General features: G+C 50.7%; 1 protein-coding gene across 1 annotated transcript; it reads left to right on the top strand.

Moving 5' to 3' along the window:
- The first annotated feature begins 290 nt into the window (after positions 1–290).
- Positions 291–39,015, top strand: VSTM2L (V-set and transmembrane domain containing 2 like). The gene is made up of 4 exons (XM_027977187.3): positions 291–636; positions 26,162–26,331; positions 28,171–28,221; positions 37,668–39,015. Exons 1-4 carry the CDS (start codon positions 516–518, stop codon positions 37,938–37,940), a joined length of 615 nt encoding a protein of 204 aa, XP_027832988.1. The 5' UTR covers positions 291–515; the 3' UTR covers positions 37,941–39,015.
- Positions 39,016–60,028: the final 21,013 nt, after the last annotated feature.

Raw genomic sequence — 60,028 nt, forward strand, 5'->3', positions numbered from 1 at the left:
AGAGCATTTCAGTTCCTGAAACCAGTAGTGTTAAGCTTGGCAGGAATCGGGTCCCTAGGGTGGCTTCCTCCACCCCATCTCGCCCCAACTTGCGCTCTCGGGCCGGGAGAAGTTGCGGGTACCGCTTTAAAAATCCGAGCCTGGGCAAAACTTTGATGATAAATCAAGCGGCAGATCCCTCCGCCGCCGCCGCCTCCTCCTCTGGGCGGGCGGGGGGAGCGCGGGAGGGAGGGGGTGCGGCGGCAGCGGCGCCGAGCGGAGTGGCCTTCCGCGGAAGGGAAGAGTCCCGCAGTCGGAGGCGGCCGGCTGGGCGTGCGCTCGCTTCCCGCAGCCGGGGCTGGGCCGGAGCCGGGCGGGGGCCGGAACCGGGGCCCGACCGGGTTCTGCGGGCGAAGGGGCAGCAGCCGCAGCCGGGCAGCCAGGCCGCACCGGGCGGGGGCCGGAGGGCGCGAGGTCTGCGGTCTTCTGAGCCCCGATGTGAGGCGGCGGCGCCCCCTCCGGCCCGAGCGCGCACCATGGGGGCCCCGCTCGCCGTGGCGCTGGGCGCCCTCCACTACCTGGCACTTTTCCTGCAACTCGGCGGCGCCACGCGGCCCGCCGGCCACGCGCCCTGGGACAATCACATCTCCGGCCACGGTGAGTTGGGTCGCCGCCCCCGCGGACTTCCCCACCAAACCCCACCCTGGGCAGCGCGGCTCCGACTTGGCCGTCCCCGGACTCGAGCCCGCGGCGCCGGTGGCGGGAGTCCGAGGGGGGGCGCCCCCTGCCGGGTCTGCGGACCGGCCCTGGCTTGCTGGCCATTCCTGCGGACGAGGGTGCACCCCGGGTGGCACCCCCATGCCACTCCCGCGGAGGGCTCCTTTCCCACCCTCTACACTCGCGCGGATACATACACCTCCACGACCAGCCACGGACACACAGCCGCACTCGCTGCTTTCTCACACAACTCCTACCCTCATACATCTCCAGACACCTCGGATCGCCCTCACTTCTGTGCCCACTAGACACACAGCAGGCGCGGCCGGAGGGCTCACACCCTGCCAGCTGGCACCCCAGAGCACAACTCTTGCCTGCCCGCCTTCCTGCAGACACAGTGGCAAAATACACACACTTGTGAACACACTTTTCTCACCCACACATCTCTGCCCATCTGCCTTTCCCCTTTGTGGGTTTAACCCTGTAGCTGTCCTTGTCCCTTCCCTCTCCACCTGCCCCACTGGGAAAGGTCTTGGGGGACAGACGAACCCCGCTTCTTGAGAACTGGTAGCCTGGGCTGCAGCCACCCCATCAGGTGGGTGGCATCTTGGCTTGGTGGGAGCCCCTTGAAGACGCTGGAATAGTTGGCATTGCTGCTTCCAGGCGGAGGCGTGGAAGGGAAAGAGGGAAGCCTGGAGCTTTTGTCTGCCTCTAGGGGTGGGCAGGAAGCCCCCTGCCATCCTCCTGTAGGGTCCCCTCTCATCCTCATCTTTGACCCCGGAGGACTGAAAGATGGGACCTCTCAACTCAGCCACCCTGGGAGCTGGGGAGCAAGTGAGCATTCCCAGCACTGGCTGCCAAAGTGTCAGAAGCTCCTTCCAGCCCCAGAGGAGCCCAAGTTGGCAGCAGAGTTGGATTGTCTGAGGCCGGCAGCTGCAGGGGCTCCCCCTGCCTTGGTGAGGTGGACTCCTTCCTGTATGAGGACCAGGGCACAGATGAAAATGGAGAAGCCTCATCCATCCATCTCTTCCCTACAAGGGTTTCCAAGCTGGCCGGGGAGGCTGCAGCACCCATGCTGGGCAATGTATGCCCAGGACTGGGGACAGGTTTGCACAAAGGGCAGAGAACTGGGTGATTTCTTCTGATGGAAAAGAGTAAGGGCTGTGGTGGTAAGAGATCAGAGAAGGCTTTACTGGGGCGTGACGTGTGAGTTGGAATTGCTTGGGAGAGTAAGCCCTTCTCAGGGTCTCTGCTTTTGAGGAACTATGACTCCTTACACCCTTCTTCCTGACCAGGTTAAATAGTAACCGCTCTGTGTACCATTTGCACACCGTTCTTATCCCTCATCTAATTTCTACCGACCTGGCTGGAGCAGTGCTAAAATAGGGGAAGGGTTATTTTGATCTTTAGTATACAGATGGGAAAACCAAGGCTCAGAGGTAAAGGGACTCGCCCAAGGTCACACAGCGAGTGAGTGTTTGCACCGAGACTGGCCCCAGAGTCTGTCGGGCAAAGACAGCGCTTTTTCCAGGACATTCATCTCCCTGTCAGGCTCCCTCCCATTCAAGGGAAACTAGGGATTCCTCCTCCCGCTCCCCTCCTGGCTCCGCTCAGATCCTTGGCACGGTTGGAACTCACACTAGGAGAATGTTCCAAAGAAGGGCTTTCCTGAATTTTTGGTCCCGAGAGATGCAAGGAGTGGGGCTCTGAGGTTTACCATCATCCCATCCCTGGGCTGTGGGGGCCACTCTGTCATTCCTGAGGCCCCGAGGTGGCCCCCTCATCGGCAAGCAGGGTTCTCCTCTGCGTGGCAGTCTCCGCCTGCCCCCTGGTGCCAGGCGTGCTTAGGGCACAGCTCTGCCCCCCTGGCTGTAGTGCCCCCACTGCACCCTGGGGAGGTCCAGCAAGGGCCCAGAGGAGGGGCTGGGTAGGAAGGACACAGCACTGGCTGCAGGGGAGCCTGGCTTCTCTTGCTGCCCCACTGTGCAGTTCTGGGCAAGTGAGTCACCCCTCTAGGGCTCTTTCTGTCCCTCAAGAAGCGAGGAGGCTGGACCGCTCTGCAGGGTCCAGACTGCTGGCTCCCAACACTACCAGGTTCAAAGTCACCAAGTGGTTGATGCCAAGGAGCCCCCACCGTTGCCCCTCTGCCGGGCCAGACGCCTAACACCACAGGAAGGGCTCAGAGCCACTCACTTAATCACAAAAAGAAACTGTTATTAATGATAGTGAGACGCGGCGGATAAGTGGGTCATGTCTAATAAGCCGTTTGTGTTCAGGAGGAGAATACCAATTTGATAAAAGCTGTGTGTGCTGAAAAAGCCCAGAAATTGCTGTTTAGCAGATTGGAGCCTGATCGTTCCATTATTCCTGGGCTCTGCGTGTCCTCAGCTGATTCAGGAAATGTGGCTGGCTTAGGGAGGTGTCTCTGTGCCTCGGGTGGGGGTGGGAGGCTGGAAGAGGGGGCTCCCGGGGAGGAGTCCACTGACCCCAACCGCTTGGTGGCTGTTCTCCAGCTCAGTTCCAGCCCAGCCCAGCCCAGCCACCAGGCTAATGCCTTCCACCTGCTCGCCCCGGGGCTTGTCACAGGGAAAGCCCATGGTCAGATGGGTCCGCAAGGACATCGGTCTCACTTCCCACCTCCTGGCTGCCTCCACTCAGCCCACTTCGCAGAGGAGTTTTTAAAGGCATGAGGAGTGATGGGGAGGGGGTGGTACCTGTCTTTTAGGGAGACATCGGGAAACAGGAGGCAAGAAGGTGATTGTCAGTATCTATGCTGAGTAGGTATTCAATGAACGGCAGCTAATTTGATTTTTTCTGATCAGATAGGGTTAGCTCATTGCCCTGAGCACAGTGCAGGTGGGAGGAAAGGGAGCTGACATTTATGAACTTCCTACTGTGTGGTAGGTGCTTCCAAACCCCTGACCAGTGTTTACTCACTAAGGCTGACATCCAACATAGGAGGAAACAAAGGTTAGAGAGGGCCAGTGACTTGCTCAAGGTCACTGAGTCTGTACAGAGAGCTGGGAAGGCCAGCCTACAATGAAAGTGTGTCTGGCAATTCCAAACCTGCCTCCTCCAGTACAGCTGTGAGGCAGGCTTGGCCAGTCGTGTGATGGAACTCCTTCCCCTGCTCATCCCTACCCCAGGGACTCCCTTCCAGCTCCCCGGACAACTGGGAAAGCAGTGGGTTCCACCAAGAGGAACTAGCAGCTCAGAAAGGTGATGAGATCTTGCTGAGGCCATGTGCAAGTTAGAAGCAGGAAGCTGGATTAGACTTCTTCTCCAGGACTCTTCCTAGATTTTATTCACAGTAGGGGTCTGGGAGGCAGGATCTGTTTAATTTTTTTTGGCCACACCACACACAGGATCTTAGTTCTCTGACCAGGGATCAAACCCATGTCCCCTACAGGGAAAGCACAGAGTCCTAACCGCTCGACCACCAGAGAAGTCCCCAGGAGGCAGGATCTTTAATGAGGATCTTTGTGGATCTCCTGCATTGCTAGCACCCAGGGAGTTTGTTACAATGCAGATCCATTGGCCAAAATGATTGTTGAGAGGACCCTGGAATCTGCATTTTAATAAGCTCCCCAGGCCGAGTCTTGGAGTCACTGCCTTAAGTATTCACCCAACCTGATGAGACTTGTACGGATGGGAAATTGCCTGGTGCGGGGGGCTGCTGGATTGCCAGCGAGGAAGAGGTCCCGACTGGAATGGGCATGTGGACCCTCAGAGGAGCCCAGAAAGCCCTTCACTGCAGCAAACGTCCATCTTCCCGCCCTCGCCCTGCCACACACACACACACACACACCCCTAGGCCAGCACCTTCAATTATTAATACACCCCAATGCAGACAAGGATCCTGGCTTGGCCGGGCCTTTGTCCATTGAGTAATTCCCTGTCCTGAGGTTTTCTCTGTTGCCAGGAGGGTGCAGCAGGATGCTGCGGGAGGGGGTGGGGGCTGCCAGGCCATTTGGCAAACAGCCCGTGCACTGAAAAATGACCCTGGCTTTCTTGCGTTCCTTCCCGAACTGTTGGTATCTCCCCATCAATAAGCTGGCTAGTTTGGTGGTTGGGAGATGGAGAAAATTGAGTGCTGTCTTCCGAAGGTTATGATGTTAAAAATGTGTTCACCGTTGTCTCGGGTGTTGGTGATTATTCTATCAATTACGCCCGTAAACACTCGCCCTGGGCTGAGGGTTTCCCGGCCTCCTGTGGGGAATTGGCCCTCACAAGCAGTTTTCCCCAAGTCCTTCACACCAATTGCTTTTGACACTTTGCCTATCAGCGGCTCCCTCAGCCTTTTCCCCAAGCAAGGGAAGCCGCAGGCGGCCAGCAGGACTGGGAATTCAACTCGCTGCCACCGTGACAGCAGGCGTGTTGGGGGAAGTCTCTTGGTGACAAGTAAGTGGGCAGGGTCTGGGGTGCAGGGAGAGTGATCCTTGCCAATCACCAGGGCAGGAGATGGAGCATGTGGAATAAATGAATCACTGAGGCTCAGGCCAAGCCAGCAGGGCCTTTGGGACCATCTTCTACCCATTTCACAAAGGGGAAAACCAAGGCCTTGGGTAAGAGAGTGTGCGCCCAGATTGCCTGGGAGGTTAGTGCTTGGCTTTGGGGATCACCTGACCCACCTCTGTACAAAAGGAGAGTGAGAGGACTTCCCTGGTGGTCCAGAGGTTAAGATTCTGAGCTCCCAGTGCAGAGGGCCTGAGTTCAGTCCCTGGTCAGGGAACTAGATCCCGCTTGCTGCAACCAAGAGTTTGTATGCCACAGTCAAGGGTTCGCATGCCACAACTCAGACCTGGCACAGCCAAATAAATAAATATTTTTTAAAAAAGAGTGAGAATTATATGGAAGCAAACATATATTGTCATGTTAGGGTTTTAAACGGCATTGTCTCATTTGATCCTCATAAGAATCCTAAGGGTAGGGGACTTCCCCTGGCCTGATTGTATTCATGAGGAACCTGAGATTCTATGAGGTTAAAAGGGCTTGCCCACGGTCAGTCACCTAGCAAGTATTGGAGCCCAGATGGGGCCCACGTTTGCAATGCTCTTGTGTCCCAGAGAGGAGGGAGAGGTCCTTGGCCCCGTGATGATGACCTCTACATTCCACACCCGAGCTGTGGAGCAGTGAACCTGGCCACCCCCAGACCAGAACCTGCCTTGATGATTTTCTAGCTTCTGTCATAGGCTGAGAAAATCAGATGGGTAAGGAGAGTGGACACATGGTGTGAACAGTGACATCGGCGCCCTTGGGAGAGGTAGGTGTCAGAAAGACGGGAAAGGGGATGTGAAGCAAGCCTACCTCCTGGTGCTTGGCCATGACCTTGGACTTTAGGGACTGAACCAGCTGTTGAGGGCGTTATGGAAAGGGTGTCTCAGCCCCAAGGGAGTTTGGGCCAGCTGGGCACATGGGGACTGGCATCTGGGCACTCACCACCCCCACTGTAATTACCAGGGCTCCACGGTGGGAGCAGGTCAGAGTCCCTCATGTCCTGGTGCCCACCATAATGCCCAGCCCAGGGAGATGGTAGGGAGTGACAGAGTGGATGGCAGGGAGGATAAGGTAGAAGTCTAAGGTTTGAATTTAAACTTCTGTTCATGCCAAGTCAGTGTCATTTTAAACATTCACGTAATTTTAATTTCATAAGAAATCCATGTTATTAGTAGAAAAATCACAAAACCCGAACCCCCTCCTTATCCTTACTGACCACGACATGGGCATCTGGGGTGAGTAAGGCTGATTCCCTCTTGCAGTGGGTAGACCCCTAGGCCCAGCCCCTTGGGGTGCATGTGAGATGCTTCAGCCCTGAGGGTAATGGGGTCCCAGGATGTAGCCTCTTCTCCCAGCCCCCAGTGGGATTCTTCCAATGGAAAAGGGGGCCATGGTCTTGCTAGGGGGATAAATCTACTCCTTTACCAGCTGATGACCCCAGAATCACTCTGGTACCTGCTGCTGAGAAGAAGGGGGGGTGGGCAGAGGGGCTGCTGCTGCTCCAGGTCCCCCCCCCGTTCACTGCTGTGTCCCCTCCCCCTCCTCGAAGCCAGCGGAGGGCTCAACTCCACCATCCCCTTCTTCAAGAAGACCCCTCTCGGCAAGCTTGGGTCCTACATGAGAGATGGTTTTAGGCAGAACACAGACAAACCTCTTACATTTTAATAGTTATGCATTTATTTTAATGTGGATTGGAAAAATATAACCAGCACATCAAAACTGCGATTTCACAGATATGATTGCTTAGAATGAGCCTAACAGGGATATTAAAACATAGTTCGTTTATAGAAAAGCAGGATGGATGTAATGGTACAGGTGGTACACAGACGCATTCATGTGTGTGGGTCACCATACTTGGGAGGTGCTGGCCTGCGGGGCACCCCCTCCCACCTCGTACTCCTATTCCTCACACTGGGAACTGCTGGCCTAACAGGGGCTGTGAGATCATTCGTTCATTCCTTCCTTCATTCAACAAATATCTCAATAATTGAGAACCTACCATGGAGCAGGCTCTTTTAGCCACTGGGGACATACCAGTGAAGAAGACAGACAGGGCTCTTGCTCAGACAACTAAACTTGTAAAATATATGTAAGAGTAAATTGTGATGAGTTAAGGAGCAGGAATGATGTTCAGCCTGGAGAAGGGCACTCCCTCCTGGGGCAGTGAAGTTACTAAGAGTGAGCTCCCCATCACAGGAGGTATGCAAGCTGGACCAGTTATTAGCTGAGGGTATCACAGAGGAGAAGCCTGCCTTCTTTCCCAAATGAGCAGAGATGGGTGAAGTGGGCAGAAGACAGTGGGTGTGAGCAGTTTAGTGATGGGGCTGGGACAAGGGCTGAGTTGGGCAAGGCTCGCAACACTAAGGAGGCCTGGTCCCACACTGGGGACATGGTGAGGGTGGGGGCCTTCACTCCTCCTAGTGTTGGGAGGTTGGGGTAGAGATTCCTTGAACAGTTCTGCTCCCACTTAAAATGCCAGAATTGGGACAGGGAGTCAAACCTGGGTTTTTATCCACCTTCCCCCTGCTCGAGCTTCTGGGTGGCTTGGCAGGTCCTTGCCCCTCTCTGGGCCTCATTTTCTCACCTGAACAGTGCTGAGTTCTCCGAAGCTCTAAGCATCTGGAACACCGCCGTCTGTATCCTCCCAAGTGCTGTCCTTTGTCCTCCCATCAACAGGTGAGGATGGAGCCGATGGTGGCCTGGCATTCCATCTGGCACCTGGAGCTTAGCTCTCAGTGGCCTTCCAGGCTCTGAACCAAAACACCAGCCAGGGCTCACAGGGGATTTTCTCTGTGCCTGCCCCTTCCCCACCTCCTCTCATCCAGTCCTCGCCTGTTCTGCGCAGAGGGCATTCCCATTTTACAGACAGGACACTGAGGCTTCCGGGGGTGGGTGGTGATGCGACTTGCCTGAGGACATGCAGATGTTAGATGGCTGAGCCAGGCCTGAGCCCAGCTTGCAGCTCTTAACCCACTCAATCTGTCCTCTGCTGGTTGCCAAACCAGCTGGGCTTGTGGGCCGGTGTTTTGTTCCACAGCGTGCCCTGGATTCATGGGATTCTCTCAAGGTCCGTGATGCCAAAAGGCTGAGAAGGCCCAGTCTGGCTGAAAGAGCCCAGGGCTGAGAGTCTAGGGTTCTGGATCCAAGTCTGGCATCATCAGTGGGGAGCGATGGGAGTAGGGTCATGCCTGCCTGGATTTTATGGGGGCTACTGTTTTTGTCTGAGCCTGAGTCTGGAGTGAATGCTCGAGTATTTGCTCACGTGTGGCTGGAGGAGCTGTGGCAGTGGGGAGGAAGGGGCTTGGATGGTCCTTTATCAGACTGGCCTAAGGGGCCAGACAGGTACCCTTTGCCTTTGCATCAGGTCCGGCCTCCCCAGCCCCCTTCAGGAAGGTGCCCTTGGGACGTGAGGTGTGGAGGCTCTGGGAGCATCTGGAAGGTTAGAGCCAGGAGGGGGCCCTCGCTCAGAGCTATCAATTAGGGGGCTGGCAGTGCCCATCGGTGCCACATGCCCACCTGCTTCTCTCCCTCCGAATCTCTTTCTATGGGTTTGTCTCTCTCAATCTCTATCTCCGTCTTTCGACCACTCTCCATCTTTCTTTGTCCCTTTCCCTGTGTCTGCTCCATCTGCTTCCTCCCTCTTCTCATCTCTCCCACCTCAGTCTGCCCTTTCCCTCTGTCTCTCTGTACACACACACACACACACACACACACACACACTCACACACACACACACACACACACACACTCCTCTCTTCAGGTGACATCTCAGGCTTACACGTGCACGGATTCTGTGTATCACAATGACACCCACACAGAGCAGGCACCCAGGAAATGCCGGTTGAATGAACGAAATGAATAAACGAGTGAATGGCCACACGGGGAAGCTACTGGGGCACTGGGCCTTGTCTAGACTAATGGTCCCTAATTTTTTTGGAGGTCACGATCCTCTTGAGAATTGGACTGGTTGATGAAAACTGGGTTGTTTCCTCAGAAAAATGCCTCATTGTTTGGTCCAGTGTCAGGGGGCTTGTTGAGGGCCCCCAAAGCCCACTTGTGGTCCTCGGGGGAAGCAGCCTTCCTGTCACGGGGCGGGGGGTGGGGGGTAACTGAGGTTCCAGGCTGGCCCCAGGATGCAGGGCTGGCGTGATGCAGAGCCAGGCTCTGGAGTACTTCTCCTACCCCCGGGGACTGTTCTGTGTTGTGACCTGAGGTGGCCTCGGAAGAAGCTTCACTCCCTTTCCCCGGCAGGTCGTTGGTGAGTGTCCGCGGGGGTGAGTTTAGGGAGGCATAATGGAGGTCATTCAACCAAAGGTGAGAGCCCCAGAAACAGGGCAGGTGTGCCACAGAGGAGGGAGGTCTCGGGATGGGGGGTTCCCAGTGAGAGTGGTTGCTGTGTCCTGGTGCAGTCAGGGAAGACCTCCTGCGGGCCGTGGGCACCTTCTCTGCCTGTGTCCAGGGACCGTCGGGGCTGAGAGGAGGCTCTGGTGGCCGGCAGGGAGCCCTGCCCAACTGTCTGGGTCTGGCAGGGGCTTCATTTGGAGGGGCCTGCGGGCATACCCGGAAAAGCAGGCTGTGGCTGGAGGTGCTGAGACTAGGCTGGGGAGGGTTGGTTTTGATTCCCAGGGCAGGGGCAGGCCTGGAGGATCTCTGAGTGGTGAAGGCACAGGGCGTCGCTGGCCCTGCAGGTTGAAGTGGGGGCGTTAAATAGGCCTTGGAGGCTGGAGGGGCTAATGGAGGAGGAGAGGCTGTTTATGGGAGAGGGGCTGAGTTTCTGGGCTCATAGGATGCGGGGGCTGATTTTTAAGTGCCCACGGATTGTTGGGAATATGGGCTTGAAAGGAGACGGGAGCCGGGTGTCTGGTGTGTGTGTACGTGTGTGTAGAAGTATGCTGGCTTCCTTTCTTGAACACACGAGCTCCTTCCTCCTCAGAACCTTTTCCCGAGTGATCTTCTCCCTTTGGCAGGCTTTCTTCCTTCCCCTCCTGCCTTGCGGTTCTCTGCTTCACAGAGAGGCCCATAACCTCCTGTCAGAGCCCGTCACGGTCACCCCAGCAGGCACCCCAGACGGAGGAAATGGTGGGGCGGGGGGTGGGGGGGGGGAGCTTAGAGAGATGTCCGAGGCCTCACACCGAGTTCAAAGCGAGGGATCAGAGCCCCAAACTTTGTTTCCCTGATCCTGGCGTGTTAAGGGCGTCTCTTGGGCTAAGGGGAATCTTAACTGCACTCCTCATTTCTCAGAAACCTCAGGCTTGGTTCCCGGCTGAGGGCAGGGAGGGAGAGAGCAGGCAGTAGGGTGTCTGTTTTGCTTTGTGAGGTTTTAAAAAAATCATTTCCGACCTTAGAGGCGGCAGCAATTACAGCTGGCTCGCTGGGGAGCTGTTTGCCGCCTGTCATCGGCCCTAGGAAAGGGTCCCTAATGGAGGCCCGGCGGCCAGAGCGCACAGTAGTGGAAATAGTGCTCAAAACAAAGGCGCTGATGGTCTCGGGCAGGCAGATGAGAGGGAGGGGTGGACAGGCTGGCTGATGGTGGGGCTCTGGGGGCAGGAGCCCCGAGACTCATCAGCTGGTCTCCTCGTGTCCCCCAGACACCGCAGCAGTGATCACAGAACTCCACGTAGGCACTGGGTGCCCCCAACCCCATCCCAGCTCTGCTGCTTTCTATTAGATCCCCTCCCAGGCAGCGAGAACAGTAAGTACAAAGGCCCTGGGGTAGGGCAGAACCCTTTCAGCTAGGGCTTATTTGCTCCTAGAATAGTCATTGGGCTTAAAACCCTTCTAGGTGAGGGGAAAGGAGGTGGGAGCCTTTGGGAGGCGGGGCTGGAGCAAGACCCCCGACTCCCAGAGAGTCAGCATGAATAGCAGCAGCCAGACATTTACAGGTATGTGTGATCCCCTCGAGTCCCCACAATACCCATTTTACAGATGAGGAAACTGGGCAGAGTTTGGCTGACCTCTGGGAAGTACACTTGGGTTTCAAATCCAGGTCAGCTTGACTCCAGAGCCCACGTGTTTACTTCTGCAGTCTTGGATTTCTCACAGTTGGGCAGGAGTAGCAGGGACTGGGGTGGGGGCAGGAACTGGGTCCCAAGGGGAGCTGAGTTTGACTGGGCCAGCCCCAGCAGAGAGGGCGTGGAGGAGGGGGCAGCATAGCCACTCTGCTCTCTGCCCCTGCCTTCTGGGCATCCCCAGAAGCTCTGCTGCGAAGCGTCCCTGGGCGTGCTGCCTCAGTTTCTCTCCTCCTATTGATCTCTGCACCTGACTTTCAGGTGCCCCCATCTCTGCCGCTCTCTTGCTCTGTCCTGCCTGGTCCTGGCCTCTCTCGCTCCACTCTGGGTGCTTCCAGACTTTTTTTTCCCCCTTCTTGGTGGATCTGGGGAAGCTTCTCTCTGGGGCCCTGGGGTTACCTCTCATTCTATGGCTGATGCAGCCTCCCTGTGCTTCCTCCATCCACACTCCCTGCAATCTGTGACAAGCATTAAGGATGGGTACGTGCCTGGACTTTGAGCTCAGACACTCGGGCTCAAATCCTGGCCCCTCCTCCCCCGCCAACCTCTCTGAGCCTCACTAGCCATCAGTGCAGTGGGTGGCTCACCCCACCAGCTTTGCAGGATGTGCAGGTGAGCATGGAAAGAAATGGTACCTGCACAGCCATCAGCCTTCATCCCATCCCTGGCTCCCTGCATGTCCCCACACTTGGTTTCTCCCTCTCAAGCCCTTTCATCCCTTGTGGCCTAGATGTGTGGAAAGAGGAGGCGGGAATTCCACTGGGGAAACCTGCTTAACTTCCACAATCCTGCAAGTGCCAGAACATTTCCACTCTCCTCAAATCTCCCCAGATTTGTAATTCCATGGTTGTCTCCTTCAATATGCGCTGGTGGCCTTGGGAGGCACCCCACCCCCAGCCTGCCAGCCCTGCTGTGTGGGGGCTGCCTGGCAGGTGACCTGGGCAAGTCCCCACCCTCTCTGTGCTTCAGTTTCTTCATCGGACAGTGGCTGCGTCCCAGGTTGTGCTAGGGATTCTGTGAGATATTTCATTAAAGAAACAACTCTATAAAAAGGAATGAAATCTGATAATATGCTACAATATGGACAAACCTCAAAAACATTATGCTGAGTGAAAAAAGCATGTCCCCAAAGACCACGTATTCTATTATTCCATTTATGTGAAATATCCAGAATTGGCAAATCCATAGAGACAGAAGGCAGATTGGTGGTTGCCAGGGCCTGGGGGGAAGGGGAGTGACTGCTCAGTGGGAGGATGAAAATGCTGTGGGACTAAATAGACATGGTGGTCTCACAACTTGGTGACTACTCAATGCCCTTGACGTGTACACTTTAAAATGGTTAATTTTATGTTATGTGAATTTCACTTCAGTTACCGCTAAATAAATAAATAAATAAAAAGGAAACATTTTTATAAGCACATACTTGGAGTCAGACACTCACTTTATAAAAACGCTAATGGATTTAATCCTTACAACAAGGGCATAGATGTAAACAACAGCTGATTCCCTTTGCTGTATAGCAGAAACTAACCACATCAGCAACTACAAGAAAAATTAATTTTAAAAAATCCTTACATCAGCCTCTGAAGTGGTTGTTATTATTATCCCCATTTTACAGATGGGGAAACCGAGGCACATTGTTAGTGGTCTGAATTGTTATTGGGTGGGCAATCAGCTGGGGCTGGGCAGGGACCCCACTTAGGTCAGTGTGCTACTGTGTCCCTAGAAGTCAGCAGTGAGTGGATGAGGCCCTACAGTGTCCAGAACACCAAAACAGACTCTTCACCTGCACAGTTCATGTAATCCTCAAAATAAGCCTTTAACCAATGACACACGTGGGAACCAAAGCCCAGAGAAGTGAAGCTACTTACACAGTGTCACACAGCAAGAAAGAGTGGAGCCACATCTTAGGGAGGGGGGCTGGTGTGGCAATAATACAGGCTCTGGAGTTTCCTGGAACTTGGGTTCACGTCCTCGCCCTACCATTTACTGGATCTGTGCTTTGTGATACACAGTCCTCTGTCCCCGAGTGTTAGATTTTTTTACCTGTGAAAAACCATAAGATTGTTGTGAGGATTATGGATCGTGCCCTGCACTGGGCTTGGACTCATGAAAAGGGGTCTGTTATATGGATGAAAAGGCATCTACATCTGTAAATCCTGGACTTCACCTGCCCCCAGTCCCTCTTTTTCCTCTGGGTCCTCTGCCCCTTTTGCCAACACATCAGCCCTCCAGTGCGCAGAGCATGGTCTGAAGAGCCTGAGGCTGCAAAGATGAAGGCAGCCTCCGATTGGATGGGATGGAGGTCCTTGACAAGGGGTTCGCCTCATGCCTCAGAGTAAACAGCTCCCCACCAAGGGCAACATTTCTTTGATGTCTCCTGTTTCATCCAAAATGCATGAGTTCTGTGTTCCATGCCATAATATATTCATGTTTATTTTAATACAAAAGTAACGTTCCCATTTGTGGGGGCAGCGGAGGGGTGGGAAGGAAACTGGTGCCTCAGAAAGTCACTTCCAAAGCCTCAGTACAGCCAGAAGGGAGCCCTCCATTCATTTCTTTGGTCATTCATTCCACGAGCACGCATTCAGTCCTCCTCGTTCCTGAAATTGATGTTAGTCCTCCCCACATGCAAGACACAGGGAACGTTCTGGCAAATCAGACAAGATGCTGCGCTGTATAGGTGAGTGGCAAAGCTTTCAGGTCTATGGGCCAGAGCGGGCAAGGTCTCGGAGGTGCCAACTAAAGATGAATCGTGGGACTGGGCCAGTGGCCAAAACAGCCAGAGCTGGTGACAGCGGTGGAGGTGGCTGCCCACTGACGGGCACACGTCAGCTGGACCTGCACCCCAAGCCCTTCTGATCCAGAAGGAAGTCTCTTCCCGAAGCCGCTCCGAATTTAACACCCATCTCTCACCCGTCTCCCCTGTTAATGAGAGGAGACGGGGACGGAGGCTCGTAGCCTTCAGCAGGCAACCTTCTCTGGCTAGAATTTACGAACGCTGTTTGGTTTTCATAGTGCTTATTTTTACTGTTACCCTCTCTTTATGGCAAGTGATGCTGATTTTCCGTTTATGGCAGTAATAAAAGTCTCCTTTTAAGTGGAATTTATTTAAGTAAAAAAGAGACAGTTGCTTTGAAAATAAATATTAAGTAAATAATAGTGCAGGTGGTACAGGGAACCTGCAGAAATGGTAAAGTGGACCCCAAAAGGTTGGACTTGCAGAACTCTCTTTCCTACGCCCTTTCTGGCCCCTGAGCACCCTGGCTATGCAAATCCCATCAATGTTCAAGTCCAATCCTATCCCCTCTTCCCTCCCAGAAGCCTTTCCTCTCCAAGGACATGCATCTCCATCCAGAGCCTCTGCACACACCTTGTGTGCCATACGTCTCTGCAGGGCCCTAGGATCCCTGGCTCTGTGAATGGTGCACACCCTGAGCAACCGTACATGCCGATCCAGGCTCAGTCCCAGCTCTAGTTACCCAGTCCCAACCAATAGTTACTGGTCTGTGTGTTTGTAGCTCCTGCAGAATGTGTGCCCCTTGAGGATCAGGGCCTGGCCTGAGCATCTTGGGAAGCCCAGCACAGGGACTGGCCCAGAGGAGGCATCCATGAAAGCTGATCTCTCATTTCTTCTGCAGGGAGGACTTGAGTCCCTCCCACATGCCCAGGCCCCCATCATCCCAAGAAGGCACATTCAGTTCCTCAAACTTTTGTACAAAATGCACTCCTTGTCACTTCTTTTAATTATTATTATTAATTTATTTGGTTGCGCCGAGTCTCAGTTGCAGCATTAAGGATCTTTTCATTGATGCCTGTGAGATCTAGTCCCTGAGCAAGGAGGAGCATAAACTCTTAGCCACTGGACTACCAGTGAACTAGCCTCTCTTCACTTCTTGAGAAGAGGACCCCTGTCCACTCCAAGATGAAAGAGCCTCTGTGACCTCGATCCCTCTTGCTGCAGGCCACCTGCCCGAGGTGGGGGGCTGACCAGGAGGAAACGGAACCCTTGGGTGCCCCCCCCCACCCCAGGCCCATCCCAGAGCAGACACCTCACACCCATCCCTGCCAGGCTTCTTATTCCCTGGAGGCTTTTTCATCCCACTTCTTTAGGTTTTCCTCTTATGGACATTTTATATCCCCTGATTTCAGGAGCTCCGTGAGAGTCTCGTGTGAGATGGAGCTTCCCAAACAACATTCCCTCTGCAGTCCTTTTCCGTGTTCTGCCTCCCAGTGGGGAGTTCAGGAGGCTCTGGGCTTTTCTGACCCCATGTCACGCGCCCTTTCAGCCCCAGCGCTCTGCTGAGCTGGTCACCAAGCAGGCTTTCTGGAAATGGCCCCCAGTGACTCTCACTTTCTAGAGTTGCAAGAGGACAGCGGGTGAGAGAGGACACAGATTTGGGTTGGGAAATTCCACAGTCAGCCTTGGGATTGAAATCTGACTTTGCATCCTTAGGTGTGGAGCCTGGGTAGCTCCCTGTGTGAACGGGGGCTGATAATAAATAGCATCAAGTAGCTCAGTCAGTAAAGTATCTGCCTGCAATGTGGGAGACTTGGGTTCAATTCCTGGGTCGGGAAGTTCCCCTGGAGAAAGAAATGGCAACCCACTCCAGTATTCTTGCCTGGAGAATCCCATGGACAGAGGAGCCTGGCAGGCGGTATAGTTCATGGGATCGCAAGAGTCGGACACCACTTAATGCTATCTTTCTTTCCTTTTTCTCTGGGAGAATGAAGTGGGGTCCTGTTTACAGTGTCTGCCACATAGAGGGGTTCCCTTCAACACCAGGGCAGGGGACTGTCCCCAGTGGCCCCCAGGTTATCTGAGCCTCAGTTTCCCCACTTGTAATAAAGAGACAGTGACCCCTTGCCCAGCAGGTCGCTGTGAGGATTATTGGGAACATGCATCTCAACTTTCTGGCTCCTAGTGGGCCTCCAGTCAGAAGGTCACTCCACAAGGTTGATGGTCCTTGGGCCTCAAGGGCAGGCGAGCTGAGGGCCCTTCTTGGAGCTTCAGCCTTCCATTATTGGCCTGTTCACTCTTGGTCACATTTCACATGACAACTTGCTGCATCATCACGGGGAGCCTCCAGCTTGCCTGTCAATTTTCTGGGAAGCCCCTTGGCTGGACCCAGTGGGCCAGACTGGGCTTGGGCATTGGTGGTCATGAGGGCCAGTGGGAGGAAGGGTGGGTCTGGGGGGTCCCTGACTCAGGACCTCCCTGGTTGCCTGTGTCCATACATCTGTGCTCGTGGGTGCTATCCCGCCAAACACTAATCTGGCACATAGTAGATGCCCAGTAAATGTTGGGTGGGTGAATGATGGGATGTACGTCTCATTTTTTTCTTTCAAGTTTCTAACTTAAGTCTCTTAAGTTTTTGTGTAACCTTCCTTTCTCACTTCATTCAGCACATGCCCAGCAGTACCGCCTGCGTGCCTTCTCTATCCTGGGCAACACGGAGCCCTGCCCTGGGGGAGCTTCCAGTCTGGGGGAGACACAGACACCCTGATTAATACCTGATTAATACCTAATAACACAGGCCAGTGGGGCAGCAAATGGAGGACTCAGAGACCATCGGGAGCATCAAGGAGGGCTTCTGCCTAGCCCAAGGAGAAAGGGCATCTCCAGGCAGAGGGCCAGTTTTGAGCAGGGATTCCAGGAACCATGCAAGGTTGGGCCCCGAGGGAGATACGCACACATGGCCCAAAGGCAGGAGGGGCTGAACTGGGTTCTGGGAGGGGCCAGAGCTAGAGGCTTCTGGGTGCTCAACCTGGGAGTCTGACTTTGACCCTGAGAGCTGGCAGTTTCTCAATGGGGCATCCCAAGCATGAGTACCTTTGGGAGCTCCCTGCTCATCCTCCAGGGCAGGGAGGATGGGATCCTTTCTCGGTCTTTCACCCGAGCTGCTGCATATGTTCTGTGTGAGAGCAGAGTGTTCATTGAACACCTACTATGTGTCTGGCATCGTTCTAGCTGGCAGGGTGCAGCAGTCAACAAAACAGACCAAAATCTCCTGCCTTTGAGGGGCTTACACCCTGGGTGGAAGAGGGACAGTACATGAGAGATGCTAAGTGAGAATATAATATATGAGTAAGCAGTAGGAAAAATATGAGGGAGAAGGGGCCAGGGACAATACAAGAGGTGACATCTGAGCAAAGACGAAAGAAGTGAGAGGCCCCCATGGATACGGGGGCAGGGGAGTCTTCTAGACACAAGCGCAGGGAAATTTTTGTTGATGAAAACCATTGTGGCAGAGCTGGGAAGCCACAGGAGGTGGTAGGGCTTTTTAAAAAACAATTGTAAAATAGTCAAAATGTAAAATTTACCATTTCAACTATTTCTAAGTGTACAGTTCAGTGGCATCAAATATATTCAGATTACTGTGACCATCACCACTATCCACTTACGTAAATGTTTCATCATCCCAAAGTGAAACTATAGCCATTAAACAGTGATGCCCCAGCCTACCTCCCCCAGCTCCAACAGCCACCATTCTGCTTTCTATGAGTCTGACTACTCTAGAAATTTCATGGAAGTGGAATCATACAGTATTTGTCTTCTTATGACTGGCTTATTTCACTTAGCCTAATGTCCTCAGGGTTCTTCCTTGTTGGAGCAGATATCAGAATCTCCTCTTTTAAGACTATAACATTCCATTGTATGGAGAGACCACATCCTGCTTATCCATTCATCACTGGAGGTTTTAAGCAAGTAGGACTGATTTTTCCCTGCAGGAGATTGGATCTGGGACAGAGATGACCTCAGGACCCCAGGGGCTGCACTGGTTCTCTCTGCTCTGCCCCCTTCGTGTCTCTTTAGCTCCAGCTCTGCCTTGGTTCCCCTGACAAGGAGCTGCCCCTGCCACCAGTCTCCCGGGGGAGTACTAGCTCCAGCAAAGATTGATGGGTGGGCTGGGGACCAGTCCCTGCAGGCTTCCTGGAAGAGGCAGCCTTAGTCCAGAAACGTGAAGACTGGAAAGGCAGAGAGGGTTGTGCAGAGGGAGACCTGGGGCTGGACCAGAGTGTCTGGGATGAGGAACCTGAGCTCAGAGATGGAGGGACATGGGGACTGGGCTAGGGTTGCCTGGGTCAACATGCCTCCTTGGGACCTGCATGAATCCCCCTGGCTTGGCAGGGATGGATGTTGGAAGGAGAGTACAGGACTGATGGATGAGGGGTGTCATGGTCCAGGTGTGAGTGAAATACAGATGTTGCCTCTACTGCATAATCTGATGAAGCTAAAGGAAGCATCTTTAAACATCTTCCTGGAGATGGTAGGATTTTGAGCTAGAAACTGAGAGAAGGGAGTGCTTTTTCTTAAGCACCTACTACGTGCCAGGCATGAGGCATATGTTGCCTTGTGCAACCCTCTCTTTATCCTCTCATTCTTCCCTTTTTTCAGCTAAAGAAATGGAAGCTCAGAGAGGTAAAGGGGCTTGTCCAGGTTGAACAGATAGGGACTCAAGGAAACAGGATTCAGATCCATGCCAGAGGCCAAGTGCTAGATGTCTGTACTGAACCAGGGCGTGAAAGGTTGGGAAGGAGGTCACGATCCCACTCCTTAAGGGCAGATGAGACCTTCCAAATCATCTCCTGCCTTTTCCAGAAGCCAAACTCGGTGACTCCCGCTGTAGCCACAAGCTGTTTCCTGCCAATGATGCCCGATAACCAGGCCTGGGGTTAATTAATACATCGCTCCCCCAATTAAAAGCAGAAAGGAAGGAGATGTTGCATTCAATCAAGCCCCTTTCTCCTCCTGCTGAATCCTAATTTGTGGACAGCGGTTTTAATTGTCTTCCCAGCGAGCCCAGCCCTGCTCAGGGCCCTGGGGCTGGAGAGGACAATCCTATCTTTCTCAAACACCTATGATTATACCAGCCTCCCTGGCTGGGAGGAGTTACCCGAACAGGGAGGGGTGGGAGGAAGTCAAAGAGGAAAGAGGATTTGAATGTCCCAAACTCAGCAAGGATGCTGAGGTAGGGAAGGGGTCTGAAAGGCTAGAGGGAAGGAGGTGGTGGGGTGAGGGGACTGGGAAGAGGGTTATAGGAGCATGGTCTAGAAGTTATGGGCTGCCACTCCTGAGTCCTCTAGAGCTGGGTTCATACATAACCACTGACTCTGGGGCCTTGGGCAAGTCACTTAACAACCCTTCTGAGCCTCAGTTTCCCCATCTGAAAAATGGGGATGATAATGATCACACCTCCCCCGTAGCATCCTGATGGGAGCATGAGAAAAGCTGTGTAAAGAGCTTGGCAGAGGGCCTTGTTAGAGACGGTGATCTCTAACAAATATGGAATACTAACAAGCACTCCATATTTGTCAGAGATCATCATCGTCATCATCAAAATTAAGATGGATCACCTTCTGGTCTCTGGTGCTGATGCTGAGTCCTCATCACAGAATTAGCAGAGGGAGCAAGAACCTCTTGACAACTGGAGCCGCCCACCTTCAGTGGAGGCAGGAGGAGCTGAGCTCCCTGTCTCTGGAGGTGTGCAAATGGGACACAGAAGTGTGGAATCTGGTGGCTGAACTTGACCTGATAATTCAGACCAAATTCTGATGGGAGCTGATAGACTCCCAGGGTCTTGATCACGCCTGCTGGTCAGACCCTAAGTTCAAAATCCAGCTCTGTATATATCTTGGACAAATGATGTCACCTTTCTGAGCCTCACTTTCCTCATCTGTCAAATGGGAGTGAATGGATTAGAAACTGTTAGAGACAATGTCAGCATCATGCTGGTAGATGCTCCTTAAAAGGGGTGATTATTATTATCATTTAAACAAAGCTCTGTGGGTTTCCCCTCCTCCCTCCTGGGTCCACACTATCCTTCTCCACCTCTGCTTATTGGTATTCACCCCTCCTTCAGGGCACAGCTGAAGGGCCAGGTCACCTCCTCTTCCCCCAAGTGGAAGGGACCCCTCCACTTCCCAGTGCCCAGGGCCTGGCTCCCTTAGGTTTGTCTGAGCTGGTGGGGGTCTCAGACTGTGAGGACTAACCCTATTGTATAGAGGAGCAAACCAAGGCTCAAAGAGGGGGAGAATTTTCCCAAGGTCACACAGCAAGGCTGATGGCAGAAACAGGCTCAGTCCCTTCTCCCTGGCTCCAAGTCCTGGCACTCACCTGCATGTGGCTTCTCCCTTCAGGGAGGGGGTTCTCTGGGGTGGGGCCCAAACAAACCCTCATGTTGCTGCTTCTGGAATATGGAGACTCAGATACGCCATCAAACGCCTAGAGCCTCAGCTTCCCCACTTGTCCTGAGAATGCATTGCCCCCTTCATCATGGAGGATGGAGCCAATGGGATCCTAAGGGGGCCTCCTTCAACCCACCCAACCATGTGCCTCCTGGCAGGGTCTGAGGGGATCAGCGAGAAAGAGAGCGAGGGACCAGAGCCCCCTGTGGAGAGGGAGAGCTGGTGGCCACAGCTACAGCCAACTCTCCTGGCTCCCAGGAGTTCTCAGAGCAGATTCTCCCTCCATCCTCCCAACCAGGGGCCCTCCCCACTTTGGCTCAGGACCACCTGGCCCACCTGGGGCTGGTGAGGAGCAGCAGCTCCTCTGGGAAGCCTCCCTTGATTGCCTCAGGCTGGGTGAAATGCCTCCTCAGTATCAGCCTAGGCCTTTACACTCAGAATAAAACAGACTCCCCATAGGAAGGTGCTTCCTCAGGACTTTCCAGAACAAGGTTGGCCACTGGGGCTGTTCCTTTTTAAGAAAGAGTCCTACCACCCAAAAGAGTTTGAGTTCTGTGGGAAAGAGCACAGCCTTGGGAGTCAGACAGTGCGTGTGTGCACGTGTGCTAAGTCGTGTCCGACTCCATGCAACCCCATGGACTGTAGCCCACCAGGCTCCTCTATCCATGGGATTCTCCAGGCAAGAATACTGGAGTGGGTTGCCAGGCCCTCCTCCAGGGAATCTTCCTGACCCATGAATTGAACCCATGTCTTGCATCTCCTGCATTGGCAGGCAGGTTCCTTAACCACTAACATCATCTGAGAAGCCTGGCCTGGGTTCAAACCCAGGCTCCACTGTGTGACTTTGGAAGGGTTACTGCCCTGTACTGGGCCTGGGCTACCTCCTCTGAGTCAGTGGGGAGCTGAGGCTGGCAGAGTCACCACCTGCCAGGATGCCTGCCGTACATGACAACTGACCACTGGGAAGGTGCCTGGCCTAAATTGAGATGTGTTGTAATCATGTAAAATACATGCTGGATTTCCAAGACTTAGCACAAAAAAGAATGTAAAATTTCTCATGAATAATTTTATACATGTTGAAATAATTTTTTGATATCTTGGGTCAAATAAAATAAATGATTAAAATTAATTTCATTTCTTAAAAAAAATTTTTTTTTTTTGGTTACTTTAAAAACACGGCACAGGTAATTGAAAATTTCCTGTGTCTTGGTGCGGGGCGCGCGTTCTGTGTCTGTTGGACAGCGCCCTCTAGAGGATGATTACTGGGATCCGCCTGGGGGAGAGGGGCTGTTGTGCTGCGGGGGAGAGGGCCTGACCTTGCCCACCCCTGGCTGCCGAGTAGCCCTGGGCCAGACTTCTGCATCAATAAGAAGAGCTGGTGGACCAAGGTCAGGGTTTTCAGTAAGTTGGTTGGGGGGGGGGTGCTGTGGGCAGAGGGAGGCTGAGTGAAGGCAGATGGAGGCCAGCCCCTCCCCAGGTCACCCTGATGGAAACCCCACCCAAGGGGTTTCCTTGGGGAAACCCATTGCTGCCCTTCCTTCCACCCGTGAGACCCACACGTGCCATTTCCCATCCTCCTGTGGGACGGACTCACCCAGCCCTGGGAGGAGAAGTGCCATGGCTGAGTCACACAGCCCTGGTTCCAGGGCTGGCTCTGCCCTTCCTAGCTCTGTGATCCTGGGGGTGGGAGTGGGGGTGGTCCTGGTGGGGGGATCAAGCCCCGCTCCGCACACTAGCTCTGCATCCCCTTTCTCCACTGGCAGGAGGGAAGATGGTGGTTACTTTCCGATTCCCATGGCTCAGGCAGGGACATCTGGAGGGGGTTACAACAGCAGCGTCACTCCCTCTGTCTCTTGGCCAGGAAGGTCACACTGCCAGTTACCTCGGATCCAACTGGGGGCCTCAGCGCTCTCCTCTTTCCCCCATTTGCAGAGGTGCTGGGTAGGTAGGGGCGTGGATCAAAGCAGAATCCGGCTGTCTCCAGGGCCAGGGGCCAGTGGCTCACTCTGCTCACCTCCCAGTCCTCCTGGTGGCTCAGGTCCTCGGTGGCCCCCTTCAGTCCTGCCCGAGTTGGCGAGTCGGCATCAGTATTTAGTGAGCACCTACTATGTGCCAAGCACTGTTCTAGGAGATGGGGATGTATCAGTAGACAAGACAGGCACCACCCCTGCCTCCTGGAAGAAAACGCAGACCATAAACATACATAAAATAAGTGTATTAGCTGTGCTGTCCAATACAGTTGCTGTTATCTACAATTTAATGGACATGAGTTTGAGCAAACTCCAGGAGATGGTGAAGGACGGGGAAGCCTGGGGTGCTGCAGTCCATAGGGTTGCAAAGAGTCAGACACGACTTTGTGACTGGATGACAGCAACCCCCTACAAGTGGCCATCTGCACTTAAGTTTTTTAACTATTTATTTTTGGCTATGCTGGGTCTTTGTTGCTTCGCATGGACTTTCTCTAGTTGCAGCAAGCGGGGTCTATTATCTGATTGTGGTGCACAGGCTTCTCATTGCAGTGGCTTCTCTTGTCGCAAGAGCACGGGCTCTAGGGCATGTGGGCTTCAGTGACTGCAGCACATGAGCTTAGTTGCCCCTTGGCACATGAGATCTTAGTTCCCTGACCAGGGATGAAACCCGTGTCCTCTGTGTTGGCAGGCCGATTCTCCCGGACCACCACAGAAATCCTTACATTTAAGGTTAAATTAATTTAAATGAAGTAAAACTTAAAATTCAGTTCCTTATTCACACTAGTCATATCTCAGGTGCTCAACAGACACACATGTGGCTGGTGGCCACTGTATTAGCTCAGATACAGACCATTTTCCTCATTGCAGGAAGTTCTAGTGGGCAGCACTGAAAGTATGTTGGAAGGGAAGAGGGTTTCAAAGCTCTGGGTTGGGGCAAGAGATGCAGTTTTCTTTTCCAATGCAAATTGTGTTTTGCAATTTCTCTTCTTTTTTAAAAATTTTTAATTAATTGTTTTGACTGCACAGCTTGTTGAATATTATTTCCCTGAACAGGGATTGAACCCAGGCCCTGGCACTGGAAGCACTGAGTCCTAACCGCTGGACCAGGAAATTCCCAGGGATGCAGCTTTAAGTAAAGTGGTCAGGGTAGACCTCGCTGCACGTGCATGCTATGCTAAGTCGCTTCAGTCATGTCCGACTCCGTGCGGCCCTATGGACTGTAGCCCTCCAGGCTCCACTGTCCATGGGATTCTCCAGGCAAGAATACTGGTGTGGGTTACCATTTCCTTCTCCAGGGGATCTTCCTGACCCAGGGATTGAACTCTCATCTCTTACGTCTTCTGCACTGGCAGGCAGGTTCTTTACCACTAGCACCACCTGGGAAGCCCTCAGGCCTCACTGAAGAGGTGACATTTCAGCAGAGCCCTGATGCAGGGGAAGGAAGGAGCCCGGTGATAATCTGGGTGAAGAGAGTGCTAAGCAGTGGGAACAGCAAGTGCAAAGGTCCTGAGGCAGGATCTCAGCTGAACACCCAAGGAACAGCAGGGAGGCCATTGTGTCAGGAATGGAATGAGCAAGGGGAAAACTAGAAGCTTTTCCTCCACAGGGGACTGGCCTGAACATGGAAGGCTTGTCAGCCACTGTAAAGGCTTTGGTTTTTCGTCTTAGGGCAATGGGAGATTTGAGGGGGGGGGGGGGGGACTGATTGGTGTTTTGCCAAATTTCCTCTGGCTGCTGTGTTGAAAATAAATTAATGAGGAGGGTGGGTGGCGGCAGGGAGGCCAGTGGCCCGCCCGCTGTCATGGGTGAGAGGTTGTGGTGGCTGGCCCAGCCTGGGGCAGTGAAAGCGGGGAGAAGGGGCTAGATTCAGATGTTCTGGAGACAGAATGGGGGCATAAGAGAAAGAACAAAGGAGGCAAGGGAGACCCTACAGTTCTGGGGGGGCCGGGGCACTTGGAGGTCAAAGGTGGGTGGACAGGTACCTTCCTCCAGGAGCCCATTGTGTTTCCTGCCCATTGGAAACAAGGACAGTCCCAGCTCTCAGTTGCTGACACACCACCCTTGACACGTGTTCAGTAACTCAAACAACATCGTTCTTATTAAACTGGCTTTGTTACGCAACGGCAGTCAGTCCCTTGCAAACCTCAGAGAACATGGGCAGCCTGAACCCATGGCCTTGGAGGTCGAGGATGTCACAGACATTCTCTTAGCCCACAGGCTCATTGCTGGAGTCAAGCTCCATTTGGAAGCCCTGTGTGTACAGCAGAAACAGCAGGATTTTACCAATCCTGACCCTCCCAATGTGCTCGGGATCATGGGAGCGGGGTGGTGACAGGTGACACCAGAGCAGGACCCCAGCTTCCAGTCAGGCTCTGGCGAGCAGTGCCAGGAGGGACCACGGGGGCTGCAAGGTGGGCTTGCTGCTCTCTGGGTGGGGTCGCCTGGCAGCAGCAAAACAGACATGGGGTGGCGGGGACCGACGGAGGCAACATTCCCTGGGTGACCTGCCCGCTGCCAGGCGTCTTTCCAGGGAGAGATAATCCGTCCTGAGAAGAGGAAAGAATTCTAATTACGTCTCAGGACAGTATTTGTTTGGAAAGAGGAGAGACAGAACATATGGAGGGAGCAGTGCTGGACTGCAACGAGTGGGGACTGGTTTTGCCATCTACCTGCCAGCGTGGGGTGGTGGGGTGCGGGGGGTGGGGAGGGAGGCGGCGGTGACCGTGGGTGGGGGCCCAGCTGCTCCATCTTTGGTGGGGAGCTGGACCCAGCTAGGGGTGGGGGAGCGGGTGACGGGAGGCACCTGGGTCTCCCACCGCCCCCTGGGGCCCTTGACAGGATGGAGGCTGTACCACCTGTTCAGGGCCTCTCGCAGGTGCCAGGAAATGTGTAGTGAGGGAGCTCTGGCCCCTGCTGTGCTGCAGCTGCGACAGGCAGTGCCCGCAGTCAGCGAGTGTGCGTGACCAGGCTGTTGAGGGGAACCGACCCAGTGGGTCAGGGAAGGCCTTTCTGAGGGGGCCAGGTTTCAGCTGAGCTTTGAGTGACCTGCCTGGCCAAAGAGGCACCGAGGGAAGCACATTTCAGGCACTGGGAACAGCGGAGACCAGCATGAGGCCTGTTCACAGGGCAGAATGGAGCCCAGGGGGAGGTGGGAGTGCCCTGCCCCCCAACCTGCGCAGAGGGGACCCCGGCAAGGGTTCCTTGATTGAGGTGGAGGCCCAGATCTGGTCTGGTTTATCAAAGACAGTGCTGAATGCTGTGCGCTGGGATTGAGAAGAACCCCCCAGGGCGGGCGGGCAGAGAAATTGGGAAGAATTGAGAAAGCAGCAGCTTCCTCCCTGGCCTCTGGCTTCCAACCAAGCCCTCCTCGGATCCGTCACTACCCTCTCCAGAGAACCTGGTGCCCGCCGGATCGGGGGTGGAGGGCCAGGGCGGGCCCTTGTGCGTCATTCGGGGCCCCGACCTCCTCCTTCATCCCCAAGTCTTGCCACCTGCCGCCACTGCCCAGCCCTCTCGCCCAGCCTCGCAGAGCTGGTCCAAGTGCCCCAACTGCAGCCAGACCACCCTGCTCCACCCCTGCCCCTCCCCGCCGCCCCCTGCCCCTCCCCGCCGCCCCCTGCCCCTCCCCGCCGCCCCCTGCCCCTCCCCGCCGCCCCCTGCCCCTCCCCGCCGCCCCCTGCCCCTCCCCGCCGCCCCCTGCCCCTCCCCGCCGCCCCCTGCCCCTCCCCCACCCCTGCCCCCGCCGCCAGCCCTGAGGTTTCCTGAGCCCTTGGCTACCCTTCCCCCGGTGTCTCCGCACAGCCCTGTTCACAGAGACGCCCCACGACATGACGGCGCGGACGGGCGAGGACGTGGAGATGGCCTGCTCCTTCCGCGGCAGCGGCTCCCCCTCCTACTCGCTGGAGATCCAGTGGTGGTACGTGCGGAGCCACAGGGACTGGACGGACAAGCAGGCGTGGGCCTCGAACCAGGTACCACCCGGGAGAGACTTATCCGAGTGGGGTTGGGAGGATCCCGGCCCCCCCACTCCCGGAGAGGGGATATGTCTCTGCCCCTCACCGTCTCTGAGGGGCACGGCTCCAGCTGGGCTCGTCCTCTGCAGCCCCCAGCGGTCTCCCTCCCTTCTTCCTGGAAAGGAAGCTTGGTGGGGGTGTCGGAGTAGGGAGCGGAGCGAGGCTGTGTACTTGGGATGCTCGCAGCTGGTAGGGCCCTACAGGGAGCAGAGTCCCGCCCTTCAGGTACAGGTGGGGGAACTGAGGCCAGAGGGACGGAAGCTGGCTCCAGGTTACTGGGCAAGGCGGGTCTCCTGACTCACCTTCTCCAAGCCCTGGGGGCACGTGCTTTGTAGTGAAAGTGAAAGTCGCTCAGTCCTGTCTGACTCTTTGCGACCCCATGCACTATGGGGTGCATGGAATTCTCCAGGCCAGAATACTGGAGTGGGTAGCCTTTCCCTTCTCCAGGGGATCTTCCCAACCCATGGATCAAACCCAGGTCTCCCGCATTGCAGGCGGATTCTTGCAGGCCCTCTAAACAAAGGGCAGTCTTTGCCCAGTTCGGTCACACAGACACACACATGTGTATGCGTGGCCTTCCACATACCTGCAGACACACGAGGCAGCCCAGTCACGGCACATGTGCACACTCACGCACACACACACACCGTGGAGGCATATGCTACTGGTGTCCACGCCCACCTGCCTGGCCAGCGCTATCACCTACCACCAGCCCCACTGCCAGTCCCTGCAACACTGCCTGTGGGTTTTCTCTGGACCACAGAGCCTGCCGGCAGGGAAGGCAGGCTGGAAAAGGGCTCCATCAACGGGTGACAGCAGTTGGAGGGTAAATACCCCAGCTCCCTCGCCCTTCAGTTGGGATAACTGAAGAGCATCCCCAGGTGCTCAGAGGGATAAAGTTGCAGTGGCCCACAGTGGTAACTGGCTTGAGGACATACCCAATCTTAACTTCCTTTGCTCTTTGGTATCACTTGCTCACTCACTCACCTCCTGGTGTTTCCTGGCATCACCTCCCAAATAAATCATTTGCACTTGAATCTTTGTCTCAAGGTCTGCTTCTGGGGGAGCAAACTAAGACACTCATTCTTACGCTTGTGTGTATATAGGTATTATGCAAATACGTATACATCTGCCCACCTGTTCACATATGAACACATACATGACACACCCTCATATGCACACACAGGCATGCTCACACATTCTTGTATGTTTCATGAAATGGCTTCTAACATATTCACAAATACATATTAAAATCATCTAGCTCCCGGAGGTGTCCGCTCCCAGCACACTGGCTTAGAGGACTCCAGTGGTCAGAGAAAGCTCTCAGGCAGAGTTGCAGGCTTTGCAGTTGGAGGCCTCTGAGGTCAGTTTGCAGGGAACAGTATGTGGGCAGGGCTCTGGCAGCATCTGTGCAAACAAACCTGGAAACAGGACACATCCACAGACGGAGAGAGATGCGAGTGTGCAGACAGACAATCCTACAGACACACCAAACCCGAATTACGTTTTTGCCTGTTCACACCTACCCTCCCTGTGTATCTCCAAGTACCCTCCATATCAGAATGCAGAGCGCATGTGCAGTCAGTTTTATAGACACCTCCTTTATCTTCCTTTGCTCTGACTCACCTCCATCCCTGAGTGGACACAGAGCTGAAGGACTCCCCCACAGCCCTGCCTCCAGACCCGCGGTCCCTGGAGCATCACCTGCTGTCTCGAGAATCTTAGCTGTGGCCCATACCCCCATCCCGTGATGCTAACGCCTTGTCTCTGCTTTTTCTACCCTCCCGCTCCCAACAGCTAAAAGCATCTCAGCAGGAAGACGCAGGGAAGGACGCCACCAAAATAAGTGTGAGTTTTGATAATGACTTCTTACAAGGGCTCTAATGGACGACACAGCTGTAATTTAAAAAAAAAAAAATTGGTCTAGTTCAGCAGGGAGCTTTGGCAAGATGGAGGAGAAGGAAAAAAGAAAAAAAAGAAGGGGGGAAAATTGGCCCAGCTCTGTTTTTTAAAAGCCAGAGATTTTTCAAGTTCATTGAATGACAGGCACAAACAAATGACAGGGGGAGAGAAGATGCATTCTCTCCTGTCGGGGCCAAGGCTCTGTGCATCCCTGATGCTTCGTGCCTGTCTCAGCAGCATTTTTTATTTGGGAAGCCAACAAGGAACTAATGAGACTGAGTCGGCTTTTTTTCGGCCCATCACAAATGACGGCTGCAGCATCTCACGGTCACTTGGGTCATCTGGCTCCGGACGTGAGGCGGGACAGAGGAGCTACAGCCGAAGGGTTTCAGGGCTGGCCGGGCCTTCTAATGCATTGACTCATTTTTATCATTGCTCCATCTCTCGAGGGAAGGGCAAGCTTTTGCCCATTTTACAGATGGGGCAACTGAGGCTTAGAAGGTCAAAGCCTTGCTGGAGGTCATGACTTGGCTGAGCTGCATTGAGCTTTTGTCTCCAGGCTGTGCTGGAGCCCCATGAGGTAGGGCACCCAGGGGACTCAGGCAGTGCCAGTTTTTGTAGAGAAGGGCACCCCAAGCAGAGTCTGGAAGAGGCTGAGGAGAGGGGAGTGACCTGGTGACACGTGTGGCCATGGGACTGGGTTGGGTTTGTGCATGGGGCACGCGGTCAGCCTGGCAGGAGGCTGGGAGTCAACTGGACACACGCCCAGGAGATGCAGGTGCCCACAGGGGTGTGGATGCGTGTTGGCGGGAGTGACATCCAGATTCACTCTTTTCTGTTGCTCCTTCCCAAGCCCATCAAGGACTTGTTGGGGAGCTCGGGGTCCCCAAGGCCACTTAGACACAGAGGATCCCCCAAAGCAGAAGTCACAATGTAAAGAGTGGGCACCGGGAGGCGTGAGGTGCCATGCCAGACCCTGGAGGTGGCAGAACAGAGGCCGGGAGGCTGGGAGGGAGGCTCCCACGGAGGCTCAGACAGGAGATGGGCAGATGATAGAAGAAAGGCCTTCAAAGCATCGTTTGTGCTATCTACCCTCGGGGCCTTTCGGAGCTAGGAAAATGTAAATCATTTCTGGCTCAGGGCGGCTACTGGCCCACCGCCCCTGGCCCCTTACCCTCATCCTTTGCCAATGGCATGCGCATGTGTAACATCTTGTTTCTTGCCCAAACACCCATCAGTTAAGCCTGGCCAGGTGGAGACCTCTGTGTACATTAATATACCCTGTTCATGGCAACTCTCACTGATGATTTTGTTTGGGGTTTAAGAAGCATCTAACGCAAAGGAGAAAATAATCTAATTGACTTAGAGGATTAGAATTCAAGGCTGCTGGGCTCCACGTGAGGGGCATGCAAAGATGCTAATTAGTTAAATAAAATAAATGTACTCAGCATGATCGTGCAGTGCCCACCCCCACCCCAATCCCTGGCGATTCCTGCACCAGCTGGGGCTCTGGTTAGGAGATTCCCAGACAAACACAGACCCATTTCCATGTGCAGAGAGCATTTTGCCTGTGATAGTTCTTAAGTACATGGACCACAGTTAGCGGCCATCTGTGAGCAGCAGCACACCCCAGGTTCCTGCAGCCCAAGAGAAGGCTCAGATTTCTCCATGGCCTTCAAGATTCTGTGCAACTCGCTCTGTTCACCCTCTGGGCCATCTCATCTGCTGGACCTGGTTCTCCTGTCCCTCCCAATCCTGGCTGCCTCCCAGCCTCGCATTCCTTCCTACCTTCTGACATTTACACAGGCCAGTCCCTTGGCCTAGAAAACAGTTCCTCTCTCTCCCTGCAGAACTCAGCTCATCAAGCCTCCCTGGACGCTGGGACTCAGCCAACGCCCCTTCCTTCTTGCTGGCTGCATTTTTGTCTGTACTGATCTGTGCTTGTGAGCCTCTGTTTCAGGCCTGTCTTCCCTGAAGACAGTGGGGCTGCGACTGTGCCTGCCTGATTTCCGGAGCCTGGCTCCGTGCCTGGCAGGTAGTCAGCGCCCAATAAATATTTATCAAGTGACTGCCACACACACAAACACACACCCAGGCCAATGGCAGCACAAAGCCAGACACAGATTTTGATACACAGACATGCCAACACCATATGCATCGTGCCTGTGCGTGTATGTGTACAGGGGTCATGTGGGAAGGTGGGGCCTGGGAACGAAGTCCTTGTACCTGCAGGAGCCAGATGAGCCTGCAGGAGTGCTGGCCCTGGAGTCCCATGTCACCTAAAAATCCCAAATTCCAGGAAGTATCTCCCAATTTTTTTAAAAAAATGTATTTTATTTTTGGCTGTGCTAGGTCTTCGTTGCTGCATGCGGGCTTTCTCTAGTTCCAGTGAGCGGGGCTACTCCCTAGTTGCTTCTCATTGCGGTGGGTTCTCTTGTTGCAGAGCATGCGCTCTGCTCAACAGTTATGGCACACAGGCTTCCTTGCCCTGAGACATGTGGGATCTTCCCGGATCAGGGATTGAACCCAAGTCCCCTGCATTGCAAGGTGTATTCTTAATGACTTAACCACCAGGGAAGTCCCTGATTTTTTAACTGTTGGGACCTAATTTGAATTTTGAAAAACTGTGGGGGGCAAACAGCTCAGTCTTCTGGCTGGGCATCGTTAGCACCTTGGGGGCCCCAGGTTCAGAGTAGGAAGTAAAGTGAGTATCCTGGGGTTTGGTGGAGGCAGGGCTTCATCGTGGGTGCTGTAACCCCTTGGGTCCACCATGGTGGCCCTGGGGAGGTTGAGATATGGCAGCGCTGAGTGCAGGGGTAGGTCAGGGAGGACACAGTGGGGCCCGCGCCAAATGTCCCAGGACCACTCGAGTCCTGCTCCAGTTTTTCCCCCTCCCTGGGCCTCCCTTTCCCCGCTCACTGCTGTCTAACAAATATATGAAAAGTGCTATGGAAACTGTAAAGTCCTCTGGATTCGGCCGTATAAATGACAGTGGTTACTAGAGTGGAAACTTAATATGAATTTTCAAATCACATGATTCCTATTCCCAGAATTGGGGATGGAGGGGTGTGGAGCAGGGAAAGGAGGCCCAGCTTTGCAGAAAACAGGAGAGGGAATGAAAAGAGCTCAGAATCTCATAAGGAGATCATTTAAATTACAGGCACCTGTAATAATAGCATTGCTAACAATAATAACAAGGCAGCTAACATTTATTGAGTGCTTGCCATATGTCAGGAACCATGATGAGTGCTTTACAATGTGATTTATCTCATTTAACTTGAGGCCTGGGGAAGGATCCCCTGGCCTTAAAAATTATCTCCCATGGGTGCTTGTATATGCTGAGGATTCCCTCATCAGGACCTCATTCCTGGGGCTCAGATAAATTCTGCCTGTGTCCATTTTCAAGTTCTGGAAGTCTTTCTTTTGAGTTCACTGAAGTGCTGTGTTTTGGAATTAATTTCCCTTTAAATAACAGTTTTGTAAGTAGAGATGGCCCCCAACTGTTGAATTTTAAAATAAGGTGAAATTCTCCACATGCATCCTCCTTCCCAAGAGGCTCACCTGCCTTTGTTACTGTTAGTCCCTTCTTTGGTCTAATTACAGTTGTTTTTACTGTAGATTCATGTCACCTGTTTCAGTCCAAAACAGCCATGGGTAGCCTGGGTCCTAATATACATGTGGCCTTGTGCTCCAGCCCTGCTAGCCTAAGCCCTGCCTCCTCTCCTAAAAGCCCTAAAAGCCCTAAATCCGAGGGGCAGCCAAAGAGGCCACAGAAAGCACGCTGCAGCTCCCACGGAATGTAGAATCTTCCTGGACCAGAGATTGAACCAGTGTCCCCTGTAATGCAAAGGGAAGCCCCTGATTTTTAACTGTTGGGACCTAATTGGAATTTTTTAAAACTGTGGAAAGCAAACAGCAGCTCCCAACCCCAGGCCCCCAAATCTGCATAAATGGTTAAAAGGCAGCAGCAGTATCTGTCAGATCAAGCCCATGCCTGCCTTGCCTGCCTGCCCCATACATGTGATATACACATGAACACTGCATGTTTCCTGATGCAGGGAGTTGGGGCTGGGAACGAGCGCAGCACATGAGCTCTGCATTCTTCATGAAGGATTAACAGGCCAAGCAGTGGGTCATGGTGTACTACGACTTTATTTTCTGTAGTAGACATTTCTATATTTCCTTGAAAATTCCTACAGTGATCCGCAGTATACAAAGGGCATGGAATTCTGAAGTCCGAAAGGGAGGCAAGATTCATGTGGAGTCGAAATCACTCCATCCATCTTGGGAATCCCTTGAAACAGGCACGGAGCAGCCGGCCTTTGCCTGAGGCCCCAGAGATTACTCTGTGAAGGCCACGGTCACACACACCCAGTCCCCACTCTCAGGGTCTTCCCAGCCGGTGTGGCAAATGGATGATAACTCAACCATCACACGTGATAAAACGTAAAGCTACAGCTGTGACTATCAAAATAAGAAGGAGTGCAGCCGGTCACAGAGGACCTGACCTAGTCTGAGGGGTCTGGAGGGCTTCCTGGAGGAAGTGGTTTGTTTTTTTTTTAACCTTCATTTTACTTTACAATACTGTATTTGGAGATGTTCTTTGAAGTGAGCACTGGAGTGTAGGGGGGTTGACTTGGAGTAGAGGGAACTTCCCTGAGTGTGTGTGTGTGTGTGTGTTGGAGGAACTGCTGGAGGTTGGTGGGTGAGGGAAACGAGAGGATTCCCCCAGCAGCCACTATGGGGAGCCATCACAGGAAGGGTTCTAAGTTGGAGCCATTTTGCAAAGATATGTCTGACTGTCTTGGGAGGATGGATTGGAAGGGGCCAAAGTGCTTTGGAGAGGCCCTGGGGGAGGCTGGGATATTGCCCTGGCCAGTGCGTGGGGATCTGGGTTCTGGAGAGAAGGGGAGGACCAGTGATGTTTAGCAGGAAGATCAGTGGGATTCAGAGGCAGATTGTGCCTGTGTGAAGGGAGAAATGGGGGTCAGGACTTGGGAGGGTCTGGCTGCAATGGGTGAGGCCTTCTGGGGCCCAGATTTGGGGAGACTCTGAGTTGGCATCTGGCCTTGCCAAAGTGAAAGTGAAAGTCGCTCTGTTGTGTCTGACTCTTTGAGACCCCATGGACTATATAGTCCATGGAATTCTCCAGGCCAGAACACTGGAGTGAGTAGTCATTCCCTTCTCTAGGGGATCTTCCCAACGCAGGGATCGAACGCAGGTCTCCCACATTGCAGGCAGATTCTTTACCAGCTGGGCACTGGTGAATTGGCTGGGTGTTCCTGATGGAAGCTCGGGAGTGGCAGAGCTCAGAGCCAGGCCTGGGGCAGGGACCTCCTGACCCCCTGCTCCCCACCCAGCACTTTCTCAGGGTTACCACGTCTCTCTTAGGCTGAGGACACACGGAAGAAAGGTCTGGCACCATGGATTAATTTGCCATCATCCACTCTTCCTGGTACAGCTTGGGAGAAGGATCCCAGCCCACCCACCTGATGGTCCGTGGGCTCCTGCTGTGTCCAGCGAGGCCTGGGCCGTGGGCAGGCAAGAAAGAGGCTGAGCTTGGTCATGGCGTGGACTGGCCACCTTGTCTCTTTCAGCATAATTAGGTGCTTAATTGCACTGCTAAGGCCTGTCGATGCCCATGCCGAGGCGATTATGATTTACAGCCAGGCCTCCACATGGGGGTCTCTCTGCCTCACAGCCCTGTGCTGGGGGGCTGGGCTGCAGGATTTTTCTGCCCAGTCTGTGAATGTTGAAATCCAACAGGCTGCTCCACCACCCCCATGAAGCCTGGGTAAGATGATGGCTCCCTCCCATAAGAGATGCTTCTGAGGAAGGGGCCAGGCTCCTCAAAGACATGGAAGGCTGGAGGGCCAGGGAAAGAGAGGGGAGGCGGGGGTGGAAAGACAGACTTGTTTACTGGTCCTGGGAGAATCCCCAGGGATATGATTAGGACCTGGTTCTTGTCACCATCTGGGTGGCCTTGGGCAAGTCACCTTACCTCTCTGAGCCTCTGTTTCCTGACCCATACAATGGGTATCCCAATGTGCCTACATCTTGGTATCCGAGTAGTGCCTACGTCTTGGGGTTATTTATTATGGGATTTAAATAAGGTGTAGACTCTTTAGCACATCATCTCCCAGGGATCAAGCGCTCCATAAATATTAGCTACCAGCTTTGCTGTTAACTGTTGTTACTGTGTTTATTATTTGCTTTCTATGGGTGGTGCTTACAGATGCAGATCCCCAGGACTGATGTGTGTCCTCTCCCGTCGTCCTGGTATAAGGCAGCTCCCCCAGGTGCTTGGTTGCTGATGTGAGGTCTGGGTTCTCCCTTAGAGCTGGAGCCTACGTGGGAGTCGCAGGGGTCTGGCTGGCTTGCAGCCGTATCTCCAGCGCCTGGCTCAGAGTGGGCCTCGCTCATGGTCTTGTCGAATGAAGGATGAATCCAGCCCAAGAAAACTGAGGCCAGGGTGCTCGGGACGGGTTAGGGTCAGATCCAGCCTCCCAGCACTGTTTGCTCTTCTCCTTGTCTCCCTTCTCCTCCTTGAGTGGGGGAGGTCACACACAGGGGTGACGGGGTAGGAGGGAGCCGGTGACCAGGGCTTCCGGTCCAGGGAAGGGAAAGGGTGGGCGGAGGGGTGGGCCAAGCATGGTACTCCCTCCCCAGCGCTCCTCCCAGCGCTTCACATTATTACTCCATTAGCGCCTTGTAGGGTTGACAAATGAAGGATAATTAATATCCGTGAGGGAAACAGATGTTGAGGTAATTCACTCCCCGCTGCGCATTTGCAACGGCATCTCCTAACTCGCCTGAGAGTGTGGCAGGGCCCCAGGACCTCTCTGTGCCCTTGGTCAGAGGTGATGGAACCAGCAGGGCTGATGGCCTCCAGCTGGGCCCTGCCCCAGTACTGGGGAGGAGGGGGTGTCCCACACCCAAGGGGGCAGCTGGAAGAGTCTCCCACTGCTTGCTCTACAGGGAAGGTGGGCAGTTCTGCCTCTGTCCCACCTCCTGCCTCCTGCTGTGCCATAAGCCCATGTACTCTTGCTTTGTGGGGGATGATGACCAGCCAGGAAGGTCAGAATAAGAGAGGGTGAGCCAGGCTCCTAGCAGCTGCCCACTTCTCTCTTCCCTTCCAGAGCCTGGGAAGTGCCCTGTGGCCCTGCTACCTCTGGGTAACCCTCTGTGGGCCCATCACACCTTTGAAGGGTTAGAGTGTGCAAAGGCAACCTGGGTTCACTGACTTGATGCCCATGGGGAAGCCACGTCTTTCAGAGACTTAGCTTCACCATCTGTAAAGTGGGTATGATCATATATATGTGACCCCCAAATCAACAAGCATGATATCTGGGTACCACTTCCTTTGGAGAAAGGAGGAACTAGAGTAAGTCCATTTAAACACTTATATGTTTTCTTTCTTCATTATTATTATTATTTACAGGGTACTAGGCTCTTCAGTGGTCACTGAGATGAAAAAGATAGATATCATTCCTGCCCTTGTGGAGTTTATAGTTTAGTCAGAAAAACAAAAATCAAGTAAACAGACAAATATATGGTTCTCCAGTTGTGATGAGTGTTAGGAAAGAAATAGACAGGAGGATGTGATGGAGGGCTTCTTGGAGGAGGTGATGTTTGAGAATGAATGGGACTCAAGGAGGTGATGGGAGACAGCATCCTGGCAGAGAAACCAGCAAAGGCTGTGAGGTCATAAAGAGCCTGGCATCCAGGAGGAAGGAACCAGGGAAGCCAGAGACAATTAATGAGATGATTAGAAGTCATATGTGTGAGGGCCCAGCTGCATGGTGAACACACCACCTCATGGTCCTCTTTCTCACCCTGGCCTCCTCACTGCAAGGGTGATCAGCAAGGGTGTCCTCCTACAGAATTTGGGGTGTGGCAAGGACAGGCAGCCTGGGTCTCTGTCCCCATCACCACCCCCCCAGGGGAGAAGGACGAATTGGGCTCCAGACTGTGGCCACCAGTCTGAAGCTCACTCAGCTCCATCCTGGCCCTGGCGAGCCTACAGTGCCAGCTGGTAATAACATCACTGAGCAGGGGGTCAGCAGCTGGCTGTTAGGGACTGTTCTCCCCTGTTCTGTCTAGAGTGAGTGGGGGCTCTAGGAGGGGCTTCTTTTGGCTCTAAGGAAGAGGGGACAAGAAGGATAGAAGCCCCCTTTTACAACACCCCCACTTTATAGGCCAAACTTCTCTTTTATTTCAGCTTTTTATTTTGAATTGCAGACTCAGAGAAAGTTACAAAGAGATCACAGAGTCCCCTGTCCTCATCTACCTTCCCCAGTGATTTTTTTCATATGACTGTCCAACTGCCTTTTCCCTCTTAATTGAAAAAATTCACAGCAGCTTTATAGTTGTGGCAGATTTATTAAGAGCTCTAATCTGAAAGCTACCCAAATACCATCAACAAGGGGCTAGATAAACAGACTGTGGCATATCCATGTGATGAAATACTACACTGCAATAAACAGGAACAAATTGAGCCAGGAAACATAAAGGAATCTCACTGATAGTGTGTCGTGTGAAAGAAGACACATACAAATGAGTTCAAGAACAGGGGAAATTAGTCTAGGGTGATAAAAATCAGAGTACTAGGTAACCTAAGGGGGTGGGAATTGACAAGGAGGGGCCACTAGGGTGCACTCCAGAAGGTTGCAAACGCCCCATGCCTTGCTCTGGATGGTGGTCACACCCAGCATACCTGTAAAATTTCATTAAGCTGTGTGTGCCTTATTGTATATAAACTATATTTCAATTTTAAGTAAAAATTTTAAAACCCCATCCAATAAGTAAATGAGCAAAAAGCCAAAATATGAAGATAAATATCACAATCTTGCTCCCCCCGCCCCTCACCTCCCCTGGAGTGAGCTATCATTAGCATCCTGATATATTTGTGATCAGCCTTTATTTTATTTTATTTTGATACATAAGGCTAAGCATTCACTTTGCAGTCTACCGCAGCCCTTCCCTGGGCTCCACTTCAGAAACAACCATAGCTTTGAGGCCACACTGTGTTCCCTGCTGTCTATTTTCAAACTTGCCTGCACACAAGTCACCAAAACCAGTGTAGAGTGTTTTTGTGCCTTTGCAGAAATGGCATCATAGGGCAAGAGTCTTGCAATGAGATCTTTTCACCCCGTGTACCCCTGAGCTCTAATACAGCTAGTTCTAGCTCATGCTTTTTCACTGCTGTGCACTATTCCGCTGAATGAACTGACCAGCGCCTGTTTATGTGATCTGTTGATAGACACTTAAGTTGCTTTGGCTTTTCTGCTGTTGAACTCCGCATGCCCTGATGGGAGTGTCCCTGGGGCCCCACCCGCGGAGCGGGCCCAGGACACCACTGGCCAAGGTCACCGTCTCTGTGTCGCCCCCAGGTGGTCAAGGTAGTGGGCAGCAACATCTCCCACAAGCTGCGCCTGTCGCGAGTGAAGCCCACGGACGAAGGCACCTACGAGTGCCGTGTCATCGACTTCAGCGACGGCAAGGCCCGGCACCACAAGGTCAAGGCCTACCTGCGGGTGCAGCCGGGGGAGAACTCCGTCCTGCACCTGCCCGAGGCCCCACCTGCCGCGCCCGCCCCGCCGCCCCCCAAGCCCGGCAAGGAGCTGCGGAAGCGCTCGGTGGACGAGGAGGCCTGCAGCCTCTAGACTGATGCCCAGCTCGCCGCTGGCCCACCCCGCGCCCCTCCGGCTGTATCGAGTGCACGAGGAGCCGCTGGACCGCTGGGGATGGGGCTGCCCAGGTCCAGCTCCTCCCCATCCCCAAGATGGCCCGTGGCCCCCTCCTCGGCCCTGCGCCCACCACCCCTCAGCTCAGCATGTAAGCCCCGCCCAACCCTCCCCCTTCAGACCCTCGCAGCGACCTGGCTCCGAGAAGGTGGCCCGGGGCACCCAGGGGACAGCCGCCCCGGAACGCTGGGCTGGGGCACCAGGCCGGGACCAAGCCGCCCCCGTCTGTCACCAGCTTCAGTCGAGTCCAGTGTTTCGCTTTGCTTGCTTGTCCCCCATCCTGTCCCAAGCCGGGGGCCTCCCAGCCTTACTCTCCCTCCTTCCTCCCATCCCCTGCTTGGACCCCGGGGTGTGGAACGGTGACACCTCCCAAATGTGGACTTGAATCTTCTGAGCAGAACCAGGGCCTCTGGTGAAGGAGTGAGGCACAGAGCCGCTCAGAAGAGCCGTGACCCCTTGGCCGAGTGGCTCACAGGGGTCCTGGGAGGACAGGGAGACCCCTCCCACTGCCTCCAGGTGGGTCCTTCATGTTCAGCCTCCTCCTACTAAGAATCAGCCCCTTGTCCCACCCAGCCGGGAGGCAGGGGACCCCGGATCTGACCCTTCACATAGCAAGTCAGAAGGAGGGCCTTTCCCCTCTGACCCCTCGGCCCCAGGCAGAGTCTTGCACCAGCGGGACCCTTTGGAGGGTCTTTGAGGCTCCACAGGAGCCCCCTCTGCCAGTTCCTACCGTCCCAGCCCCCTCCCAGGACCCATGCCAACCCCCCCCCCGCAAGGGCCTGGGGCTGTTGGGAGCCAAGGGCCCCCCCATACCAAATCCTTTCACAATTCCTGAGCAGGGGGGCACCCACCCCCTTGGTGATTTGTAAATATTTCTATTGAGCCCCACTCCCCCTCAAAACTGGCTGGAACCTCTGGCCACCCCTCAGCGATGGAGTCGGGGATGTGGGAGAGGCCTAGGCTTTGCCTGGGAGGGTGTGGGTTACCCTGTACACATGATCCAGTCTGTGACTACCAGCCAACCTGAATAAAGCGGTTTAAAAAAAACCTCTGGGCAGGATCTTTCTGGGCCATTCACGTCTGGGAACAGTGCCGCCAGGGAGGGCGAAATGGGGAAGGGGAGGCCAGCCCACACCCGCGCCTCACTCAATCCCTTCTCACCCCCGCTCTCAGCCCCCCAAGCACAGGACGAACTCCAGTGGGGGCTCAAGGAGAAAGAAAACCAGCCCTCGTCCAGCACCAATCCAATTACCAGGTGCTTGAATTATTCTGATTTTGAGATCATTACCCATACAGAAGCGAACAATAACATGTTTACACTATTTTGTGAATAAATAACTTATAAATGAAGTAAGGGTGAGTTACCAGCTCACCAGGCAACCCCAGAAAAGAACCCCCCTGCCCGGCCCGTGTGTCTTCCAGATTACCCCCTCCTCACTCCCAGAGGGAACCACCACTCTAATTTTTAAGGTAATCCCATTCTCAGTGTTCTTTTTTTTTACAGTGTTACTACCTATATGTATGTCATCTTAAACAATATAGTTGAGTTTTGTTTACATTTTTAGAATGTTATATGCATGGAATTATACCCTATCTGCTCTTTCATACACTGGTGTTTGTGAGATTCACCTAGATTGTTTCATGTGTCCATAATGTGTCCATTTTATTACTGTTTGACTATCCTGCTACTGCTGCTACTGCTAAGTCACTTCAGTCGTGTCCGACTCTGTGCGACCCCAGAGATGGCAGCCCACCAGGCTCCGCTGTCCCTGGGATTCTCCAGGCAAGAACACTGGAGTGGGTTGCCATTTCCTTCTCCAATGCATGAAAGTGAAAAGTGAAAGTGAAGTCGCTCAGTCGTGTCGACTCTTTGTGATCCCATGGACTGTATCCTACCAGGCTCCTCCATCCGTGAGGTTTTCCAGGCAAGAGTACTGGAGTGGGGTGCCATTGCCTTCTCCTGTTTGACTATCCTACAACATATCAATGTGTGCATCCATTAGTACTGTTGACAAGAATCTGTGGTCCCATTTGGGTGCACCATAATTACTGGCCCTGCATGTGAGCACGTGGGCTGGTCAGTTGGGAGGTTTAGGCATCCCTTTAGGGATCTCATTTTCTCCCCAGGTATCAACACTCCCATATTACAGTTGAGTAAATGGGCTCAGGGAGGCTAAGCTATTGAAATCTGTTTTGCCAAGCTTGACTGTTGCTTCCATCATGCCCTGGGCTCTGGACTCCCCTTTGCTCATCCCAGCCAAGAGTCCTGCCCACTTCGGTCCTGCTGAGAATCTGCCTGGGGGTGTATCAGTCAAGCCTTTGTAGCCAGCATGCACAGATGGCACCCCCTTTGTGCCCCTACAGAAACCATTGGCATCACCCATACGGAGCTTGGGGCATCTGCCTGTCCCCGAGCTCCCCTGCCAGCCAGAGTGAGTGAGCTTCCTCAAGGGCAGGGTCTGGGAGCTGCTGGAATGATGACTGACGTTGGCTGAGCACTAAGTGTGCTCGGGGCACTGTGCTGACCGCCACAGCAGTCCCAAAGGGAGGCACATATCCTCAGTTTTGAGATGAGGAAGCTGAAGTTCAGAGAAGAGCAGGCTGGAGGATGGCTGGCTGGATGAGAATGTGTATCAACGAGGCTGTGAAGCCGGCAGGGCTCAGACTGGTTGCAGGATCCCTGGTCTGGATGGTCTGTGACCTATGGTCCTGTCAGGCCAGCAGTCAGTGAACATGGTCCCTTTATTCAATGAACTTGGTCCCTTCCAGAAATCCCCAAGTGCAAGGCAGGCCTGAAAAGCCCAGGTCCCTTTGGGCAGGTTCTGAGGGTTACAGGCTCAACCCCCAGCTAGCGCGGTAACAATTCTTACAGGAGCTGAGTGCCTATACTGTGCCAGGGGAGGACTTTTCCATAGGAAATCCTGAGGCTTCACGGGACCTCATTTTACCTTCCCAAGAGCCTGTGTCTCATCTACCGTCCTCTCACTCTTTAGGGGAATCCCCACCTCCTTGGACGGCTTTTTCTTGCTCCGCTGGGAATACAGCTCAGGGGAGAGATAGTGCCTGGGACAGAATTCTGCCTCTGCCCATGACTGTTTCAGGACCCCAGGGAAGGTTCTTCACCTCTCTGAGTCTCAGTTTCCTTTTCTGTAAAATGGGAACACTCCCAGGGAAGTGTATATCAAAATCATAATGAAGTACCACTTGGTACACGCTAAGCTGGCAAGGATCAAAAACACAGAGAAGGACTTCCCTGGTGGTCTGAGTGAGTGAGTGAAGTCGCTCAGTCGTGTCCGACTCTTTGCGACCCCATGAACTGTAGCACACCAGGCTCCTCCATCCATGGGATTTTCCAGGCAAGAATACTGGAGTGGGTTGCCATTGCCTTCTCCCTGGTGGTCTAGTGGCTAATAATCTGCTTTGTAATGCAAGGCATGCAGGCTTGATCCCTGATGGGGGAACTAAGATCCCACATGGTGCAGGGCAACTAAGCCTGAGCCACAACCAGAAAAGCCTGTGTGCTGCAGTTTGAGAAACCCCACGTGGTACCACAAAGAGCCCATATACCTCAAACAAGATCAGCACAGCCACAAAAATTAATTAGCTAAAAATAAAAATACCTGATAAAAAAAGACAGAATAACAAACACTGGCAAAGCTGTGGAGAAACTGGAACGCTCATACACTGCTGGTGGGGTGATAAAATGATGCAGCTCCTTGGGGAAACAGTCTGGAAGTTTCTCAGAATGTTAAACGTAGAGTTACCATATGACCCAGCGATTCTACACCTAGGTATGTACCCGAGAGAACTGAAAACATATGTCCACACCAAAACCTGTGCGTGAATACTCACTCATATTATTCATTCATTCATAAATGCTAGCCCCAAAGTGGAAACAACCTTAATACCCAGCAACCGATGAATGGATGAATGGAATGTGGTGTGTCCAGACAGTGGAATATTACTGAGATTTGGCAATAAAAAAGAATCAAGTACTGACACCTGTTACACCATGGATTATTCTAAGTGGTAATCAAAATGTTACTCTAAGTGAAAGAAGCCAGACACAAAAAGCTACATATTGTAGAATTCCATTTCTATGTAATGTCTAGAATAGAAAAGTCTATAGAAACAGAAAGCAGACTGGTGGTCGCTCAGGCTGGGTGAAAGGAAAGTAGGGATTGATTGGGTATGTGATTATTTTGGGGGGGGATGGAAATATTTGGGGTCATGGACACACAACTCTGTAAATAAACAACAAAAAAATGAAATTTTAATGTCACCCCTTGTGTCTCTGGTTCATCACCGTCACCGGTGATGACCCAGAGAGACGTTATGGGGAGGGAGGTGGGTGGGGGGTTCAAGTTTGGGAACGCATGTACACCTGTGGTGGATTCATGTCAATGTATGGCAAAACCAATACAGTATTGTAAATTAAAATAAAGGAAAAAATATATATATCACCCCTTGTGGCTCAGATGGTAAAGAATCTGCCTGCAATGCAGGAGACCTGGGTTTGATCTCTGGCTTGGGAAGACCCCCTGGAGGAGGGAATGGCAACCCACTCCAGTATTCTTGCCTGGAGAATCCCCATGGACAGAGGAGCCTGGCAGGCTACAGGCCATGGGGTCACAAAGAGTTGGACAAAACTGAGCGACCAAACACAGCACAGCACAGAAAATCATATGCAATGTAAATCATCATAACAATTTGTATGGGCTTCCCATGTAACTCAGCTGGTAGAAAATCCGCCTGCAACATGGGAGGCCTGGGTTTGATCCCTGGGTTGGGAAGATCCCCTAGAGAAGGGAACAGCTACCCACTCCAGTATTCTGGCCTGGAGAATTCCCTGGACTGTATAGTCTATGGGGTCACAAAGAGTTGGACACGACTGAGTGACTTTCACTTTCACTTTTTCACTTTTCACTTTCCATGGGTGAATTGTATGGTATGTGAATGACATCTCAATAAAGCTGTTGAGGGAAATGGGATCCTCTTAACGATAGCAAAGCACCCACGTGCCCACAACAGACACTTGGGAGGCACTTGGAAAATTCTGGCTTCTGTTAATATTGCTGTGATTTTTTATGTAGAAGCCACAGCCAAATCGTGCTGACCTCAGAGCAGAGCTGAAAGCTGCAGCCCAGGGTTGGAACTCAGGTTGGGCAGGGTGCGGTGGTAGCAGAGAAACAGCAGGCCTGAGGGAGGGAAGGTTTTTTTCTTTGTTTTTTTTTTTTTTTTTCCCTCTGCTGTGCTGGGTCTTTGCTGCTGATTTCTCTAGTTCCAGCAAGCGGGGGCTACTCTCTACTTGCAGCGCATAAGCTGCTCATCGCAGTGGCTTCTCTTGTGGAACACTAACTCCAGGGCACATGGACTCAGGAGTTGCGGTGGCCTGTGGAATCTTCCCGCACCAGGGACTGCTTTGGCAGGTGGATTCTTAACCACTGGGCCACTGGGGAAGTCCGGAGAGAGAAGTTCTTAAAGGGGGTCCCCAGGCCCTATCGTGAATGCTCAGAAACTTCCCCTCACATCCCAAAGTTAGTTGCTCCCTAGTGTAAGAGTAGCCCGGGGTGGGTGCTTGTTGTAAACTCAGAACTCCAGACCCCCCTTGGCCTTCCGATCCACAGCACCCACCTTGGTGGCTGGTGCCCCCGGTGGTTCTCATGTTCCTGGGCGACTCTAGCCCTGGCCCAGCTCCCTTGGTCTCCGAGGCCCTGAATCCTGGCCCAGTCCCCACACATCCTGCCTGCCCAGCTACCCTCAGGGATGACCCTCTCAGGCTCCCCTGTCAACTCTACTTCAGAACCTCCCTTTCTGCTCCCTGCTGGGTGGGAATGGGAGAAACTGACAGCGAAGTATCAGGCCTCTGTGCCCCGACCCCAGTTCTCGCTCCTTCACCCCAGGATTCAGAGTGGGAGGCACGGATGCTCCATTTCAGAAGGCTAGAGAGAGTTCAGTGAATTTCAGCCAGGGATTGGACCCTCCCAGCATAGGGCAGGACTGAATGCCCTCTGAGTCCCTAGTAAGTGCTGGCTGTGAAATCAGCTAACCAAACAGCCAGGGACTTCACAGAACCATCCGAGCAGTTCAGTGAAGAACCAGTGTGGGGGCAGCCCTGCTGGAGGCCTGGTCCAGGGGGAGGAGGAAGGAACTCAGGACCCCTGTTAGGGACCCAGAGAATGGGCGAGGTGCCCTGCCGTCTTGGGGCCCACACATCACCTAAACCCGGGGCCATCTGAGTCACGGGAGATTGTAAACCATCCAGGATTGGGAGTGAGTAATTCTAGAGTGGAGTCCAGGAATCTGTATGTCCAACAGAGATTTTGGAGGGGTTATTTATTTTTGGCTATGCTGGGTCTTCGTTGGTAGGAGCAGACTTTCTCCAGGGGTGGTACAGGGGCTTCTCATCGTCGTGGCTTCTCTTATGGAGCACAAGCTTCAGTAGTTGCTGTTCACAAGCTCCAGAGCACAGGCTCAGTAGCTGTGGTGCAGGGGCTTAGCCACCCTGCAGCATGTGGGATCTTCCTGGACCAGGGATCAAAGGATCAAACTGGAGTCCCCTGCACTGGCAGGCAGATTTTTAACCACTGGACCACCAGGGAAGTCCTCATCCGACAGGATTCTGATGGAGGTGGCCAGAGGAGTATAGTTGGGGAAGTAATCCGCTATACGATTCTTTAAAGAAACAAACATGTATGACTTAAAAAATAATACTTTTTTTTATAAGGGTGGGTTTGTTTCACTTGACCGCATGCTATATACAGACCTATCTCATTTTTGCTGCTCGCTGGAGGGTATTTCAGCAGAGGATGTACCACAGTTACCCTGACCACTCTCCTCCTGATGGGCCTCTAAGTTATTTCTAATGATTTACTATTACAGGTAATGATCAACCAAGTACGGCCCTGTGAACAGCGTGGCACTCTCAGGGTATTTCAGAGTGTGTGGGAAATCCTTAAACATGAAATTGCTAGCACCAGATATTCTATCAAATTGCTCCCCCCAAGCAACCTTGACTATCTTAAAAAATTTTGGGGGGGAATAAGTAATAAGGGCACATGATATGAATGTTAAAAGTTCAAGAGTATTTATAGGGAATTACATTCTATTTCCATTTATCCATTTCCCAATTCTTCCTGGGAACAATTACCATTAGGAAGCTCTTTTTTAAGAAAATATTTGTTTATTTCACTGAGTTGGATCTCAGTTGTGGCACGTGGGATCTTTCATTGCTTGGGCTCTTTATTACGATTCACGGGTTTCTCTAGTCTCAGCCCATGGGCTCAGTTGCCCCTAGACATGTGGGATCTTAGTTCTCTGATCAGGGATGGAGTCCCTCGGATCAGGGATCCGAGTCCCCTGCTTTGGAAGGCAGATTCTAAACCACTGAACCTCCAAGGAAGTCCCCCCATTAGGAATTTCTTACTCTCCTTCCAGTTACATTCTGTGTGCACGTGTGTATGTTAAAATACTTGAATGATATCGTATGATATACACAGTTCTGAATCTTGCTTTTTCCACCTAACAATCTACCTTCAAGACGGTTCCACATGGGTTTTTTATTGGCTGTAGAATAGCCCATTATGTGGATGAACCATGATTTATGTAGTCAGTCCCCTTGCATGGAACGTTGAGGTTGCTTTCAATCTTGTGCTATCATAAACAATGTTTATTGTGAATTTCCCAGAGTATAAATCTGTGCATCCATATGCAAATATATCTGTAGGATAAATATTTAGAAGTTAGAACTGCTGATTCAAAGAGTTTCTGCATTTTTAATTTTGGTAAATATTGCAAAATTGATCTCTGCCGAAGCTGGGCCAACTTACACACCCACAAGCTGTATATGTGAGAGAGATGCCCTATTTCCTGATTCCCCCCACTGTCACCAACACTTTTATCAAATATTTTGATCCTGATCAATCTGTTGGCTAAAATAGGATCTCATGGTGGTTTAAATTTTCATTTTCCTTATGAGTGAAACTGAGCATCTTTTTGCTTAAGAACCATTTGTACTCCCTTTCTGTGAACCGACAGTTCATAATCCTTGCCCATTTTTCTTTTTTTTTTTGTTGGTTGTCATACTATTGATTTGTAGGAGTTCTTTGTGCGATGATTGGCAAATATTTTTCTCAGTCTTTATTTATTTATCTTTTGGCTTTGTTCTCACTGTTTTTTTCTCCAACTAAATTTTTTAAAAATTTGCTAAGTACCTTATATTTGTTAATCTTTATCAATCTATTAATAAGATTAGTCTATTAATCTTTATATCTGTGAAGCATCATTTTGTCATTTCTGTATTGTTTCATGTCTATAAATGTAAATTTTACCCTTCAGGAATTCAAATTGCTTCAAAGTATGAGGTAAGGTTCCCATTTTATTTTCCTCTAGATGTCTATCACTTATCTCAACACTATTTTTCCTCCACTAATTTGAAGTGCCATCATTATCATATTTCAAACTCCCACATATATATGGACCATTTCACAACTTTCTTTTCTACCCCCTGATCTCATTCATGGGTCAATACTTAACTGTTTCAATTATTATAGCTTTATAACATATTTTGATATATTCTAAGCCTGTTTCCTACTTCCCTTTTTGTTTAATTTTTGTTTCTAGAACTTCCATGGATTCTTCTTTGCTTTTCCATGTGAACTTTAGAACCAACTTGTCTAGTTAAAAAGAATTTGATTGTTATTTTAGTTGGATCAGGAAAATTTATAAATTAACATGACCAGAACTTACATTTTATGACAACATCTTCCTATAGTATCTCAACTCTCCTCACCAAGACTTCCCCGATGGTCCAGTGGTTAGGGCTTTGCCTTCCAATGCAGAGGGTGCGGGTTGGCTCCCTGGTGGAGGAGCTAAAATTCCAGATCCCACATGCCTCTCTGCCCAAAAACCAAAACAGAAAACAGAAGCAATATTGTAACAAATTCAACAAAAAGCTTAAAAATGGTCCACATCAAAAAAAACTTTTTAAAAACAATAATAAAAAAATACTCCTCTCCCTGGTAATATCTTCTCATTTTGTCTAGGACTTCTTTTGTCTGCTTTTATAAAGACCGCTTAAAAACTAAAGGATTTTTCCGCCTGCCAGTGCAGGGGACATAGGTTCTGTGCCTAGCCCGAAAACATTCCACATCCCGCAGAGCAACAAAGCCCATGCGCCATAGCTACTGAGCCCACACGCTGCAACTACTGAAGCCCGTGGGTCTAGAGCCTGTGCTTTGCAACAAGAGAAGCTGCCGAGATAAGAAGCCTGCATACTGCAACTAGAGAAAGCCCGAGGGCCTCAATGAAGACCCAGTGCAGCCAAAAATAAATAAATAAAAATGTGTAAGCTGGTGGGATATCACGTGTGTGTAGCAAGTGGTCTGAAGACATCCACTTAGCTGAGAGCTGTGGTCACTTCTAAGGATTGGGATAAAAGGGATATATTCCAGAGGGCTGAATAGCTGTACCTTGAAATACATACAAATATTTAAAGAAAACTGACCCAGAAACAAAAGTAAATAAAATGAGGGGAATGTAAGATGTCAAGGTTGACAGCTATCCTAGTATATCTGAGTCCCCTTGACAACATTTCTTCCTCCAGTGTTATACTTCCGGAAGAAGCCCTTGCCGACTCTACGTGGAGCAGACCCTGGAGTCAGGTTCACACTCACTCCTCTACTTTATTCTCCCACCCTCTTCCTACTTTCACTTCTTTTCTTTGCTTGTTAGTCCTGATTTAGTTTATTTTCCATTTTTAAAACTATTTACCTATTTATTTGGCTGTGTCGGATCTTCACTGAGGCCCGGCAGCTTCCCTAGTTGCCACTCGGGCTCAGTAGTTGCAATGTGGGGTTTAGTTGTTCCGCAGCATGTGGAATCTTAGTTCCCCAACCAGGGATTGAACCCACGTTCCCTGCATTGGAAGGTGGATTCTTAACCCCTGGACCGCCAGGGAAGTCCCTTTTCCAGATTTAGTGCAGATATTCACACTCCTCTGAAGCCACTTCTCTCAGTAAAGACTTGCCCATTCCCAGACTCAGTAAAAAGTAGAGACATCATTTTGCCGACAAAGGTCCCTATAGTCAAAGCTATGGTTTTTCCAGTAGTCATGTATGGATGTGGGAGTTGGACCATAAAGAAAGCTGAGCACTGAAGAATTGATGCTTTCAAATTATGGTGCTGAAGAAGACTCTTGAGAGTCCTTTGGACAGCAATAAGATGAAACCAGTCAATGCTAAAGGAAATCAACCCTGAATATTCACTGGAAGGACTGATGCTGAAGCTGAAGCTCCAATACTTTGACTACCTAATGTGAAGAGCCAACTCATTGAAAAAAAACCCTGAAGCTGGGAAGGATGAGGGCAGGAGGAAAAGGGGCGACAGAGGATGAGTTGGTTGGATGGCTTCATCGACTCAATGGACATGAGTTTTGAGCAAATTCCGGGAGATAGTGAAGGACAGGGAAGCCTGGTGTGCTGCAGTCCATGGGGTCACGAAGGGTTGGACACGACTGAGCGACTGAACAACAGCAAGAGCATGTCTCAGAATACAACTCTTACTTAATCCAAGCTACAAACTCTTAATGTGGAGTCCACAGACCTCTCCTGTTAAGCGTCTGTGGATGGAATGCTTGAGATTCACACTCTTGCACTGGGAAAAAAAGAAAAAAAACTATGTCTTTCTTTGCATTAAACTCCAACTGAAATTTAGCATTTCCTTCTATTAACGAATGTGAGCAACAAACCGCAGTATCATAGCAGTAACTTGTGACTTTGTCACCAATGGAAATCACAAATGTTTTCGTATCACAAAACAGTTATTACAAGTACCTCAGAAAATTGTTTACCTTCATCGCTACTTAAAAATTATGGTTGTTATTAGATTTGCTGCTAGATTTTGTTATTTAGTGCACTAGTAAAGAAGCAGTTTTATTCTTAAGTCACTTTAAAAACATAATTTGTAAAAGTGTATTTCAATACAATTGATTTCTTTTGTAATCCTGTCATTTTTATTCTATGAGGTTAAGTAGAGTATTCTGGAAAGGGGTCCCTAGGTTTCACCAAAGGGACACAGAGGAGGTGGATTAACTCTGGCCTACGCCATTGCTGGCAGTTCCATTATCTGAGCTGGAGACTAGTTTAGGAAGGGTCGTGTGACCTGGTATGTCACATTCACAATGAGATGCAAGCGGCCACCTGTTGGAGGGAGAGGGAAGTCCCTCTGCGGAAAGGTTTCTTAAGAGGAGACACAAAGAAGTCACACTTTCTTCCTCTGCTACTTAGCTTCTGAGCATGTAAGCTGGGAACTTGTCCCACCACTGGGCAGCCAGGTGGAGAGCAGCCGATACACTTGAGAGGCAAACGGCTGATGGGAGAAGACTGGGTCTTTGATCCCGGGGATTAGCCAGGTAGGAACCCTCTACCTCTAGGCTCCTGTTACCAATCAATAAATCCCTCCTGATTCAGGCCCTTGTGTCAGTTAATTGTGCTTTACTTGCAGATAAGGGCACGTTCTCTAATCTACATGCTGTCTTTGTTCCGCCACGTTTCCCACACTTGCTCCTAACCATCACTGAGGTACCATGGAGGATCAGATATTCCATCTGATCCCTATTTTTAGACTGGTCAGATCTTCTTTCCTCGAGGCTGAACATCTTCAAGTCCTTCAATGGGACTCATGTGTGTAGTTTTGAGACCTTTATATATCACTAACAGGTATGTCTATCCAGATCACTGGTTCTCAAACTTTGGCACGTGTTGGAATCATTCTGAGGTTTGCTAGTTGCTCGGTCGAGTCCAATTCTTTGCTACCCCATAGCCCACCAGACTCCTCTGTCCATGGAATTCTGCAGGCAGGAATACTAGAGTGGGTAGCCACGTGCTTCTCCAGGGTATCTTCCCAACCTAGGAAATGAACCCGGGTCTCCTGCATTGCAGGTAGATTCTTGTACCATCTGAGCCATCAGGGAACATTAACTTACTAAAACATTCATTTCTAGCTTCCACTCCCCAGAGTTTCAGATTCAGTAGGGCTAGAGTGGATTCCAATAATTGGCATTTTCTAAAAAATTCCCAGATGATGCTGATGCTGCTGGACTTGGGGACCACAGTTTGAGAACCACTGATCTAGTTTGCTGTAAAAACATGGCTTTCAAAAGTGAAACTGCTACTCAAGGTGGGATGCGGTTAGTGCTAACAGAGCAGAGCTGTTATCTCCCTCAATACCAGTAGCACACTCCCATTATTGCAGCCCAAATTACAAACTGCTTTTTCATACTGTTGAACTCTGTGTCATCAAAACTCTGAAACTTGTGTCTTTTGTCTGACTCCTAAAGTGAAAGTGAGTGTTATTGCTCAGTTGTGTCCGACTCTTTGCAACCCCATGAACTATAGCCTGCAAGGATCCTCTGTCCGTGGGATTCTCCAGGCAAGAATATTGGAGTGGATTGCCATTTCCTTCTCCAGAGAATCTTCCCAACCCAGGGATCGAACCTGGGTCTCCTGCATTGCAGGCAAATTCTTTACTGTCTGGCTTCTAAAATCTCTCCCTATTCTTTGTCGAATGCCTATTGTATGCCAAATACTTTAAGGAGTTATTTAATTCTCACGACAACCCTTGAAACAGGCAGCTATTTCTTTGGGGGCAACTGATGCTCAGAGAAATAAATAAAAACAATTCCCGAGATCACCTAGCTGGTAAATAAATGAGGGACCTAGTATTTGAGGCTGGGCTATAGAACTCTACAATTAAGAACTCTCCTGCTTAACAGCATCAATTAATCAGCTGCCCTTTGGGGCCCAAGACAAATTTACCTAATTTTGCCTCACCTAGCACATTTCTCTTTCTTGTCTACATGGTCGTCAAATGTGATTTTTGTTAAATGCCCCAGGTTTCTTGAGCCTCCAATATCTCCTTTATCTACAACTCAGCCCTTTGATTGCCCTCACTTCTCACAAAGAGAAGGTTTGCTGAGTTGCATTTGGAGCCATATGAGTTTTGCTTCTGAAAGTGTTAACTGTGGGCACATTTAAATAAAGGCCATTTTCTAGGCTACAGCTACATAAATGTTCTAATTTAATATGCAAATGTACCACAAGTGATTTAGTATGTGCTGGGCCTTTATTGTTCTACTTGCAGTTATGTTGATTTAGCCCAGAGCAGTATACTTAATAATTTAGTAAGCAACCTTATTTTTCAATCTCCCTTTGTCCTCATGCCTCACCCTTTTTTACATTAAGGGACTTAGGCCTGTGTGCAGATTTAGTTTAATGAACAATGAATCCTTGAGTAAGTGTAGTGGCAAAAAGACTCCCTTGAAATGCTAGGAAAAGTTCATGAGTTTTCACTTTCTTGGTGGGATTCTTCATTTTATCATAAATGTCCTGACTCAGTTTATCCCTAGTAGTCCTTTTTTGCATTATATTCTATTTTGCTGATATTAGCGTTCTTAGATAAGTTTTCTTTGGTTACTATTTGCCTATGATATGTTTCTTTTTGGATATTTCTGTGTCATTGTCTTAGGTATATTCCCTATACAAAGCTGATGCTGGATTTTGATTCTTTTTTTTTTTTTTTTTGATTCTTTTAAAAATCTCATAGTCTCTGTCTTTAATAGGTAAAGACACTTTAATCCACTTACATTTATTGTGATTACTGACTTATTTAGACTCATTTTCTACCATCTTATTTTCAGTGTATTTTTGTGTGTGTTTTCTATTAACATGACACTTTTGGGGGAAGGGGAACACATAGGGTTACTTTAATTGTTTTTCTTCTTTTTGAATTTTGATGGATAACATTCTTTAGCACCCCATCCTTTATCGTCCTCACTGATTTGAAAGCTGTGTATCACATTTCTTTTACTATTTCAATATTTTTTCTTTTTTTAAAATATTTATTTATATTGTGTTTTGACTGTATCAGGTCTTAGTTGCAGCACGTGGGATCTGCCTGATGCGTGCAGATCTTTTGTTGTGGTGTGAGGGTTTAGTTACCCCACAGCATGTGGGATCTTAGTTCTCTGAGCAGGAATTGAACCCACGTCCCCTGCATTGAGAGGTGAATTTTCAACCACTGGACCACCAAGGAAATCCCTGATTTAGTTTTTTAACATACTTAAGTATATATTTTCCTAACAGCATTAATATAAAGTTTTCCAGTATCTTTATTTTCCTCTTGACAAGACAACCCCTCTAACACCATCTAACTATGAGCTGAATTATCCCTCATTGCATCATCCTTGTTAGAATGTTATTTCCACTGTTTATCACAGAAATTAATTATATTATCAGAAGTGATTTAGATTCACCAATATATGTGACCAATTTCTGCACTTAATGTTTTCCTTCTTTCACTTTCCCTTTTGCTGAAGTACATGTTTAATACTTAGGTGGTACAGGTGGTAACGGTACAGGTGGTAAACTCTCTTAATCTACGAAAAGATCTGTAATTTGATTTCCTTTTTCAATGTTCATCTGGCTGTGTATCGAGGTAGGCTGATCCAACTTTACTCTCTGCATGGTCTGGATACTGTTTCTCTGTTTCTGTCATCTATTGCTGTTGATGAGAAATCTGCTATGAGCTCAACTGGGTTTCCTTTGTAGGCAATTTGTCTTTATTCTCTTACATCTTAAGATTTTTCTCGTTATCTTTGACATTCTACTCTACCATTACGATGCTTCTGGTTGAGATTTCTTTGGGGGCGCGGAGGGCAGTCACACTGCGAAGCTTGCAGGACCTTAGTTCTTTGACTAGGGATAGAATCCAGGCCCCTGCAGCGAAAGCGTCCAGCTTGCCTGGAGATTTCCATGAACAGAGGAGCCTGGCGGGCTACAGTCCACTGGACCACCAGGGAATTCCTGAGATTTTTAGCCATTCTATTTAGCACACGGTAAGCGTTTTTCATCTGAGGACTTTTTTTTTTTTTTTCTGAAATATTCTCAGTCACCATCTCTTAAATATTGTATCTCCATAATACCTTTTATTCTATCTTTCTAGAATTTCTATTATACATATGTTGTACTCTTTCTATATGCTCACTATGTCTTAAATATTCTTTTCTATTTTCCACTTCTTTATCTCTCTGTGCTGCTTTCTGGGTGAATTACTCAGGAATATCTTCCAAACTTGGGGCTTCCCAGGTGGCCCAGTGGTAAAGAATCTGCCTGCAGTGCAGGAGATGAGGGTTTGATTTCTGGGTCAGGAAGACCCCCTGGGGTTGGAAATGGCAACCCTCTCCAGTATTCTTGCCTGGAAAAATCCACGGAGAGAGAAGCCTGGTGGGCTACAGTCTAGGGGGTTGCGAGAGTTGGACACAACTGAGCACGCATGCTTGCATCTTTCGACATACTAATTGTCTCTTCAACTGTGTTTTATTTAGAATGTATCCCATTTGAATTCACTTCAATAATGACACTTTTCATTTTTAGGATTTCTAATTGTTTCTTTTTCACATTAGCAGTTAATTGCTTGGCTTTGTTTTGTAACATGTTTTTACATGTTATTCATTCCCTTACCCTTGTTAGGGGCTTCCCCGGTGGCTCAACCAGTAAAGAATCTGCCTGCAATGCAGGAGACCTGGGTTTGATCCCTGGGTCGGGAATACCTCCTAGAGAAGGAAATAGCAACCCACTTCAGTATTCTTGCCTGGAGAATTCCATGAACAGAGGAGCCTGGCGGGCTACAGTCCACGGGATCACAAGAGTTGGACACCAGTGAGCATACATGTACACATTTTTCGATATACTAATTGTCTCTTCAACTGCGTGTTAGTTAGAATGTATCCCATCTGAATTCACTTCAATAATGATTCTTCTCACTTTTAGGATTTCTGATTGTTTCTTTTTCACATTAGCAGTTAATTGTTTGTTTCATAATTCTTTTTTTTTCCTTTTTACAAGTTATTCATTCCTTTACCTTTGTTGAGGGTTCCCCCAGGGGCTCAGTAAAGAATCTGCCTGCAATACAGGAGACCTGGCTTTGATCCCTGGGTCAGGAAGATCTCCTGGAGAAGGAAATGGCAACCCACTTCAGTATTCTGGCCTGGAGAATTCCATGAACAGAGGAGCCTGGCAAGGTACAATCCACGTGGTCACAAAGAGTTGGACATGACTGAGCAACTAACACTCACCTTTGTTAGGATCCTAAACCTTTAATGGATTTTTCAGATTGCTTTATTATTGGCACTTCTCATGAGCAAATTCATCTCTTAAGGGTTGAGTTTGTTGGCTGTCGGTTTATTTCAAGTGCTTTAGAATTTTGGTTTGCAAGCTTGTTTTGAAGAGGAATCTTTATGCTCATTTTCTCTCTCTGCACTTGTCTAAATCCCCAGGATTCTAGTCACAAACTGTGCTTCCTCCTGGAGTTTAGGATTCCCAGATTTCAGTGCTATCAGAGATGTCACAGATACAGTTAATGAGTCAAGGTGGCATGGCTCAGTTTCTAATCGCTAGACCAGCTGTTCCCCCCATTACCTAAGATAGGGATTCAAGCAAGAGTCTGATATGCTCTCTCTCCTTCTTGAAGAATCCTTTTGGTCCTGAATTCCTGGTCACTTCTGCCTGTTTCCAGATCCAGGGCTTGGCAGGTCTATTCCCTTATCTTTGTGAGTGTGGTTATATAACTTTATTTATTTAAAAATATAATTTATCTGTTGCTGCAGTATATAAACAGGTTATCTTTCCTCACTAATTTATGGATTAGTGAGGCAAGGCAAGGCAACTCAGCCCATGCATAACTACTGAACCCACATCCCACAATTACTGAAGCATGCATATTCTAAAGCCTGTGCTCCTCAACAAGAGAAGCCACTGCAATGAGAATCCCGCACACTGCAACTAGAGAGTCGTCACAACTAGAGAAAGCCTACGCACAGCAACAAAGACCCAGCACAGCCAACAGTGAATAAATTAAATAAAAATTTAAAAATCGTTCTTATGTCTGTTTTATTGAGGTATATACGACTACTATATTAACAGAATAAAAGCATCCATTTAAAGTGTATAACTTGATACAGTCATAAAGTCACCATTAGATGATAAACATATATAGTATATAATCAAGAGTAATTTCATGAACCCCCAAACTTCCTTTGTACCCCTTTGCTATCAATCCCCTTCTCCAAACTGCAGCCCCAGGTAACCAGTGATCTGCTTTCTACACATTGGTTTTCCCTTCCCTAGAATTTCATATAAATTAAATGAGACAGTGTATTCTCTTTTGTGGTTGGCTAGTCCCACTAAGCATAGTGATTTTGAGGTTTATCCAGGTTGTGTATACTACTTCATTTGTTTCTACTGTTGAGTAGTATTCTGTTGTATGGATATATCACCATTTGCTTATCCATTCTCCTATTGATGGACATTTGGGTTGTTTCTGGTTGGGGCCATTATATATAAATCTTCCATGAATATTCATACATAAATCTTTGTGTGGACACGTTTTCACTTCTTTTGGGTAAACACCTGAATGGGATTGCTGGGCAGCAAAGTAAGTGTATATCTGGAAACTTCCAAAATGTTTTTCAAAGTAGCTACACCATTTTGCATTCCCATCTGCAATATATGAGCGTTCTGGTTGAGGAGCAGGTTATTTTTAAAGCGTGAACTCAATGCCATTTTCACTGTAGGTGGCTGTAAAAACACTTTAGAATGTACCCCGAGCTATAAACTGTCAGGAATGGCAATGAAGGCTCTGTGAGGGCCCAGACTTTCAGTGCCCTGCTGGGTCCCCGGTGCCTTGCACAGGTCTCAGGGTTCATGGCATGCACTCAGTAAACGAATCAGTGAATAAAGATCTGTCCCTGACAGGCACTGACAGCTTTTAAGGGTTGGGTCAAAGTTCGGACTGTATCTCATTTAAACAAAGGAACTTTTTTTGCAGCCCTGTTTTCTCCTTCCCTAAATATCACAAGACCCCCCCTTTTTTTTTTTAACTAGTTGGCATTTCTAATTACTAAGGGACCTGCCGTCCCTTTCACCAGATATCTCTTCATAGCCCAAGATGGCCACTCCACCTCCCAACACTGGGTCTGCATTTCCGCCAGGAGGAAGGAGGGAAAGGGAGAGAGGGGCACACAGCCTCTCTTTGAGGATGCTTGCTTGAAGTTGAAGATCATTTCTGCTTCTCTGTCATGGGCCAGAACTTAGTCACATGGCCACATCTGGCTCAAAGGAGATGGGAAACGGTGACCTTTATTCTGACCAGCTGTGTGCCTAGATAAATAGCGGGGCTCTTTTATTTAGAAGAAGGGGAGGTTAATTATTAATGACTTCTAGCAGGCCCTACTCTGAGCCTGCCTCTGTCCTGAACTCTAGGCACTTTGAGTTTAATATACTATCTTGGTAGAAAAATACAATTATTCCTCAAAATCAGGGAGAACTTTTTAATTCACTACACAAAAGGAGGCCAGGCTGGTGGGTAAGGAGGTGTCTCACTCAGCGCCTCCAACCCCCCAGCCCCTACCACCAGGGCAGCCACGGCAGCTTCTCCCTCAAGGTTCTCTGCTCCAGCTACAGGAGATGAGAGCGGGGTGGGGGGCAGTTGAAGGGTGGTGCATTCAGAGAAGGGGGAGTTAATAACGGCATCTGCAGACAGACCCACACCGTTGACCACCCTGGGACCTGAGTGGCTGCCTTCTGGTGGACCACCTGAGGAAGCTCTGGTGGGCCCACTGGCTGAGCTGGGCACAGACAGCTGGGTCCACTTGGCTGCCCTTCCCACAATCCATCAGACTTGATGTCCAGGAAACAGCAGCCTACAGACAGTAGGGCATATCCCAGAGCTGTGTGTCCAATATAATAGCCATTAGCCACACACATTTTTTTATAACATTGTATTTATCTATTTTTAATTGGAGGATAATTGCTTTACATTGCTGTATTCATTTCTGCTGTACAACAACATGAATCAGCTATATGTATAGGTACATCCCCATCCCTCTTGAGCCTCCCTCCCACCACCCACCCCTGATCCCACCCCTCTAGGTTGTCACAGAGCACAGGGCTGAGCTCCCGGTGTCGTGCAGCAGCTTCCCACTAGCTCTCTATTTCGCACATGGTGACCTATACGTGTCAATGCCACTCTCTCCATTCATACTCCCGTTTCCTGCCCCGCCCCCTGCCCCGTGTCTGTGTCTCCGTCCCTTCCCTGCAAATAGGTTCATGCGCACCATTTTTCTAGATTCCATATATATGCACTAATATATGGCATTTGTTTATTTCTTTCTGACTTACTTCACTCTGTGTAACAGGTTCATCCACTTCACTACAATTGACTCAGATTCGCTCCTTTCATATGTATTTATTTACATCTAAACTAATAAAATATGAAGCCCCCCAGTTGTACCAACCACAGTGCAAGTGCTCTATGGACCTGTGGCTGGTGGCTAGAGAAGACACGAAGCACTTCCATCACTGAAGAAAGTTCTGTTGGACTTGCCGCCCCAGAGGAGAGACAGCTCAGGTTGAGTTGGTACTGAGGCAGAGTACTGAGAAAGAGGCTGGTGGTGGATCTGACGTCCACTGTGCCAGGCAGACCCCAGCTGGGCCACCACAGTCCAGGGGCCCCACACTCTGCAAGGGAAGTAAACGGGAGAGAGGGAGGCATCCAGGCAAGGATGCAGAGGCGGCTGGCAAACTATCTGTGTCTTGTTTAAGGGATGTTGTAGTATGCGGTTCCTTCAGAAGCAGATACTGGAACAAAGAAAGGGTTTTTTTTTTTTTTAATATTTATTTTTTAAAGTTTATTTATCTATTTACTTGGCTCCATCAGGTCTTAGTTGCGGTACTTGAGATCTTTTTCGTGTCCTGTAGGCTCTTCCGTTGCAGCGCAGGCTCCAGAGTGCTCAGGCTCAGTAGCTGTGGCGTGGGATATGGGATCAGAGTTCCCCGACCAGGGATTGAACCCAAGTCCTCTGCATTGCTAGGCAGACTCTCAACCACTGGACCACCAGGGACGTCCCTGGGACAAAGGCTTAAGGGTAAGCAGTTTACTGGGGGAGGTGATTCCAGAAAGTACCAGAAGGGGAGTGGAAAAGTGAGACGGGGAAGTGTGAGTGGTCAGGCAAGCAGCCACTGTGAGCGAGTGGGGCTCTGTCCTACCAGGGAGTTCTGGGAGCCAGTGTAGAGCACGTACCTCAAAGTCATCCCTAGGGCTGGGGGACCTGTGGCTTTTACACATTAAATTCCATCAGTCATTGGCCAAAGGCTGCTCCCAAGCTGTTAATATGCCAAGACTTCTGGTCTGCTAAGAAGGCCCTCCTTATCTATGGAAAGTCTTCATGCAAAGAGATGCATACATGGGGTAGCAGGAAGTTAGTGGGAGCACACTGAGGTGGTAAGACTTGAGGGATGTGGGCTAGACACTGGGCCCTGTCTGCTACAGAGGAGAGAACCAACATCCTTAACCCCAGCCTCATCTCTCTCTCTCTCTCTCTCTCTCTCTCTCTCACACACACACACACACACACACACACACTCCTTGCACACCCCCCTGCTGGCCTCTTCCTTTTCCTCAGACTCACTCTGTTCTCTCTCACCACAGGACCTTTGCATGTGCTATCCTAGAGATATCTGAAGCATTCTGCTACTCATTCCTGTCCCCTTTCGTATAGTCAAGTCTTACTTATTCTTTCGATCTTGGCTCAAACACCCCTTCCTCTAGGTAGCCTGCTCTGAGGGACACCCTTACCCCAGGACAAGTACAAGCCCTCCTGTTGCACACCAGCCCAGATCCCTGTCCTGTAAGTGTGTCATTATATATTTGTGAGGTTAGTTGATGTCTTCCTCATAGACTGTCTTGCCATCAGACTGTAAGGAAGGATCTTGCTTGTCCTTGTTTACAGCGACACATAGTAGGTCCTCAAGAAATAGATGTGAGGTGAATAAATGAAAAATGAGTGAATTCCAGTCCCATTGACTAGAACTTCCAGTAGCCAGAGAGTATTTACCAGTTAAAGACCCCAGGAAGAGGAGGAGGCTAATTAGCAATTCATTAGGATTCGTTTTCACTTCTGTAGTCAATGCTAATCACTTGTTTGTTTAAAACAGGAAGTTCTACACTCATTAAATCCATTAGTAAATGAAAACGTTTCTCAGAAAAGTCTGGCCTCCCACACTGGAGTGTAAATTCTAGGGCTCCCCCCACCCTGCCCCCGCTACTTTGTGCAGACTTCCCCAAAGTCAGGAAAGCAGGGACTCACAAGCTGGAATTGCCCTGGGAGAGCCCCGCTTTGCAGTGGGACCCTGGGAATCTGCTTCTTCAGCCCTCTGAGCTCAGTTTCTGCCCCTGTACAATGGGAACAACATTCAGTCTCAGGGCTGTTGTGACGATTAGAGAAAGCTGTGTAGCCAGGAGTATCAGCTCACACCGTGGTGTTATCTTCCTTGATGGTCGATAGAGGGTCTGTTTGAGAAGGGCAGCCCCAGGGTCCTGAATTCTTTCATTCTTAGTAACAACCAGGCTCCTGGGACTTGTCTTGCGGCTCAGGGCTTAAGACTCTGTCTTCCAGTGCAGGGTGCACAAGTTCAATCCCTGGTTGCGGAACTAAGATCCCACATGTGGGATCACTTTTCCTACATCAAATTTTGGTGAGTCCTCACAAAAACTTGACAAGATGAGCTGCTATTATTACTCCCATTTTACAGATGAGGAAACTGACTTGTCACATGGTCATGGCTGGAAAGTGCATAAATGGCAGAGGCAGGCTGCCTTCAGATCCCATGCACTTCACCACATGAAGGACAGTTCTGTCCACACAAGAGGCCTCAGGGACAGTGGGAGGGGAGGACTGGGGGTGAACTCGGCCTTCCATCCAGTCCTGCAGAAAAGTCACAGAGAACAACTTCCCCGGGGGCAATGCTACCAATCCATTCCTCAGGCACATACTGAGCACCCACTGGAAGTAGAGTTGTATCTGCCGTTGGGTGTGGAATAGACCAGTCTCCCTTCCTGAAGTTTCATCCTTTTGTTCAGACTTATTTCTTAAGGATTGTACCACCATGCTT

The sequence above is a fragment of the Ovis aries genome, chromosome 13, assembly GCF_016772045.2.
Source record: "Ovis aries strain OAR_USU_Benz2616 breed Rambouillet chromosome 13, ARS-UI_Ramb_v3.0, whole genome shotgun sequence".
Taxonomy (NCBI): Eukaryota; Metazoa; Chordata; class Mammalia; order Artiodactyla; family Bovidae; genus Ovis; species Ovis aries.

Excerpts from the sequence above, each read along its gene's own strand:
- VSTM2L (XM_027977187.3), top strand. The coding sequence starts at position 516 with ATGGGGGCCCCGCTCGCCGTGGCGCTGGGCGCCCTCCACTACCTGGCA. Across the intron at positions 637-26,161 it reads CAATCACATCTCCGGCCACG|CCCTGTTCACAGAGACGCCC; the intron begins GTGAGTTGGGTC and ends GTCTCCGCACAG. Across the intron at positions 26,332-28,170 it reads AGGCGTGGGCCTCGAACCAG|CTAAAAGCATCTCAGCAGGA; the intron begins GTACCACCCGGG and ends CGCTCCCAACAG.